At 34.0% G+C, this 72,089-nt stretch overlaps 1 long non-coding RNA gene across 1 annotated transcript; it reads right to left on the bottom strand.

The window, feature by feature from the left end:
- Positions 1–18,286: 18,286 nt before the first annotated feature.
- LOC107976509 (uncharacterized) lies at positions 18,287–68,303 on the bottom strand. The gene is made up of 4 exons (XR_001720555.3): positions 68,029–68,303; positions 67,385–67,469; positions 18,897–19,010; positions 18,287–18,426 (listed from the first exon to the last, which is right to left on the bottom strand). It is a non-coding gene; the product is annotated as an uncharacterized LOC107976509 (long non-coding RNA).
- Between the last annotated feature and the right edge of the window lie 3,786 nt (positions 68,304–72,089).

The raw sequence follows: 72,089 nt of genomic DNA, 5'->3' as shown, positions 1-72,089 counted from the left end.
GCCAGAAAATCTATTTTTTATGTTCTAGCCAAAAAACTCAAAGTTTTCTTTACCCACAAGTGACTTTGCTTCAAATTCTTGATATTGGGTTTCATCTCACTGACTTTGAGCTTCTAAAACACATGGGAATACGTATGTCCTCTTGACTTCTTTGGGTCTAATCAAACAGTAGAACTAAAGAATACGGAAGTTATTCAAATACATTCAAAATACACAGATCCCTTATAAATTACTAGTATCATGGTAGCAAGGAAGATACAAGAAGGAAAATACATCCTAGAACTCATTATCGAAATTATTTGTATATATTCTATTCTAGCATAGAGTAGCTTTTTCAACCTGCTACATAAAATTACCAGACAGAAAAAACAAAAAATCACAAGAACAAGGCTTATGGCTGAAGTGGCTCAGTGTCATAATTCCCTATTCTAGCATTCTCAGAAGGATCCCAACTGTTATACATGCAGACACTGCTACACCATCTGAATCACCCACTTCTTGGTTCATTCTGAACTCCCTTATGCCTAATATTTCTTAGTTCTCTTTCAAGCCTAGGAATTCTGCTGAGTAACATGTATCTTATTCTTGCCATTCTTTCTTTCTACACATACAGCAAAATTCTTACTCCCCTCCCCCTGTAAAGCAAGTCATCTGGCTTCCCTGAGGATTGTTGCTCCTGTATACCATTGGGGTGAACCTTCTGGTAGAGAGGAAGGGAATTCAGTACTAGGGTTGATAGTCAAGTTACTAAGGTTCTTTATCAACGTCTTGGAGCAGAAGTTTTAAGAGACCCCTGAATCATCCTGGGAATTTTCTTCAGTGAGCATTTGTGAAGACTATGAGACCAAGTTTAGATTAAACTTTTGTGATGGTCCATTGGCGGTCTTGACACAATACTTCAAGCATTCTTTTTCTCTCATCCTAGCCTCCCTGTCCTTAAATTTGAGTCTAGTTGTTTTCCTTGTAATCTTAATTCTCTGTTGAATTCATGTCAATTTACAAACTTGAAGTTTGTTGAGTTCGTTGTTGTAACAGTAGCAGTAATACTCTTTCTAATGCACTACATCTTTAATTGAAATCAGTTGTCCAATAACTCTAGTGATTTGCTCTGAGATAAATATTAAAGCTGTGTAGAGTAAAAAGAAAATAGATAATTATGATTATTTCCCATCTCATTACAAAGTTTCACAAATATCTATCCATTAAGATAATATAATTTATAAATCCATTAATCAGGTATATATAAATTATGGTACACTAAAATACATTAAATCTGAAGAAACAGTTAGGATAAGGCAATTGACCATTCTGTACTTGTAAGTTTCTTTAGGAGATGTCATTTGCTGTTTTTATTCATAGGTTAAGTTCTCTTTATGAAAAAATATATATCATTGAATATTGAAACTTTAGGGCAATTGCCCATCATCAAATGGAAATCAATATAGACATTTTCAACCTTTTAGTTTTATCACTTCAATAGAAGGCCTTTTTTATGACTGGAGAAGCAGATGAAAATAGGAACCACACAACTGCACATTGATTTATTTCAACCTTAGTCTAGAAGTGACCCATCACTTCTAGTTTCATATTATTAGTCAGAAGTACTCACATGATCCTTCCTAACTGTGAAAGCCTAGTAGACTTTCTCAAGTGCTTAGAATAGGAAGAAATGGATATATTGTAAATATTAATAGCATAATGGCACATATGTATACACTACTATTAATAGCATACAAAGTAAGTGTATTCAATATAAGTTTACCTTTGTAAGATAAAAATAGGTAGAAATACAAGTTCTTATACTTTCTTCTTGCATCTCAGCAGAATCCGTTAGGCTCCTTTTGGAAACAAGTAACTTTATTGCACCCCCTATAGAAATATACAAGCAAACAAACAGGAAAAGAAATACAGTACTCCTTTGATACTGCTGAAACACATAGAAGCAGTAGCTAATCATGTATTGAGAGACAGAATATCTTTCAAGTAACACTTGAAATATCACTGGGAGTAAGCTAGGCAAACGGGAAATTAGGAAGAATGTCCAAGAAACTCTTAGAACTTACATTCTAAGAATTTTTCTGTTTCTAGTATAAGAGAGGAATGACAGAATTGCTATAGAGATATGTAGAGGTTTCTTCCAAAATAAGGTTATAAGATTAAATTATAAGTGGCTTATTTATATAATCCTCATCAATAAAGTTACATTTCTTAACATAAAAAATTTTAGTTTTGTTAAATGAAGAAACATGATTAAACAGAAACATGTAATCCTGAAACTTTATATTTAATTGCTATCACATATCAATCTGAAATATGCACGTTTTTTTAATCAGCAACCTGAAACACAAATGGATTAGGAAATACATTATTAGTAATATTGTTCCCTTATGCAAATAATTAAGAAAATAATTCCACAAGCAAATCTATGAAAATACAGATTTTTCCTATACTTTTTCTACCTTATCAAACTTCATAGAAGGTATATATTTAATTCAAGTTATTTTTATTTGGTATTGAGTTGTTTTCCTATAAAAATGTTAACATTTTTGCTATGATAATTCTATAGGGGTTACCTATGTATCTTAGTCAAATCATTTATGGTATACAAGGTTATGTTTAAATACAAATAAAAGTAACTGAAATTTTTATATATTTTTATAAAATGTATCTGAGAAGAGCAGGAAAATAGGATTTAGATTAATTGAGATCTAAATGTGAAATGAAACTGCAACATACCTAAGTGAACCTGAACCACCGCAAAAATGGGTCTGCATGTAGGTGTAGACAACTTATAACACCAACACAATTCTTGAAATGACAACTTACACCAAATTGTTGCAAAATAAGTAGAAGATTACCAAGGTAGAATGATACTGCTTATATTAGTTAACATCACAGATGCACATATATTAATCTTGGTAAATTGCTAACCTCCCCGCAAACTACTTCCATTAAACATTGAGAGAGTACCGTAAAAATTGCAAAGATTCTCACTACTGACTGCATTACATTTTATACCATCACAAATACTCATTAAGAAAATAAAAGGCAAGACACAGACTGGGAGAAAATATTTGTAAAACACGTATCTGTAAAGAACTAGAGTCTGTTTTAAACTAGTTGAGTTTAAAACTCAACTAAGAAAAGAACCCACTTAAAAAGTGGGCAAAAGATCTGAACAGACACCTCTCCAAATAAGATATATAAATGTCAAATATAGAAATGAAAAAATACTCAACATCATATGTCAGCAGGGCATTGAAAATTAAAACAATGAAATACTGCTATAAGCATATAGCTAACTCCAAAAACAAAAAAAAAAGAAAAAAAACAAACTGACAGCATCAAATGTTGGTGAGAATGCACAGCAATGAGAATTTTCATTCATTGTTGGTTGAAATGAAAAATGGCACAGCCACTGGAAGACAGTTGGGCAGCTTTTTGACTAAGATAAATATTGTCTTATCATATAATCCAACTACTGTGTTCCTTAATATTTACTCAAATTAGTTAAAAACCTATGTCCACAAAAAGTTGCACACTAATGTTTGTAGCCCTAATAACTGTCAAAAACTAAAGCAACGGAGCTGTGGTGTGTCCATACACTGAATAGAAATACTATTCAGACACAAAACGAAACAAGCTATCATGCCACATGAAGACATGAAGGGACCATAAATGCATATTGTTTAATTAAAGAAGCCAATCTAAAAGGCCTCATACTGCATGACTTCAACTATATGACATTTTTTAATACGCAAAACTATGGGACCGTAAAAGGATCCATGGATGCCAGGAGTTAGGTAAGAGAGAGGGATTAGGTAGCTGTCTCTATTCAACTATTGTTCTGAAAAGCTCTCTTTTCTATCTAGGCATGGAGTTGTAAAACATGATGATCAGCCCTCTTGATGGTGAATTTTAAAGATAATCAGCATTAATTGGCAGCTCTCAGAGTAAATCCTTTAGTCAGCTTCAACCTATAGTGAACAGGCGATTTTTAGGGCAGTGAAACTATTCTGTGTGATACTATGATGGTGGATGCATGACAAACTATGACCTTTAGTTAATAACAAATTTTCAATATTGTTTTAGCAATTGTAGTAAATATATGCAAAGTGTTAATAAAAAGAGGAACTGTAAGAGAGAAAGAGAGAGAGAGAGAATATTGGAAAAACTCTCTGCATTATCTGCTTAATTCTGTGTAAACATAAAACTGCTCTAAAATAAGATATTAATTTTAAAAATAATAACATAGAATTCAAGAATTCCATTGCTGGTTCTTATGCCAATGACATTGTTGAATATTTTAATTGTTTTTCATTTCTTGTTGCCATCAGTATATAAATAATCTTCTCTGAAACATATCATTGCAACCCATTATAAGTCTTAGGTAGCTGTCTCTATTCAACTATTGTTCTGAAAAGCTCTTTTCTATCTAGGCATGGAGTTGTAAAACATGATGATCAGTCCTCTTGATGGTGAATTTTAAAGATAATCAGCATTAATTGGCAGCTCTCAGAGTAAATCCTTCAGTCAGCTTCAACCTATGAATTGCTTATTGGAATTTCTTATTACTTTTTTGTTATTGCCTTTTATGTGTTTCTACTGCTTTTTTTTGCTATATCTTTTTAGAAATTGCACTTATTCTATTATCTTACTACATAAGTGGATCATTTGAAAATGACTCAGACATAAATATATAGACACATTGAAGCATATGTGAATGTTGTATGAGTTTTTTTAATTTCACTGCAGTATTCAGTAAATCATTTCACTTTACCTCAAACTGGAAATATGTTTTACATAGTGTTTGATAATTTATTAGAATTCTGTTTAATTATTCACTGAATTATTATTTTGAGTACCATTTATTGAGTCCTAATTATCTACCTCTACTTTTATAAAAATTTTTACAAAGATATTTTTATTATTCTTTCATTCACTATTTCTTCTAACTCAGTTTTACTCATTAGATGCTCTTTAATTTTTAATGGGTACTACGTATGTTCAGATATTTGGTTAAATATTATTCTGGGTGTGTTTGTGAAGGTGTTTTTGGACTAAGTTAACATCTGAATAGGTAGACTGAGTCAAGCAGATTGCCCTCCCCAATGTGGGTGAGCCTGATCCAATCTATGGAAAGCCTTAATAGAACAAAAGGTGAAGTAAGAGAGAATTCACTCTCTCTGAATTACTGCCTTCAGCCTGGGACATGTTCTCCTGCTTTGGACCCTTCTGTATCTCTGGATCTCCAGCTTATTGACTGCAGATTTTGGGACTTCTCAGCCTCCATAATCATGTGAACCTATTCTATATATATAATGTATTGTGAATGAAAAAATAAATCCCGAGGCCTCAAAATCATTAAGCTAAAGGGAAATGTCAAGCTGGGAACTGCTTAGGGCAAACCTGCCTCCCATTCTATTCAAAGTCATTCCCCTGCTCACTGAGATAAATTTATATCTGATTACTTCCTTCGGAAAGGCTAAATCAGAAACTCAGAAAAATACAACCATTTGTCTCTTATCTACCTGTGACCTGGAAGCCCCCTCCCCAAAAGGAGTTGTTGTCCTGCCTTTGCTTTATGTATATTGATTGATGTCTCATGTCTCCCTAAAATGTGTAAAACCAAGCTGTGTTCAGACCACTTTGGCACATGTTGTCAGGACCTGCTGAGGCTGTGTCATGGGCAAGTGTCCTTAACTTTGGCAAAATAAACTTCCTAAATTGACTGAGATCTGTCTCAGATATTCTGGATTCACATTTTGATAACCATTGAGTGATTCTGAGTTGAGGTGACCCCTGACGTTTAACAAACTTCCTGTTGGTGCTTCGTACCACCTTGAGCTATCTTGATGGCTCAAACCAATAAGACAATTTGCTGAAGCTTGGAAGTACCACCTTAAAAAAATTGTTCTTTCAGTTACTTTTCTTCAACCATATACCTTCTTCCCCCTTTGCCATTTTTAGTTCCAATAAATAAAAAATAAAAAATCTAGAGAAGGGTTCTAATGACTTGAACCTCTTAAGGAATTCAGAACAAAAGCAACACTCACCCCTTTTGGGTTGTTCTATTTCTTTGTGAAGTTTTAAGAATCATGGGATGATTCTTCTTTGGTCTAAAGCTCTATTTTCCTGTATTGCATGACCTGACCTCTTTGGCTTTGGGCGTACCAGAGATGACCTAGTATTGATCTTGGAATGTGTAATGGTGGAGAGAGCTACAAAGTTAGGGGTGACTGAGGACACTACAGAAAATGGTCTTGGCTGTTGTTTTATCTCCTAGGAAGTTGTTGTTTAAGAATCCTACTTCTAGTCCAGAGATGTATTCTAAAAGGTCTTCTCCATTGCCTTTTCTCACAGAATTAATTTCAATTTGGCTTGCCTGTGCACATTTGCATGAGGAGCTAAATTGTTTTCATAGGTTAATGAGAGACTGAATTTTCTCAGCCCCAGTGAGAAAGGGCATGTTGCTCCTCCCAGCCTTAAGGTGCCCCTGGGTGACCAGGGGCCTCATGGGATATCTGGGGGGTTGACCCCCTCATGACATGCAGCAGCCCTACAGGGAACCCTTAACAAAATTAGTTTAAAAAAGTCTTGACAGCTGAGCGTGGTGGCTCAGGCCTGTAATCCCAGCACTTTGAGAGGCCGAGGTGGGTGGACCATGAGGTCAGGAGATCGAAACCACCTTGGCCAACATGGTGAAACACCATCTCTACTAAAATACAAAAAATTAGCCAGGCATGGTGGCATGCGCCTGTAATCCCAGCTACTCTGGAGGGTGAGGCAGGAGAATCACTTGAATCTGGGAGGCGGAGGTTGTAGTGAGCCAAGATTGCACCACTGCACTCCAGCCTGGCGACAGAGCCAGACTCTGTCTCAAATTAAAAAAAAAAAAAAAAAGTATTATCCAGTAAGCACATATAGGAGCTGGTCCCTCTGCACTTTGAGCCCTCCTGGAAGGGCTTAGACCTCCGGAAAGAAAAACTGAGACCTGTAAGAGGATGGCAATGACTCAATGGTGACACTCTTTGAAGTCCCGCCCACAACTACCATGCTTTGACCCACTCCACAAAAAACCCTAGTCCGTAGCTCAGTTCCTCCTTAGAGTGAAAAAGAAATAGTCGACCTGCAAACTATAGAATTCCTCAGTTCTCTTTTTCTCTATTCTCTTTTCTGCCTGCTTTAGATCTGCTGATACTTTTCTACTGAGATAAAAGCCACTGTTTGAATCTAACCATTTTTTGTTTGTTGCTTGTTTTTTTTTTTTTTTTTGCAACTTGGTAAATTTGTATTAATATCTCATGCTAGAGTTCTGAAGTAAAAGTTATAGGAATTTTGTGTGTGAGTGTGTCTACATGTGTATATATATATATATTTAAAAGACCTTTATAATACATTTGTATAATTTTACGTTTAACTGGCAATTAGATGGATTTTAATTTCCCTCTAGCATACCAGACTTTCTCTCTGTACCTTGAGATGTAAATTTTTTTATCTGATTTTATACCTAAGAGTTGTTTTCTTCAATATGCAAATTTAGGGCTATTTAGCTGACAGTTGCCAAGGGTGATAAAACAGGTTATGAAGAATTTGAAAGTCTAAAACAAAAAAAGAGGTCTTATGAATCTGTAAGATGTACTTCTATCAGCATGCCTAATACGTTTATGTATATGTGTTTTGTGTACACAATATTTCACTAAAAATATATAAAAGAGCTCTAATTAATTGGCTTAAGAAAAATGAAAGCACTTTAATACTTTATCAGAAAAAAAGACTAGTCAAATGCTTTTTAAAGTTTAAGTGACTCAAGTAAAATCTTTAATAATAAGCTAACTTTAAAATTATTGGTAAAACAATATTAGAAATGTCTTAAGAATTGGCAGCATACTTTTTTTTGCATTTATTGATGAAGCAATTTAATACCTACACCTGCCAAATACTATAAGATGTCAAAATAGGTGTTACAAAACTATAAACCCAGCCCCAAGCAAAGATCAAAGAATGATCTTTGCTTGTGTAATTTTTAATAAATAAGACATTGATATTGGCTTAATGAAAATAGCTAAATCTTGAATTATTTAGTAAAATAACCATAACTTCTAATCTTGTGGCTTTAGGCAATCTAGTCCCCAGGCAGGAATAGGGTTTGTTTCGGGAAAGGACTGTTATCTTGTTTGTTTCAAAGCTAAACTTAAACTAAGTTCCTCAGAAAAGTTAGTTTGACCTATGCCCAGGAATAAACAAAGACAGCTTGGAAGTTAGAAGTAAGGTGGAGTCAGTTAGGTCAGATATGTTTCACTGTCTCAGTTATAATTTTGCAATCGCAGTTTCATAACTTTAAATGATGACTGTCATAGGTTTTATAAACTAGGTAAATAATTAAAATAAAATAATTAGGTGACTGCAATAGGATAAATACTTGTAGGCAAACATGCCATAATTTAAAATCTACAGTTATATTAAGTAATAGATATTTCATTATTTGGGTATTTTCCAATAAAAATATATTGTAGGAAAACATTCTTTCTAGAAAAAAAAGTGTTTTTTAATAAAGGTGAATTATTTTTGTTTAATTCAAAGCTTATTTAAAGATTATATATAAAACAAGGTAAAAGGAACCAGGAAATAAGAGAGATAGAAAGAAATTTATAGAAATAAAAGAGGTAATTTTTTGGCAAGAAAGCTTAAAGTGAAATAATTTTATATGAGAAAGAATCTTGTATGGTGAATTTTGTCCTAGAATAAGGTGACTGGTTATTTAACAAAGAGGGATGTTCAGGACAAATGAGAAAGTTCAAGCATGTCATAAATAGTCTGCAAAAGTCATAATAAGGTGATTTATTTTAAAAATTTTTATATGATCAAGATGGCTATAATTAAAGGGAAATTATAATGGTCTTTCTAGAAATTGCATTTTCATTAAAAAGAAAGCACTTATATACTAAATAATTGGTTTGAACCTGTGAAATTTTCTTAAGGTATTATTTTACTCTTCATGAATTACAGACATTATATATGTATTTTTTTTTTACTCAAAGTTCAACTGTTATTGCAACTCATTGTTTTCAGGTTTCTCTCCCTTTTTAAAGGGCCTGGAATAGTAAATCATTTTCAGTTGCTGTAAGTTTGTTTTCCCTTTGGGTTCTAACTGTTCTGACCTGATGCTAGAAAAACAAAAATTTTTCTCTTAAAGGTCTGAAAGAAGTGTTTCCTTGCAATACAATATTCCCCACAAGGAACAGCAGTCATACTGCAAAAGGTATCTTCTCTTGTGTTGGGTAATCTGGCCTAATAAACTGATCTTGTACTTTATCAAAATAATTTCTATATCATTAATACAAAGTTTGGTTTGGTTAGAAAAAACTGAGATGAAAACAATTTTTTTAATTAAGGTTCTTACATCCATGTAACTTTCTGTATGTGCTTTTATTTATTATTATTATTTTTCTAAGGCAGAGTCTCACTGTCACCCAGGCTGGAGTGCAGTGACATGATCTCAGCTCACTGTAACCTTTGCCTTTTGGGTTCAAGTGATTCTCCTTCCTCAGCCTCCTGAGTAGCTGGAATTACAGCTACCCGCACCATGCCTGGATAATTTTGGTAATTTTAATAGTTATGGGGTTTCAACAAGTTGGCCAGGTCTCAAACTCCTGACCTCAAGTGATCTGCCCACCTAAGCTTCCCAAAGTACTGGGATTACAAGTGTGAGCCACTGTGCCCCTGCCTGTATGCCCTTTTACAGTCTTTGTGTCATTAAGTTACAGGGCTTTGAATCCTGGTCTTAAAGGACCCAAAGTCCTGATAAATCTTACACTGAGAGCAGTTAAAGCCTTATCTTCAGACCCCATCGAAGATACCAATCAAAGGAAACTGTGTTCATGATACACAGGGCCAGAAATTAAAGCAACTCAACTCCTCAGGGACTAGCATGGAAGAGGTAGGTGCTTGAGATTGTAAGGGCTGATTTTGAGAGATCAAACAAGTCAGTTTCTCTATAAATTATTTGACATTAATGTGAAAGGCACACTGATGCAGGACCAGCATATGGGCCCATCTGTCAGATTAGCAAGATTTTCTTGGAGCATTAACTGACTCCTTAATAAAGGTTATAATAAAATTATAAACATTTTATGGAAATTACACCTTATAGTTAATGTGATTAAAATTTTATAGATTAATATTTGTACAATTTTGGAAAACAAACTTAATTGGCTTTATGCTGTTTTTATTATGGCTTATTATTAGGAAAATTAAGTCTCCTCTCCCAAGAATGAAGGTGTTGCCTTTTTGTTGTTGAAATCCTTGAGTTATCACCTTGATTAAATGAATGACTTATTTTATGATGACCTCTAACCTATTTTGTGATATCAAGTGTTTGAAACCTTTGATATTTGACAAACGTTCCAAAATCAAATTATAAGTTATGTCTTTTTCTGACTTAATTAATCCTTGAAGCTATTAGGTTCCCTAAAGTCCAAAAATAACATATTTGGCTTATTTGCTATATAAATCATACAGCAATCATTGTCAAATATGAAATGGTGTTTGGATTTCTTTGGGATGTGTTTGTATAAATCTTATTGGTATGTATTCCAAAATTATATGAAACTCCTATAATTCTGATATGAATTAGTGTACATTATCAGTATTAATTATAATTGCGATGTTAAATTATTTTGTGCCACAGAGGAAACAAATTTTCTTGTCAATTATGTCTTCAACTAGAGCTGCCCTAAAACTTTTTGCTCATCCACAAACAATTGTTGTGTTGTTTTGTTCTTCTTTAGAAGGTGGTTTTATAATTAGCTATAAAATTCTGACAGGTGTTCTTAAATGCAGGGTTCTGATAACTTTGGAGGTTGTGACATTAGAATAGAGGAGAAACTTTCAGGACTCTCATGGAGAGCTGGAATGTTCATGAATATCATGCAGAACAGGAGTTAACTGCATGGACTGAACTAACAGGGGACTGAAGTAATCTTTTGACTTTTTTGCTTGAAACATTGTTTTGTTTTTCAGAATCAAAAAAAGTTCTCTTTTGACCTATTTACAGCTTGTAGCAATTGAGTAAATTATACTCCTGTGAACAAAATTTGGAGCATATTTTTTTCTCTCTACCTTATTTCTCCAGAATTTGGAAACTATTAGTGAATATTCTTAACTTATGGCAATAGAGTTATTTGCAAAAGTGCAATGAAAATATTTTCTTTTGCAGCAGGACACCACTGGAGAAACTGGTTATTTTACCAAGACTTTTACTGGAATGGTGTGATTTCCTTTAAAGAATCAAACTTGATTTCTAGAGCCAATAAAAACCCCTTAGGAAACCTGGCTTCATACCTTGTCTACACATTCCCTGTACAGGGTTTCTGACCTATAGTCAGTAAATAATGTAACTTTCTGATTAGCCCTGGAGCACCAAGTTATCTTGGGACCTCGGGAGGAGAGGAATTTGCCCAATTCATAGGTATTTGATGGTATAAATCCATGGCTGAGTTCAGCTTTAAGAAAGTCTTACCTGAGATTCCTTCTATGGAACAAAGTTCTATCAAAGCCAATTTAAAAAGCCTCTGTGAAAAATAATTATTCTTTCTGCACTTTATACAAAAAAAAAAATCTGGCCAGGTATAATTAAGCAAATTGGTCCTATCATAATTTGTGTTTAATAAAAATGAAAAACTGGAGAGAGAAAAATTATGTTGTAAACTCTATAGTACACCTGTTGTTAGATTCTAGTCTTGCCTAATGATTTTCAATTCTTATTAGTTTTTCCAATTTGAACTGAATTATAATTTTTCCTGGCTACAGTTCTCAAAAATAATGTTTTCAAATTTTTTTCTTCTTTCTTTTCTTTTTTCCACCATTTTTTTTTCTAATTTGAAATCACTTAAAACTAAGCTGTGCTTTCTTAAAGCCCTACAAACTGAAGCTAGACAACTTAAGCTTCAGAAGAAAATAACAGCAACCTATTTACACACATAAGCCACTTTCATACCTGCCTATGGATGTATGGACTTAAGAGTAATATAGTCTATATCAATTTCCCAGAATTATTTTTTTTGTTTGTTGTTTTTCTCCATTCCCTGCCCCCATTTTCTCTTCGTAGGACATGAGAGGGCACAACCTGTTAAAAATGAGCTTTCCTAATAATATGGGACCTACCCATCTAGGAATAAACCATCCTAACCATGAGAGATCAGACAAAACCTGATATCAGACTTATTTTCTTCTAAAATGCATTCTGCAAAAGGGGGGAAATGTGAAAAGGAAATAAATCTTGGAGCCTCAAAATCACTAAAGTAAAGGAAAGAGTCAAGCTGAGAACTGCTTAGGAAAAACCTGCCTCCCATTCTATTCAAAGTCATCCCTCTGCTCATTGAGATAAATGCATTTCTGATTGCCTCCCTTGGAAATGCTAATCAGAAACTCTGAATAATAAAACTATTTGTCTCTTATTTACCTACGACCTGGGACCCCCTCCCCACTTTGAGCTGTCCCATCTTTTCTTTACATATATTGATTGATGTCCCATGTCTCCCTAAAATGTATAAAACCAAGTTGTGCTCAGACCACCTTGGGCACATGTTGTAAGGACTTCCTGAGTTTGTGTCATGGGCATGTGCCTTTAACTTTGGCACTATAAATTTCCTAAATTGACTGAGACCTGTTTTAGATATTTGGGGTTCACTATATATATATATATTTTTTTTATATTAATATAATATAATTTATATAATATATGAAATAAAAATAGGTTCACATAAGTATATACCTGTATATCTACATATATAGGTATTTATAGACATATTTTATAAATATAAATTTATTTTATATATAAATTATGTATAATATATAATTATATATAATATAGGTATATTACATATATTTTGATATCTATATATAATATACCTATATATACACATACATATGTGTGTGCATGTGTATATATATGTATATATAATATATTTATATAAAATATTTTTTTTATTCTCTTTCTCTGAAGAATACTGACTGAAACACCAAGTACATATCTATGGAAGGATGAATGGACTTCATTTACTTTAACCCAAGCACTATATTGCGACAGCATAAATGCAAAATTATATATGAGAATGTAGCTATTTTCTATTAAGCTAACCATTAAGGAGATTGTCAAAAATGTAAAATTATTGCCATTCTCCTTGCTGTTTTTGAATTGGAAAGTAAGTTTTTTAAAAATATATAATGTTTACATTCTAGGGGCCAAGACCCTTACCCCTCTGGAGGTTCAAGAATTACTGATATGAGACATATTAATAGGAGAAAAGTCAAACAAATTTATATAATGTGTATATATGGGAGTCTTCAGAATGAAGACTCAAAGATAACAGGAGAAAGTTTCTTTTTATGATTAGGTTCCACAAAGTGTGGACAGCTGTATAGAAATCTATACATTGATTGGGCAAAAATAATACGATCTAATGCTAATAGACTGAGTAGGGAAACCCAGCAAGCCCTGTCTGTCTAGATTCTTTGTGGCCATGTGAGCTTGCATTCCTTCCTTTGGGTGTGGGATAGGACCCTCTCTGGAATGGGAGCCTTGTGACCCATAGTCAAACAGGATAGGTAAGATAATTCCTTTAGGCCAGTTTTTACACAAAAAGGTAGAGAAAAAAATAGAGTAATATTTTTAGATTTTATGACTAGCTTTGAGGAAATGAGGTTCTAGTTTCTATGACCCACCATGGGGAGGAGGGATTCTAGTTTCTATGGCTAGCCTGGCAGGGGTGGGGAGGATGGAGCAGTGAGGAGTGGGACTGAGAGAAAGGAGGGTAAGAAAAAGTCAGAGAAAAACTTTTGCCTCTGAGGCTACTTCTGAGGCCTTCATTTTGGGGTGTTGTTTTCCAATCCCCAACAACAGCTAATGGGTTTATTGTTATTTTTAATCGGTTAATAAATGCTTTTTTAAGTTTCAACATCTAATATCATAAATATTAATACATATAGCTGACCAAATATGTTGGAAGGTTTTTAATAAATTTTAATCATCTATACGAGTCTTAATGAGGTCAAAAAGTGTGATAAACCCTGGTTAAGGTTACAGTGCATTAAATTGGATGTTGTGGGCAATATTGTACACAAGGAGATGAACTAAAGAAACTGTTGAAGAATTCTAGTGGGAGGTGATGGGGCTTTCAACAGGGGTTATGAATGGAGAGAAGTAAGCAAATTTGAATGATATTTTAAAAGCAATATTGAAGGAGTGTATAACTAATTGGATAAAAAATTGAAAGCAAACACAGATCACATAAGTTTCCAACTCAGGCAACTTAAAATCACTCATCAAATGGGAGAACACAAAAGACAGGCCTTATTCATTTAACATGAATTGACTTTTCAAAGCATTTTCTTGTTTTCTGCGAGAACTCAAGCATATCCTGAAGTGTACAGCTTCATGCTATATTACCTTTCTTTTTATGTATGTTGTTTCTTTATTGTAAACATTGGTGCTTTACCCTATTGAGAAACATTGAGAGACTTGGGGATTTCAATATTCTATTAATAATATGTTCAAGAAATTGAGACTGCTAGAAAATGAATGGTATATTTATATGGCACTTTTTGAATCAGGTCAAGTGTTTTGGCCCTTTAGGCCAACTATGAGAGTTTCTAAAAATCACACTGGTGATTATCAGGGTTTCTTTCAATTATAAACTACTTCAAGATTTTTTAAAAAGCACAATTTCACCTATCTGACTGACTTGAATAAGAAATCAGAGTAGAGTTCTTAATCTCTGAAAAAAATAGGAAGTAAAAATATTTATTCAGTCATTTCATATTCAAGATCCTAATAAAAACCAAGTCTATAGAAACTATATAGAAATATTGAATGAATATAACATGGAGAGTTTTAGGTTTTTAATTTCATCAGATTCAAGTGTTCATCCAAATTATCATCTTTTCTTATGAGAGTCTAAAACTGCTTATATGACACATTCTTTATGTGTAAATTTTAAAAGACCAAGTTAGGGAATGTTTAGATAATAACAATCAATATGTTCCATATTTAATCCCTTCTCTTGTATTATTTTACCTGTGCTTGTACTACTGTTTGTTCTGAATGTACAAAATGTTTGAACTGACTTTTCACCTATATTACAATTTTTATTTAAACTATAGCCCTTAGAACTAAGTAGACAAATACATGTAAGGGAAATGTCACTCTTTTGACGTTTTTGGCTGAAAATCAAAAGAAGAGTATATTTATTTTATCCTTCATGTTTACTGTGCAGACCAAGCCAACACTAAAATGTTTACACATAGAGAGGAAATTAAATGTCTTCCTCAACACCAATATTCCACTTAACTTTCTTTATGTCAGTCACTTGTTTACCCAAAGAAATATGTCGTCATATAAATCTCCCAGTACAGTAGAATATCAAGTGGCTAAGTGATTTGCTTAGAAGAAAACTAATCCATTTCAGTGACAGCATTAAAATTTTCCACAATCAATCAAAAATATAGGACTGAGCCTGGCACGGTGGCTCATGCCTATAATCCCAGCACTTTGGGAGGCCAAGTTGGGTAGATCACTTGAGACCAGGAATTGAGACCAGCCTGGCCAACATAGTGAAAACCCATCTCTACTAAAAATACCAAAATTAGCCAGCCAGTGGTTCACACCTATAGTTCCAGCTACTCCGGAGGCTGAGGCATGAGAATCGCTGGAACCTGAGAGGCGGAGGTTGCAGTGAGCTGAGAATGCCTGAGTGACAGAGCAAGACTCTGTCTCAAAAAAAAAAGAAAAAAAAAAAAAAAAAAAAAGAGGACTGAAAAGTAAGAGGAAAAATAATTATATTGAACAACAACAACAAACAAAATAAAAATCCAGCTCTTTCAAATTGAATAAAATGTAAACTTATATTTCTCATTCTGTCTTTAACACTTTTACATATAATACATTTTTATTTACTCAAAAATTTATTTTGTTTAATGCTCGTCTTCCATTTATAAGTAAGATTCAATTATGAGGAGTGGAAACATTTTAAATACATATTCCAATAAATGAATTGGCTAAATATATTTGGATGAATTTTGATGGGTACATAATGCAAATACACTTCATTTTGTGAACTTTCAAAATATAGTTCTACCATTCTGCCTTGAATTGTTTCTAATGATAAATTGTCTGTTATTTTAATTTTGTATCTCTGTACATAATGTGTATTATTCCTCTGGTTGCTTTAAAGATTTTTTTCTTCATCACTGATTTTCAGAAAATTAATTATTTGTATCTCTGTAGTCTTCTTCAAGTGTCTTCTTCTTGATGCTCATTAAAATTCTTTCATCTGTGGCTTTATGGTTTTCATTAAATTTTGAAATAGTCTTAGCCATTAGTTATTTTGGAGGGGATTCCAATTATACTTATTTTAGACCATTTTATATTGACCACTTGATATTTCAGACCACTCACCGATTGTCTATTTTGATTAGTATTTTTTTCTTTGTGTTTCATTTCAAATTGTTTCTGTTTGTAGGCCTTTATGTTCCCTAACTTTAATCCTGCAATGTCTCATTTGGTGGGTATATTCCATCTCAGACAATATTTTTTATCAATATTAATTCAATATGACTCATATATATCCTCTATTTCTCATGAGGTACATGTTTTTCTATTTTTGAACAAATTAAACTTATTGTAAGAATACACTTGCCTACTATTTCTAACATTTGTCTCATTTCTGGTTTTCCTGCTGCCCTGCATCCCCAATTCTTTTTTTCTTTCTTCTTTATAAAATAGCATTGTGTTTTATGCTGCTATAACATAATACCAGAGCCTGGTAATTTATGGTAAACAGAAACTTATTTGACTTACAGCTCTGAAAGCTGGGAAGTCTGAGGTCAAGGAGCTGTATCTGATAAGGGCCTTCTTGCCATGTTCACAACATGGTGGGAAGCATCATGTGGGCAAGTGAACACATGAACACAAAGGAAAAGGGGACTGAGTGCTCCATTTTATTAAAAAAAACTCACTTCTGAGATAATTAACCTACTCCTACACTAATGGCATAAATCCATTCACTCCACCCACAGGGCCTAATCACTTTTCACTAGGTTCCAGCTTCCAGCACTGGTGCATTGTAAACTAAGTTTCCAACACAGGCTTTTGGGGGCACCTATTCAAACCAGGTGGCAAGTATTATACATGTTTTCTTTATATTTTAAAGGATTATTTTTTATTATGGAGTTTGTTGTGGAATGTAATTGAATTACTAAATACAGTTTGATTCTTTTGAGGCTGTCTTTTATCATTGCTAGAGAGGTCCAGAGCTGACTTTAGGGCTAAAATGATAAGAAGGCAATACCATTGTGAGTATACTACTCAGTTTCTCATATATTATGAAGTTTTTCCCACTCTGGCTGTTTGGAATTACAAACTTTTCCTGTCCCTAGGGATTTTACGCACGTTTCTGGAGAAGCTTTTACTGCTGTTAGAATGTTTTTCATACACATGTTAGTTAGTACTGCATTGAAAACTGCAGTAGAATCATCTGTCTCCAGAGTGTATATGCACTTGTATTTTCTCTCTCTCTGGTTCTCTCTCTCTCTCTCTCTCTGTCTCTCTCTCTCTCTCTCTCTCTCTCCCCCTCTCTCTCTCTCTCTCAATCTCTCTCTCTCTCTCTGTCTCTTCCTCATTAAATTACTCCATGCATTCTGCCTTGGCCTTCCAGAACTCTTAAACTCTGTTTCCTAAACTCAAGGAAACATCTGGATCATCTCAAATTCCTCTTCCATTCACATTGCTATCTGGAAATTATCTCTGGGCAGAAAGCTAGCATAATTGGAGGGCTTGCCTTATTTCCCTTCTCCTTTCACTAATATTGTGACACTGGCCACTTTTCAATATCTGAACACTGTCTTTAAAAAATATTCTAGCTGTTTTGTTTAATGTCAAAGAGTAAATTGAGTCCCCTATTGTTTTATCATGGATGAAAGCAAAAGTGTATTTATTTCTTTGAATTAATTTGATTTCTTTTAAAACTATTTTTTTTTAGTTTTCTAGAACTAAATTGTACATTTATATAAGAATAAAATGTTTAAAGTTAGGAAATTCTAAAGCTGTGATGAAATAAGTTGTTTCTGGTAAATTGTGTTCAGCTCCTGTGGTTACAGGCAGGTATGTGTTATATATTCCTCCCTGTACAATTTCAGCAAGCAAGTGGTATATTACTGTAAAAACAAGTTCCTGACCAAAGTCAAATTCACAAATAAATATTTATTAAAGAGCAGCTCACACATGATCTGTAGTGCAGGAGAAAATCCACTCTTTATTCCCAGGTTACTGACAGAAACATTACACAATAAGTTCTTATGAAAGTAGATGCAACCATGACTTTAAAACAGGAAAGGTAGACCTTCTTACTTAAGTGTCCTGGCCTCTATCTAAAATTAGAGAAGAATACATTTTGTGATTCAGAGATTTCCTCCGATGTTGAGTCACTAAGACAATGTGAATCAGCAAAGAGATCGAGCTGGGCACCATCGCTCATGCCTGTAATTCCAGCACTTTGGGAGGCCAAGGCAGGAGGATTGCTTGAGTCTGGGAGTTCAAGACCAACTTGGGTGACATAATGAAGCCCCTGTCTCTACAAATTTTTTTTTAATTAGCTGGATGTGGTGGCATGCACCTATAGACCCAGCTACTTGGGAGGCTGAAGCAGGAGGATCTCACTAGCCTAGGAGTTCAAGGCTGCAGTGAGCTGTGATCATGCCACTGCATGCCAGCCTTGGTAACAGAGTGAGATCCTCTCTCGGGGGAAAAAAAAAGATGGAGAGGGAGTAGCTAACAGTATAATATGAAATTCAGATGAGTGTGGAGTTCCAGAATCCAGAAGTGCTAACATAATACTTACTGTCTGTCACCAACCCTCTGCTTTATCTTGACAAAACATTAGTCAGGCATCTCTCTTTCACACAGGCCCTTGAACTTTAGCTTGCTCCTCTTGTCAGCTTATCTTGTGTGCTTGCTAATGATAGAAGACAAATTTTCTGTCGAACCAGGATTATGCTCCCTTTTTATTACTCAACTTCTCCTTAAAAGTTTCTGCTAAGCATTGCTTATCTCTCCTTACAAAATGAACCTTTTTCTTTTTTTATTTTCACATGCTTGCAGATTTATGAGATAAGAATATTCTGCCTATTGCAATATTCTTTTTGAAGAGAGTCTCTTCTTATCTAAGGCTGAATTTGTCTTTATTTGACAGTTGTCTTTATGTGTAATTCAATGTCACACATATATGTGCATATAAAAGATAGTAAGAAGTTGTACCAGTATGGTATGGCACTGAATAAATATGTGTATCACTCACATGCTTATCACCAGCACCAAAATGAGCTGGGCATTTTTCAAGATCAAAGATCAATCAACTACTGGCCACAACACAGTGGGTGAGTTTGTTTCTGTGTATTGATGCATTCACAGTTGCCAGCAACACTGTAAGGCCAGAGACTCTGTGCCACAGAGACTGTTGCTGGCCAGGCTTAGGCCAGCAAGCCTAAGATATTTACTGTCTGACACTTTATGAAAATATTTGCAATGCCTGTTTTAGATACTAGATACAGCCAGAAACAAGACAAAGTTTTCTAATCTCACAGAGATTATGGTCCTCTTTTGTGGCACCTATACAATTTTTATATAAAACAATTATTTTCTTGAGTGGTTCCTAAAATATGGTGTGAGTCAGGTGGGTGTAGGAAGCATGCCCATTCATCTGTGTATTCCTAAACATCAAGATGAATGCTTATTAAATACTAATCCTTTTGTTTGTCAAAGAAAGGAAAGGAAGAAGAAGGAAGAAAATAATTTTTTCAAGTATGTATTGATCAACTTAATATCCATCGTGTAATGTTCTTGGTAACATGTTTTTGTTGAATAAAATATGGTTTGTTATAGTTGTGAGTGCTTCTAATGTACTCACATCAACATTATAGCATGACTGTAATAATTTCTGTGTTCTGTGAATTTGACGGTAGAAACTTTTTTCTCATTATTTATATTTACCAGTTATTTCATGACTTTTTAAAAAAAGATTTTGGGACTGTATATTATTTTCCTACAGATGTGTTCAAAGGTAAATAATTCATTGCATTTTAAATTATATTTTATGACTTGTATTTGTTCATTGTGTTTAATTTTGCTTCCACTGCAATATTTTTAAGCATTTTAATACAAATTATTTGGGGCCTTTACCAGAGATGAGTATCATGTAATATTAATAATGTCATTAAAAACCCAATAAATCATTAAATATAATGCCATTAGAGATGAAATAAGTAAAAATACATCTTTTTAAAAATCTTCATTATGGTGTAGAAGAAGCCCATAAATTTATGGGTTTTTATGCAAAAGTTTGATGATAGTGCTCTAGGGTCAACTTCCTAATTATATTTTTTGTAATATTAATATTAAAATCAATTTACATTCCATGGAAATTTACCAACTAGTATTGGAGAGAAGAGGCCTTAAGCAGGATAGTACCTAAGGTATGTCAAACTGGGATAATAATTTTCTGAAGATAATTAATGAAAAATCGAGAGTTGAGGGTATCTCACAAATTAATGAAAAAAGTTAAACTTACTGCTGTAATTTCCAGATAGCAGACAGATTAAATATTAAAGGTATTTAAGTTACTGATTTTAGTATTTTTGAAAACATTAAATCATTCTTTAATTTTCATTAAGTTTCAATTTTTGTCACATTATGAAATGTGAGCTCTTTTAAAACGCAGAAGGCAATACGACGTCAGTAACAATAACAATGACTAAAGTTCCTCTCTCATCTCTTCCTCAACACTTTCCTTTTCAGAGAAGAAAATAACTTAGAAGTGTGCATTTATTTGTGTGTGTGTGTGTGTGTGTTTGTGTGTATGTGTAAGTGTGTTGAAATTTATCTCTATATGTTGACAAAACAAAAAGAATTCTTACATATCCTTATTCTTTACTTGTAAACATTTAAGTGATTTTTTTTAATGGGAGATAAAAATTTTTATCTCACTTTCAAACACACATTTTTCTTCATCCATCCTCCACATAAAATTACATCTTCGGTTCTGGTTAAATTCATATTCAGTATTTTGGTTATTATACTGATATTAAATTCCAGCAGTTCTATAGTTATATTCTCCTCCTTGAATAACTTTTATTTTTACTGGAGTTAGTCTTTATATTTTCCTTTTGTTTATTTTATTTTTGTGTTATCTTTGCTAATTCATTTCCAACTCTATAAGATATTGTGATTTAATATCCTATAAGCTTTAAAGCAGAAACATAATTTTATTTCATACCCCTTTCTTAAGCCCTCTAATGTCTTGCTCTGTTTCAAATGCTTTGCTCTCTAGAACTTGCTGTCCTGCTGTTCAAGAACAGCAGGACAGTATTTGTCAGTATTCTATATTTGTCAGTATTCTAGGGATTTTTGTGTGTGTGTGATCTCCCTTCTTCTCTTTCTCTCTCTTGTTTAGTTACACATATTTGGAAGAACACATTATTTCAGAATTTTGTGAAGCTGTACGGATGGTAAGTGTGACATTATACATGACAACATTTATTATATTATCACATTTGATTGATAATGTGGCCAGCAATATAAGTCATATTTGAAAAAAAGCATTTCTACTCAGAATGATAAAAACAATTCATCTTTGTATTAGTGAGGATTCTCCAAAGAAACAATCAAATAGAATGTGTGTGTGTGTGTGTGTGTGTGTGTGTCTGCGTCAGTGTGTCTGGTATTGACTCATGAGATATTGGCTCATATGAAGGATTCGTTCATGAGGTTATGGAAAACAAGAAGTTCCACAATCTGCCATCTTCAAACTGGAGAACCAGGAAAGCCACTGGTGTAGTTAGAAGGCCTGGGAAGCTGGAAAGCTAATAACATAGATTCTATTCTGACTCTGAATGCCTGAGAACCAGGAGCACGGAACGGAACGTGCGAGATCAGCGAATACAAACTTCCTCCACCTTTCTGTTGTATTCACACCCTGAACTGATTGGATGAGACCTACCCACATTCGGGAGAGCAATTCTCTTTACTCTGTCTAGTGATTCAAATGATAATCTCTTCCAGAAACATCCTCATAGACACATGCAGAAATCATATTTAACCAGATATCTAGGCATAGCATGATCCAGTTAAGTAACAAATGAAGCTACTATCACAATTGTCTTCCAGATCCCAGTGACTCTATTTGTTTTTTGTTGAGAACTCTATTTGATTTTTCAGTTCTTGTAATAGGACTTGTTTTGTTTCTGTGAGCTGTTAGAATCTTATTATCTGAAACATTTAAAAATCAGATAATTATGTGCTTTGGCATTAGGTTTTTAAAATTTGTTGTGCAAAGTAATTACATTGTATTTTCAATTTGGAGATTCATAAATATTAGATCTAGAAAACATTTCTGTTACTTTCTTGATCATTTTTTTCATTCTTTCTGGAATGGCTGTAAGTCAGATTTTGCATTTCCTAAATTGTTTTCCTAGTTTTTATAGCCTTCTCTTTTTAAATTTTACTTTTTTAACTTTTATTTTAGATTCAAGGGTACAAGTGCAGGTTTGTTATATAGGTAAATTGCATGTCACGGGGCTTTGGTGTACCCAGTAGGTTACAGACACTATGCTTATGACACAGGTAGTAAGCATAGTATCTGATAGGTAGTTTTTGATCTTTACTCTCCTCCCAGCCTACACCCTGAATTAAACCTCAGTGTCTTTTGTTCCCTTCTTTGTGTCCATGTGTACTCAATGTTTATCTCCCACTTATAAGTGAGAACATGCAGTATTTGGTCTTCTTTTCCTGCATTAATTCACTTCAGATAATGGCCTACACCTCCATGTTGGTGCAAAGGACATAATCTCATTTTTTTTGTACGGCTGCATAGTATTACATGGTGTATGTGTACCAGATTTTCTTTCTCCAGTCCACCAGTGATGGGCTCCTAAGTTGATTCCATGTCTTTGCTATTGTGAACAGTACTGCGATGAACATATGAAGGCATGTATCTTTTTGGTAAAATGTTTTATTTCCATTGAGTATATGCCCAGTAATGGAATTGCTGGGTCAAATGGTAGTTCTGTTTTAAGTTCCTTGAGAAATCTCCAACCTGTTTTCCACAGAGACTGAACTGTTTTACATTCCCACCAACAGTGTACAAGCATTCAGTTTTCTACATAGACTCATTACCATATTACTTTTTGACTTCTTAGTAATAGCCACTCTGACTGGTGTGAGATGGTATCTCATTGTGGTTTTGATTTTTATTTCTCTAATAATTAGTGATGTTAAGCATTTTTCATTAAGCTTGCTGGGCATGTTTATGTCTTCTTTTGAGAAGTGTCTGTTTATGTCTTTGCTCACTTTTTAATGAGATTGTTTGCTTTTTCAGGTAAATTTATTTATGTTCCTTATAGATTCTGGATATTAGAACTTTGTTGGATACATAGTTGCAAATATATTCTCCCATTTGGTAGGTTATCTGTTTACTGTGTTGATAGTTTCTTTTACTGTGCAGAAGCTTTTTAGTTTAATTAGGCCCTATTTGTCAATTTTTGTTTTTGTTGCAATTGCTTTTTGTGTTTTCTTCATGAAATCTTTGCCAGGGCCTATGTCCAGAATGGTATTTCCTAGGCTATTGATAGGGAGAGGAAGCAGAGAAATTCTAGGCAGAAAAGGGCAGATCCCTAACAAAACCCCACCCTCAAGCCTGAAACTGCAGCCCAAAGTGAGAACTTACATCCTTGTTTCTCCACTTGAATGTTGCCTTTTCCAAAACCACCCAAAAACTTGCTAACTCTTTACCTCTACCTATCTTGATTTTGTTTCAGAAACATCGGTGGCACAATTATGCTTGGGGGAATATAAAATCTTTTTTAGATGTAACAAAAATGCATAAAACCTTAAGTTTTTCCAAGAAGATTAATTACCATCCTAACATCATTAGTCTCCCTGCTATATTGCCAGTAAAGACCTTAACTTCTTGAATAATGCATAGCTAAACAGATTTTATAGAAATACCATTTAAACAGTGAAACAAAGTTTGGTCAGCAAAATATTTGGCTAGAGAAAGCTGTATAGGAAAATGGAGTATTTCTTTTTATAGATGGAAGAGAGTTGTTTCTGTGCAGTGACATGCTAGATTCACATGACAGACAGCTTCTCATTTTACTTCAAAGCTAACCTGGTTAATTAATAGATTCTGCTAAGTGTGGTCTCCGTTGTATACAGTGACAGAGAAAAGCAAAACAGCAAAAATGGGAAGAGTCAGCATTAGATGATGTACGCAAAGGTGGTGGGGCATTTTTGGTAGAGTATATTCTAAATCTCCAGGAATTCCATGCCAATTTGACTATTTTAAGAAAATAAGCTAGGAAATAATTTACTCCCTAAACACTTACTTTCCAAGCCTATTTTATTTGGATTCTATCATCATAAATAAGTTTAGCTGGTTTGGAAAAAGTACCACAATTCTCTTATCATGTTGTGTTAATTATCTGGTTGTATGGCTTCTCTAAATAAGGTTCATTGTCAAACACCATTATTTCAGAGCTGCTTTTATCTATATGACAACGGTTGTGCATGTGCATAATTTTAATAGAACTAAAATACCCAGCCACATCCAATTGGCCATGATATATGCATAAGAGCATGCTTTGTAGCATAGCCTTAAAATACTTTTTTTTTCTTCTGAAAACCCTGTTGAAAATTAGAGTCACCTACTTGTTGCATCTTACTCAATTTGACTATGGAGCATGTAGATAACCGACAATATACAGGGGCTTTTTGTATAGTTTGTAATAAATTAATTAAAAATTCTTCAGTGCTTAATGGTTAGCATAGAGAAAATTTGTCACTTTTTTCACTAGTTCAGTTATTAAGCGCACACATGTATTGTACATGTGCTTAATTCTGTGTTTTCTCTCTGTTAGTAACATATGCTTACTGATTTGCTTTTTTTATCATGAAAATTGCCTACATAATCTAGAGCAGTTCTTATATGTGTTCTGTCTATAAAATGTTCAATTTATCAACAAACTCTGATTAAATACAAAGCTTAACATTTGGATTATCTCTTCTTATTAAATGTAATAGATTGGATTAATTAAACACTGGGTCAGAGAGATTTACAATTGCTCAATTTATTTGTTTTTTCTAAATAAAGGACAAATACATCAAATTGATTAATGCAGATATTCCTGTTTTCCTTATAATAACTAATAAATAGCTTAGTTACAGGCAAATAAAGAAATGAAAATATTTTTGATAGTTTCACCTTCATAGTGGTATAAAATCACATTTTATCATTCACCTCATAGATATATATCATTTGCAGAATATTTGAAAATAGAAATAATGAAACTGTTTTTTTCTCATTCTTCCTTTATTCTCAACTACACTCCATCAATAAAGAAGACTCCAACTTACTTTAGATTCATTAATATTTGAATTATCATTAACAAAGTATTAATGTCGGCTACAACAATATATTTCCTAAGGTTTATCTGTTTGGGGACAACTGATAAATATTTGTCATCTGATGGTAATAGAAGGTTGTTAACAGACATGATTAAATGAGAGGTGAAAAGTAGATATTAAAGTGCTTATAGTACAATAATACTATTTTTATAAGAAATGTACACAGCTGAAACTTTTATTCCCCTACAGAACAGGTGCCTTCAAACTGTTTCATCATTAGAAATATTTGTACATTCTAAGCTCATCGAAAAGAGAAGTAGATTCAGTACAAACTTATTATGTGTCAAGTATACTTTCAACCCTGGTAGGATGGATAATATTCCTAGGACACATCCTTTGATATTATTAACCTTATAAGACTATTGAATAGGGGTGAATATATTCTTCTAATGTTTTACAATATGGCATCAAATATCTGCTCCTCAAGGAAGCATTCCTCTTATTTGACATTTATTCTCCTTAGAGACTAAATTGTCTTTGATATAAATTTTGCCACATTTTATTATAATGGTCTAAGTCCTTCATTTGAAATGCTCTATATTCTCTTCACACTTTGTGCCAGTTATCAATTTATTGCCTCTCAGCTACAAATTTACTCTTTACTACCTGTTCTGCAATAATGGACCACTGCCATATGTACACACAATAAATCTTCCATCTAGCCTTCCTGAAAGGGCTGTGGCCGTTTACAAGAGTGACTGCATAGGGGAAAATAAAATGAGCTAAACTTTTGGAGATTACGAGGCCCTGACTTTGAATGAACACTAATTTGTGGGGACCCCCAAAATTGCACTGTGGTCCACCAGAGAGGGAACATAAAGTGCTCTGGTAATAGATGGAGACTGAGGTCAAACTCACAGTGGGCCCAGTGGGTCCAGAGGTCTATCCTGTGTTTTTCACTCCAGTATCTGAATCTGTAATTGGGATAGGCATGTTTAGTCACTGGAAAAATCCCCACAGTGGCTTCATGACTTGCTGGATAAAAGGGCATTGGCATAGCTGAAAGTGATTTATTTTTAAAAAACTGACAAGACTCTATCAGCTTAAAAAATGTTACCAACTGATGTTCACTGCATTAGGGATACAAGAGATGAGAAAAAAAATTACTAAGATTTGTTGTATGTACACCAATGATGGTAACTCTATTAATGATAGTCCCATTAAATACTGTGTCTCTGACTAAATATATGAAAAAAATAATCGTAGATGTAGGTATGTGGTCTTCTCTTTCAGCAATCCCAAAGTTATCTGAATGTTGTGGCTGCATTTCGAATTGGATTAAAGAGCCCCACCACTAATGTCCATTTGACAATATGACAAGAGACCAAAGCAGTAAATAGTGAGCTGAAACCCAAGCTGGAGAACAGATACAGCCCATTGTCTAAGATTATTAGAACACTGAAGGAGTATTATGATTTTTCTGAGAGTGGGGGCAGAGAGAGTTCAAATTATGCCGGCAAAACTACATTGGTGAATGGTTGTATTAGTGTGTTTTCACAGTGCTATAAAGAACTTCCTGAGACTGGGTAATTTATGAAGAAAAAAGTTTTAATTGACTGACAGTTCCACATGGCTGGGGAGGCCTCAGGAAACTTACAATCATGGTGGAAGGTAAAGGGGAGGCAAGGACCTTCTTCATAAGGCGACAAGAGAGAGAGAGAGTGAGGAGGGAACTGCCAAACACTTTTAAACCACCGGATCTTGTGAGAACTATCTCACCATCATAAGAACAGCATGGGGGAATCCACCCCCCATGATACAGTCACCTCCCACCAGGTCCCTCCCTTGATGTGTGGGGATTACAATTTGAGATGAGATATGAGTGGGGACATAGAGCCAAACAATATTAATAGTAAACAATTAATGTTTGAACAGGTATGGTGTGTGTGTGTGTGTATATATATATATATATATACATGCACATATATATAAGCACACGAAACAATGAAAGAAGAAATACATAATTTATAAAGTGACCATGAGTGCTAGCAATGTGGAAAGATTTGCAATTTCCAATATGGAGTTTATCGTAAATGTCTTTGAGCTGGTGACATTGGGGAACAAATAAATTAGAGAGGAACTTATTTAAGTAACAGTTTTTTTGTTCGGACTTTTACTTTTTAAACAGGGAAATAATATTATTGGAGCAAAGCCAACTTAGGTATGGGGAGAAAGTCAGCACAATATTGATTCCTTCCCAAGGATAAACATTTTGAGGCAAACAACAGTTTTCCTTTTAAACATCTTAGGTGGTAGTTTCCAAGCCTCACAAGTGCAGGTTCCAATTTACTTTTTTCCATGAAAGAGTGTTCAATTTAGGAAATTGTCCTAAAAAAGAGTTAAACAAAAAGCAATTTGACAAAAGCATAGAAACAAATCCTGAGATTATTTTGTTAATTATGAGTTTCACATAAGCAGCAAAAGAAAATGTGGCAGAAATTACAACAGCAGGCTGTAGAAATCACCATAAATTGTTAAAATCTAAATACTTTATACCTTATTGAAGAATATCAAATTTCAATGACAACTCTCATAAATTCGATATTAAGTGATACAATCAATATATTAAAACATACGGTTGAACTTTTTTTTTTTGTGGAGCATAGATTTAAAATGTTAAAGACATTGTTTTACTAAAGAAAATTCAAGAACACAGAATTCTCCCTAGCTAGTAGTCTGATTCATCTGATTAATTATCTAAAATTTTAAGGAAAGTGTTTTTTCTATCACAGTATTTAAACCTCGCAGTAAATAGTGGGCCTCAATTACTGCTAACCTATTGATTCTGATGAATCCTGTGGTGATTAAAATGCATTAAATAATCTTTAATGCATATAAGGAGCTTTTGAATTTCTAATGTAAATTTGAATTGAAAAAACTTAAACTTTGATGTGGTAGAAATGAACTCATTTTAGAAATTCTAAAATAGGTTTTAATATTTACTGCTTTTACTTTCTTGGTGAAGTTCAATGCACAGGCTATAGTATTAAGTTTTAAAAAAACTATTGTAAGGAAAATCGATATATACCCACAAATTCTATAATAAATCGAAGGATTTATGTAACATAAATTAAAATATCATTGTTTTAGAATACCTATTATGGTGTTATTTTGTATACATAAAAGGCATTTTAAATATAGCTGATAGTTTATATTTATTAAGATATAAGACTTAACTATATGCTTTTCTCATTATAACATGTCATTGTCCATGAAATTGTTTAAATATTATTACAATATAATAATGGTTTGTCCTTGTTTACTAGATTACCAAATATATTCATCAGTGTTAGTATGTAGCGGATAGCATGTATTTTAAATACAACTGTAGAAAGTGAATTTATTTAAACCCTACAATCTGAAAAATAATGGTGCAAATACATATAATTCTTACAAGATGCAATGAGCATACATTTTTAATTGAGACAGAAAAGCTGATTTAAATGGTCATAATTAAATGGTGATAATTTAAACTTTTCAACTGAGTATTTTCATTGACATCTTCTGCAAAATTAGTTCATGTGTAGTTCTCAGATTTCCACAGCTCCAAGTCAAAACTAATTAAACTTAGGTTAGAAAGCCACAATTGAAATTGTTAGCTTAATTGGTTATTTGATAATTAAATATTTTACAAAAATGTGTTCTGAAATTTTCCTTTCACCTAGTTTGAATATATCACTGATGTTTTATTAGTTTATTATATTAAAGAAGTGATATTTTAATGTATAATTTTGATATGTATAAACCTAAAATAGATTATTTTATAAATGAAATAATTATTCTATGCAGAAAAGAGGTGTTGAAAGTAATGAATTGTCATGAATAAATCACTAGAGTTAGATCTATAATCAACATTAAATATAGAAACAAATGTGGGGAAAGAATAAAATCATGTGGATCCCTGATATAACACCCTAATTTAGTAATGTTAATGTGCAGATGGAAACAATAAGCTCATTTTCTGAAACATTTAATTTTGAACTAATTTTAGGCTTGCAGAAAAGTTGCATAAATGTTACATGGAGTATTCATATATTCCTCACCAGCTTCACCTAATGTTAGCAACTTATATGATTACATGTAATTATCAGGAAGAAGAAATTAATATTGGTACAATATTAGTAACTAAAATGGAAACCTCATTTAAATTTCATCTTTTTTTCTACTAATGTTATTTTTTTTTTCGAGAATCCTACTGAGGATTTTACATTGCATTTCATTATGATTTCTCCTTAATCTCTTTCAGAACTTCAGTCTTTTCAGTATTTCCTTGTCTTTTACGATCTGACACTTTGGAAGAGTACTAATTAGTTATTTTTAGAATGACCTTCAACTTTGATTTGTCTGATATATTTCCATGATTGAAATGAGGTTATCATTTTCAGAAAGAACACCACAGAATTGATATGGTACCCTTACTAGTATATCATAGCATGGGGCTCATCATGCCAATGTTTTAGTACTGGGGATATTTTCTTGATCATTCTGTTAACTTGGTATCTGCTGGATTTATCAAGTGTAAGGTTATTAATTTGACCCTTGTGTTTAATAAATATTTTGGGAAATATATTTGAGAATATGGACATGTTTCTCCTATAACCCTTGTACACTGATTTTAACATTCACTGGCAAATCTTGTCTTCAATAATTATTAGGGGGATTTGCATAATGGTGATTCTTTATTTCCCTCTTTCCTTTTACACATATAAAAACCTCTTGTTAGAAAAAACTGTTCATTTGCCTTCATTTATAAATTTATATCAGCATGGTCTCATTCACGTTGATTTTATACATGAGGTTATAACTTAATGTTATCCTTAATGTTGTTGCTCAAATTAATACAGCTTTGACTACTAGGGGCTCCTCCAAGTTGACCACTTTGGTTCTTTTATAAAGCCCTCATTTTATTTATTCATTTTTTGAACAGTTTATTACTTTCTGATGCCAAAAGATATTCCAGGTTAACTTGTGCTTTCCCTGGAATCACCTAATTCTCCAAGGATCCCATGTTCCTTTTATTGAAGATTAGTTTTTAGAAACTAAAAGTGATTGCCAGGTATGCTCACTTTTACGGTTTAATTTTGTTTGTTAATTTTGGGGGTATATTAAGAGTAAATAAAATAGTACTACGGTTCTAAGGGTCATATTGTTACTGCAAGGAGGACCTTGAGTGTGAGTTTTCCAGATCCTTGGCATTTTGAACAAAGAATTGGACAAAATGCACAAAGTAACAATGTAACAAAACAGGGATGAAGCAGTGAAAGCAGAAATTTATCAAAGCAAGAAAGGACTCCATAGGGTGGAAGTGGGTGCAAGCAAGCAACTCAACTGCCAGGTTACATGTTACAAAGTTTTCTGGGTTTTAGGAACTTCTTCTTGAGGTCCCTATTGGTTACCCCTTATCCGGATGAAGGATTTGGTCTGTGGCTAATTAAAGGCTGAAGTGGATGAATTGGCATTCTATGCAGATGAAGGGATGGCCCATGCTTGGCCCCCAGGCCAATCCAGGGCACTTTCCCCTTCCATCTGGTGGAAGGAGAAGATTGTAGGGAGAGTAGCCTTTGATCTTTTGTTACTCAGCATGGGGCATGGGGTTTTTCCCTTTGGGTTTAGCTTTAGGAAGTTTGTGTTAATTAGCCTTATGTTTCCTGCCCACAGACCTTGGTGGTTTCTCTTTAAGGAAGTCAGCACAAATTGGCCTTAGATTCCCTGGCCCCAGACCTTAGTGATTTTCCTTGACTCCGCATAAATTGGTCATAATTTTCCTGCCTCTAGACTCTATTCTCCTGTCTTACTATGTATAAAATATATATACTGAGAGATCCTCAGACCTTTTACTATCCCTGACACACTGACCTTCCATTCCATTCTTCTTTCCACTTCTTTCCCACCCACTCCTTGTAGGCAAGTAATCTCATGGGGTTCTTGCTTATCTTTCCTTTCAGTTCTGATGGGGTCAGTTTTGCTTTTCTTAGGAAACTTCCCATTTTACTGAGGTTTTCAAATTCATTTAATAGAGATCTACAAAGTCTTCTCTTATGATTTACTAACCATTTCTTCTGTTTCAATGATTATTCCTTTGTCATTTCTTATTTTGTATCACCAAGTTTCCTCCCCTTTTCTTATGATTAACTTATCTTACAGCTTTATGTATTTTAACTTTCTTAAATACAATGATTTTGATTTATTCATTAGATTGATTACTTGTCTCTGTAATTGTTTTTATCAAAAATGTCAAAAAAACTTTTCTTTGATATACTTTTATTTCCTTTATTATACTTTTTGTTTATTATTTACTTTCTAGTTTATTAACTAGAAATTTAATTGATATATTTTTTCTTTTCTCTTTATTGATAAAACTATTTAATGCTATTAATCATCCTCCGAGAACTGTTTTAATTGAATTTCATTGATTCTGATATACAAAGCTTCTGTCATTATTTCTTTTCTTTTCTTTTTTTTTTTGAGATGGGGTCTTGCTCTGTTGTCCAGGCTGGAGTGCAATGGCATGATCTCGGCTCACTGCAAGCTCCGCCTCCAGGGTTCATGCCATTCTCCTGCCTCAGCCTCCTGAGTAGCTTGGACTACAGGTGCCCACCACCACTCCCTGCTATTTTTTTTTTTTTTTTTTTTTGTATTTTTTTAGTAGAGACAGCATTTCACCATGTTAGCCAGGATGGTCTCGATCTCCTGACCTCTTGATCCACCTGCCTAGGCCTCCCAAAGTGCTGGGATTACAGGCATGAGCCACCACGCCCAGCCTTCTGTCCTTATTTCTCAAATGTTCTTTAATTTTAGTTTATTTTCCTCCTTTTACCAAGCAGTTATTTAATGAAAGGTTTTATGTTTGTTTTGTTTGTTTTAATTTCCCAGGGGAAGAATCTTTTTGTTTCATTCTTTTGTTTGTAAATTCTAGTTTTATTGCACTGTAATCAGTGAGTGTTGCTTATAATCTTCCTACTTTATGGAAATTACTGATTTTTTCTTTGTGACTTATATATGATTCATTTTTCTGTGTATTTTTTGAACTTTGAGAAGAAGGTGTTTGTTTTACTAAAAATGTTTGAAGTTTGATTTATTTTCATAGTATCTACCACATTTATTATATTGATTAGATCTTTTATCTCCTCAATTATTTTTTTTTTGTCCACTTCATTTGTCTTGTACTGAGAGTGATGTATTAAAGAGTGATTTTACTAGTATGTTTATATCAATATCTCCTTGGATCTCCTATTACCAGCTTTATAGAGTTGGTTGCTGTGTTTTTTGATCCATAAGTAGTAATAAATTTACATATTCATTATGGATTATAGCTCTTAGCAATTAAGTTTGTCCTTTCTTATCATGGTTACTGCATTGACGCTTGTATCCTATTTTGATAACAAGATTGATACTTCTGTTCTCATTTTGATCCCACTTGCTTTGTATACTTCTGCTAATTTCTTTTTGGTCTTTTCAAAACCTTCATTTTAGAATTGCTCCTTGTAAAAAGCTGAAACTTGGGGTCTGACTTGCAACACTCTTAAACATCGTTTTCTTCTAATAAGTGAAACAAGTGCATTCACATTCATTGTTATGATAAATGCGTTTGATGACATATTTATCATATGTGTAGCTATGCACATATTGTTTATTTGCTCTATGTATTTCTCCATGAAATATATTCTTTAATTTGTGCTTTAAAAATTCAAGGTAGTACTGATAAAGGTTGTATTTTTGTTTGACAAGATATGATGGTACTTGTAAATTCTTAAATCCCTTTTGTCCCCTTCATTGTTCCTTCACATTTTAAGACTATTTTTAGAGCACTTTCAGGTTTACAGCAAAATTGAGCATAAGATACAGAGATATCTTATATACCCTCTTTCCCCACACATACATTGTCAACATCCTTCACCAGAGTGACACATTTGTCCCAATTGATGAACCTCTGCTGACACATCATTGTCACCCAGAATTTTTACTTTCTATTTGTTTGGAAATAGTTATAATGACATATATCTAATATTATAGTAACATACAGAGTAGTTACACTGCCCTAAAAATTCTCTGTGCTCCACCTACTCATCCCTCCCTCCTCTCTAATCCCTAGCAACCACTGATAATTTTTACTTTTTCCATAGTTTTTCAGATGTCATATGGTTGGAATCATACAGTATGTAGTTGGGCTTTTTTTTTGCTTAGTAATACCCATTTACTTTTCCTTCATTTTTTTTTTTCATGGCTTAAAGACTCATTTCTTTTTAGTGCTGAATAATATTTCACTATCTGGATGTACCACAGTTTATTTATTCACTTACTGAAGGATATCTTGGCTACTTCCAAGTGTTGGCAATTGTGAATAAAGATTTTATAAGCATTCATGTGCAGGTTTTTGTGGGGACTTTAGACTGTAACTCATTTGGGGAAATAATAAGGAGCATAATTGCTGGATCCTATCATAAGGATATATTTAGTTCTCTACAAAACTGCCAAACTGTCAAAAAGTAACTGTACCATTTTGCATTCCCACCACCAATGAATGAGAGTTCCTATTGCTTCACATACTTGCCTCCATTCAGCTCTGGATTTTGGTTATTCTAATAGGTAGGTAGTGTATCTAGTTGTTTTAATTTGCATTTTCTCAATAACATATGATGTGGAACAGTTTTTCATATATCTATTTGTCATCTGTGTGTCATCTTTGTTGAGGTCTTTGGCCAACATTTTTATTGGGTTGTGTTTTATTGTTGAGAATGAAGGTTTTTTGTGTATTTTGGATAATAATTCTTTATCTGGTAAGACTTTGCAAATATTTTCTCCCAGCCTGTGGCTTTTCTTCTTTTCATTTCACTGACAGTGTCTTTTGCAGAACATAGGTTTTTAATTTTAATAAAGTCCAGCTTATTGGTCTTTCTTTCATGGATCATGGCTGTGGTGTTGTATTTTTAAATTTACTGTCAAACCCAAGATCATCTGGATTTTTTCCTATGTTATTTTCTAGAAGTTGTATAGTTTTTTTTTTTTCTTTCATTTATGTCCATGATATATTTTAAGTTAATTTTTGTGAAGGTTGTAAGGTCTGCCTCTAGATTTATTTCTTGCATGTGCATGTTCAGTTGTTCAAGCACATTTAATTGAAAAGACTATTTTTTTCTCTATTGTATTCCCTTTGCTCCTTTATCAAAGGTCAGTTGCCCATATTTATAGGAGTCTATTTTAGGGTACTCTATTTGTCTTCCATTGATCTATTTATTCCTTCACCAACACCACACTTTCTTGATGCTGGTACTTGTTCCTATACTTATATTATCAGTTCTTAAGCCCCTGTTGCTCCCTTTTCTGTTCTTTAACATTTTATTATCTGTTTACCAATTTAATAAAATATATCTTTAAAATATTCTGGGTATGAATGAATGTAGCTATTGTAACTTTTAAAAGGTGTTTTATGTTTTGTACATTAAAAAATAAAAATAACTGAGCTCAGTTACAATAGCCTAGTAATAAAATATCTTCATATCTGAAAGTAAATGGTTTGTATTGAAAATAAAAGGTATAGTCTTCATATTCTTATATGAAACAAAAAGAAAAAAAGACACGTAATTGTAACAAACTGATGTGAAGACAAAAATGAATTGAACTCATACAAAAATTTATTTTGAACTCTCTAGGATAATTCATCATTATTTTGGGTAATATGCTGATAACACAGTTGCTTTTCTAAGAAATACTATTTTCTTGAAACTGGCATTCATATGGAGAACATGCTTGGCATGAACATGGAGCATATGATCCTTAATTTATTTCACATGCAAGACCAAACATTTTGCATATTTTAAAAGTAGTATTTATTATCTTTCACATGTATAAATAAAGCCACACTTTAGCTTGCAAACAATAGAATAATATGTATTTTGAAAAGATTAAGTGTTTAAAATGCTAAAATCTTATCAGAAATAATGGCTAGGGTATGAGGTAGAAAAAAACAAAATTCAACATAATGCTAAAAACAAATGGCCAAACAAATAATACTAAGGAACAAATGTTAAAAGACATATACAGAACATATGTGGATAGCTATGTAAATTTATTTTTTAAAGAACAAAGCAATGTATATATAAATGTAGAGAGACAGGATATTTTTGAATTGAAAGACAATAACATTAAATAGGAATATGTCAAAATTAATAAATACTAATTACAATCAGAATTTTAGTCTTTTTTCCAGTATAATAAATTTAAATTTCACTAATTTAAAAATTAGTACATACCTGATAGTTTCCCATATTTTGTTATTTTGTTCAGCTGAACATGTAGTAGAGCCCAATACATGTGGAAAAGAAATATTAGGTGGGTTATATTTTTTTTTACCAGACATTACAAATTATTATGAATTTACTTAATCAAAAACCTGATATTGGAAAAAAAATAGGTAATACAATTTAAATCAGACTAGAAATAGTAGCACATATGTATGAGATCTCATAGGTATAGCATACCAGTAGGAAAAACACGTTTTCAGTATACAATGATGTCATGATTTAAAGACATTGGAAATTTGTTTGAAAAACAATATATCAATAATATTGAAATTTAAAGTTTGACTGTCCTTTGCCTCATCATGATAATTTTAGGAAATTTATTAAATAGAAATAAGGGTAGAAATAGGTGCATTTGTTTGCACTGTGAAAATTAGAAATATTCTGAATATCCCAAAATAGAGAAATGTTTGAAGAAATTCATTTCTGTTATATAATATTTTACAGCTTTGAAACAATAAATCTGGGTTGATTACCTGAAATGATACCTAAAATAAAATAATTGGAAAAAGTAGGTATCAGTGAAATATGAATAGCATTATATTGTTGTCTTTAAGCTCCTCCAAAACCCAGTGTGTATGTACACAAACCACACACACAGCATGGAAAATATAGGATTGTATTCACTAGTCTGTTTATATTACTTCTATGAAGTAGGTGTGTTTGATGTGTGGGTGGAGGATTATTTGCCTATTTACACATCTTCTCATTGTTTCACGTGTTATAACAAAAACTTGTTAAAATAAAATATTTAGTAAAAAAATTAAAATGTGTAAAATACTTTTGTAAGGAACATATCTAAGTTCTAGAGTATGGATAGTCTGGCTACCTAGAACAGGCTCAACTTTATTACTCCCCCAGCTGTCTAATATCAGAAAGTAATAATTTTTCTACGAAATTCATTTGTTAGGCCGGGCACGGTGGCTCACGCCTGTAATCCCAGCACTTTGGGAGGCCGAGGCCAGCTGATCACGAGGTCAGGAGATCGGGACCATCCTGGCTAACACGGTGAAACCCTGTCTCTACTAAAAATGCAAAAAAATTAGGCGGGCGTGGTGGCAGGTGCCTGTAGTCCCAGCTACTTGGGAGGCTGAGGCAGGAGAATGGCGTGAACCCAGGAGGCGGAGGTTGCAGTGAGCCAAGATCGCGCCACTGCACTCCAGCCTGGGCGACAGAGAGAGACTCCGTCTCAAAAAAAAAAAAAAATTCATTTGTCAAACAATATTACTAATATAATTTGAGTATGCTGCGTAAGATTATGCATTAGGAACTTTTAGTTGCTCAGAGATACTTTTAACATACAATTATTTTTTTCTCATCTGAGTTGTCTGAAATACTGACATGCAGATAAATGAGGTAGTTACTATATAAAATACCTTTACTTATTTTTTTAACTTTTAGTTTCAGTGATAAATGTGCAGGTTTGTTATATAGACAAATTTTGTGTCACGGAGTTTGGTGTGCAAATTATTTCATCACACAGGTAATAAGCATAGTACCAAATAGGTAGTTTTTCTATCCTCTCTCTCTTCACACCCTCCACCTTCAAGTAGGGTCCAGTATCTGTTGTTCCCTTCTTTTTGTTCATGTGTACTCAATGTTTAGCTCCTACTTTTAAGTGAGAATTGGTATTTGGTTTTCTGTTCCTGCATTAGTTCGCTTAGGATAATGGCCTCCAGCTCCATCCATGTTGCTGCAAAGGACATAATCTCAGTTCTTTTTTATGGCTACATGGTATTCTATGTATATGTACCATATTTTATTTATACAGTCTACCACTGTTGGGCATTCCACTTGATTTTATGTCTTTGCTGTTGTGAATAGTGCTGTGCTGAACATATGTGTGCATGTGTCTGATAAAATAATTTCTATTTCTTTGGATATATACCCAGTAATGGGATTGCTAGTGGAATGGTAGTGCTGTTTTTAGTTCTTCGAGAAATTGCCAAACTGCTTTTCACAATGGCTGAACTCAATTACATTCCCACCAGTAGTATATAAGCATTCCCTTTTCTCTGCAACCTCACCAGTACCTGTTATTTTTTGGCTTTTACATAATAGCCATTCTGATTGGCTTGAGATGGTATCGCATTGTGGTTTTGATTTGAATTTCTCTAATAATTAGTGATATTGCGTATTTCTTCATTTGCTTGTTGGCTGTGTGTATATCTTCTTTTGAAAATTGTCTGTTCATGTCCTTTTCCCACTTTTTAATGCAGTCTTTTTTTACTTTTGCAGGTGAATTTAAGTTTCTTATAGATTCTGGATATTGGACCTTTCTTGGATGTATAGTTTGCAAATATTTTCTGCCTTTCTATAAGTTGATCATTTACCCTGTTGATAGTTTATTTTACAGCGCAAAAGCTCTTTGGTTTAATTAGGTCCCATATATCAATTTTGTTTTTGTTGCAATTGCTTTTGGTCTCTTCATTGTGAAATCTTTGCCAGGGCCTATGTCCAGAATGGTATTTACTAGTTATTTTTTTTCAAGAATTTTTATAAGTTTAGGTTTTAAATGTAAATCTTTAATCAATCTTGAGATGATTTTTATATATGGTGTACGACAGGGGTCCAGTTTCAATCTTATGCATATGGCTAGCCAGTTATCCCAGCACCATTTATTGAATAAGGAGTACTTTCTCCATTGCTTGTTCTGGTCAACTTTGTGGAAGATCAGATAGTTGTAGATGTGTGGTTTTATTTCTGGACTGTCTATTCTGTTCCATTTGTCTATGTGTCTGTTTTTGTACCAGTATCAGGCTTTTTTGGTTACTGTAGCCTTGTATTATAGTTTGGGGTCAGGTAATATGGTGCCTCCAGCATTGTACTTTTTGCTTAGGATTACTTTGTCTATTCAGGCTCTTTTTTGATTCCACATTAATTTTAGAGTATATTTTTTCTAACTCTGGGCAGAATGTCATTGGTAGTTTGACAGGAATAGCATTGAATATGTAAATTGCTTTGGGCCATTTTAACAATATTGATTTTTCTTATCCATAAGCATAGAATGTTTTTACATTTGTTTGTGTCATCTCTGATTTCTTTAAGCAATGTTTTGTAATTCTCATTGTAGTGATCTTTCACCTCCTTGGTTAGCTGTATTCTCATGTATTTTATTTGTGTGTGTGTGTGTGTCTGTGTGTGTGTGTCTATTGTAAATGGGATTGCATCCTTGATTTGGCACACAGAATGGATCTCATTGATGTATAGAAATGCTACTGACTTTTGTACATTGATTTTGTGTCCTGGAACTTTGCTGAAGTCTTTTGTGAGATCTAGGAGCTTTTGAGCAAAGACTATAAGGTTTTCTATGTACCAAGTTATATCACCTGCAAACAGACATAGTTTGACTTCCTTTCTTTCTATTTGGATGCCTTGTATATCTTTCTCTTGCTTGATTGCTCTGGCCAAGACTATGTTAAATAGGAGTGGTAAGAGTGGGCAATCTTGTCTTTTTCTGGTTTCTCAATGGTGGTGCTACCCGCTTTTGCCCATTCAGTATGATGTTTCTGTGAATCTGTCATAGATGGCTCTTATTATTTTGATGGATGTTCCTTCAATGACTAGTTTATTGAGGGTTTTTAACATAAAGGGATGGCAAATGCTATTGAAACCCTTTTCTGAATCCATTCAGATGATCATGTGGTTTTGGTTTTTAGTTCATGTGGTGAATTATTTATTGATTTGCATATTTTGAACCAATCTTGCACCCCAGGCATAAAACCTACTTAATAATAATGGGTTAGCTTTTTGATGTGCTGCTGGATTTGGTTTGCTAGTATTTTGTAGAGGTTTTTGCATCTATGTTCATCAAGGATATTGACCTGATGCTTTTTTTGTTGTTGTTATTGTTGTTGCAATTCTGTCAGGTTTTGCTGTCAGAATGATCCTGGCCTTATAGAATGAGTTAGGGACTGGTGCCTCCTCCTCAATTTTCTTGAGTAATTTCAATAAGAATGGTACCATTTCTTCTTCATATGTCTGGTAGATTTGGCTGTGAATCCCTCTGGTTGTGGATTTTCTCTGGCTGGAAGGCTTTTGGTTACCAATTAAATTTTGTAACTCATTTTTGGTCTGTTCAGGTTTTCCATTTCTTCCTGGTTCAATCTTAAGGGGTTATATGTTTCCAGGAATCTTCTAAACTCTTATAGGTTTTCTAGATTTTGTGCACAAAGGTTTTTGTAATAGTCTCTGAGGGGTTTTTATATTTCTGTGGGGTAGATAGTAATGTCACTTTTCTCATTTCTGATTGTGTATATATGAATCTTCTCTCTCTTTTTTTTTCTTTATTAGTCTAGATAGCAGTCTATTAATCTTATTTATTATTTCAAGGAGCCAATATCTAGATTAGTTTATCTTCGGTATATTTTTTTTCATTTCAGTTTCATATGTTTCAGATCTGATTTTGGTTATTTCTTGTCTTCTGCTAGCTTTGGAGTTGGTTTGCTCTTGTTATTCTAGTTCTTCAAGGTATGATATTAGGTTGTTAATTTGAGCTCTAACTTTTTAATATGGGCATGTACTGCTACAAATAGTCCTTCTAACACTGATTTAGCTGTGTCACAGAAATTATGGTATGTTGTATCTGTGTTCTCATTAGTTTCCAATAATTTCTTGACTTTTGCTTTAATTTCATTGCATACCCAGAAATCATTCAGGAGCAGATTATATAATTTCTATGTAATTATACTGTTTTGAGTAACCTTTTAATGTTGATTTCTGTTTTTAATGTGCTATAATCTGAGAGTGTCATTGGCATAATTTTGGTTTTTTAAAATTTGCTGATAATTGTTTTATGGACAATTGTGTGGTTGATTTTAGAATGTGTACCATGTACAGATGAGAAGAATATATATTATCTTGTTTTGGGGCGGAGAATTATGAAGATGTCTGTCAGTTTTATTTGGTCAAGTGTTAGTTTTCTGTCTCAGCGATCAGTCTAATACTGTTGATGGGGTACTGAAGTCTCCCACTATTATTGTGTGCTTATCTAAGTCTCTTTGTAGGTCTCTAAGAACTTGTTTTATGAATCTTGGTGCTCCTGTGTTGGGTACATATATATTCAGGATGGTTAAGTCTTGTTGAATTTAACCCTATATAATCATGTAATGTTTTTCTTTTTTTTTAATCATTGTTATATTAAACTGTTTTGTTTGAATTTAGAATAGCCTCCCCTGCTTCTGTGTTTTCCATTTGCTTGGTAGATTTTTACCCATCCATCTACATTGAGCCTATGGGCATCACTGCATGTGAGATGGGTCTCCTGAAGACAGCTTACAGTTGGGTCTTCTTCCTTTATCCAACTTGACAGTGTACCTTTTAAGTGGGGACATTTAGCCTGCTTATAGGCAAGGTTAATATTGATATGTGTGTATTTGATTCTGTCATCCTGATATGAACTGGTTGTTATGCAGACTTCATTGTGTAGTTGCTTTATAGTATCAATGATCTATGTAGTTAAATGTGGTTTTGAGGGGGATAGTAACAGTCTTTTGTTTCCATATTTAGCACTCTATTAAAGACCTCTTGTAGAGCAGGTTTGGGGGTAATAAATTCCCTGAGTATTTGCTTGTCTGAAAAGGATTCTATTTCTCCTTTATTTATGAAGTTTAGTTTGGCTGGATATGAAATTCTTAGTTGGAATTTCCTTTCTTTAAGAATGCTGAATATAGGATTTCAATCTCCTCTGGATTGTAGGGTTTCTACTGAAATGTCCACTGTTAGCCTGATGAGGTTCCCTTTGTAGGTGAATTTCCCTATCTTTCTGGCTGCTTTTAATACTTTTTTTTTCTTTTTAGCAGACCTTGGAGTATCTGATGACTACGTGTCTTGAAGATAGTCTTCTTGTATAGTATCTCAGTGGAGTTCTCTGTATATCCTTAATTTGAAATGTTAGCCTCTTTAGCAGAGTTGAAGAAATTTTCATGGGTAGTATCCTCCAATATGTTTTCCAAGTTGCTTGCTTTCTCTCCCTTTCTATCCGGAACACCACTCAGTCGTTGATTTGTTTTTTTTTTTTTTTTTTTTTTTTTTTTACATAATCCCATATTTGAGAGGATTTGTTCATGCTTTTTTATGCTTTTTTCTTTTCTATGCTTTTTTATTTTTCTATTTTTTAAATGCTTTTTTTCTTTATTTTTGTCTAACTGAATTAATTCAGAGAACCAGTCTTTGAGCTCTGAGATTCTTTCTTCAGCTTGGTCTATTTTGTTGTTAATACTTGCAATTGTATTAAAAAATACTTGTAGGCTGTTTTTCAGTCTATGAGATCAGGTTTGATCTTTCTTAAACAGACCATTTCATCTTTCAGCTTTTGTGTCATTTTATTGTATTTCTTAGATTCATTTTATTGGGTCTTGGCTTTCTCTTTAATCTTGATAATCTTTGTTCCTATCTATATTCTAAATATGGTGTCTGTAATTTTAGCCATTTCAGCCTAGTTAAGAATCATTGCTGCGGAACTAGGTAAATAGCCTGGAGGTGAGAAGACACTCTGGCTTTTTGAGTTGCCAAAGTTCTTGCTCTAGTTCTTTCTCAACTGTGTGGGCTGATGTTCCTTTAATCTTTGAAGTACCTGTGCTTTGAATGTTTTTTCTTGCTTTTCCTTCTTTGATGCCCTTGGGAGTTTGACAGTTTGATTATGGTATAAGGTAGGTTAGGTCTACTGGCTTTAATTCTGGAAGACTTTATGGGACCAACTGCTCAGCTCAGCACTCCTGGGCTGCAATCTCTAACTATGCAGGGCTGGTACTGGACCCACAGCTTTGTTCTGTGGCTCCTCAAGGTTAGGAATCTGCTGCACAGGAGAAGCTGATGTGTTCCCAGTCTGCTAGCTCCAACACTCCAATGTTGGGGTGCTGGCCAAAGCACTTCTTACAGGCGGTGGCAGCAGAATCCATGCTCACTTGCACATCCTGTTAGACACAGCAGTGTGGTGGGATGCATGCAGTGGGGCCAGAGTAGGGGGCACTAGTGTCTGTGCATGCACTCACCCCAGTGGTGATGGCATACTGGGTGTGGGGTTCTGGCATCTGGGCACATGCTTGTGCCAGCAGCAGCACTGGCAGGGGTGGGTTGGGCAGCTGGGTGTGCATGCACATGCGCCATCAAGGGAAGGGGAGTGAAGTCTGCTCTCGTGGGGACACTGGCAAAATAGTGGGGAATGGTCTATGAGTGAGTGCATGCTGGCAAAGTGGCGGGAAGAGACTGCAGTGGGTTGAGGATCCTGGTGGATGGATGTGCAATGGCAGGGGCCAGTCAGCTGGAGCTCTCCAACAGATAGGTGAGGTCTGCTAGCAAAGAAGCTCTGATGTGGCCCTCCAGGAAGCACCCTGGTTGCATCTCCAAGGTGGCAGTGTAAGTGGGTGCAGCCAGGCTGGGACCCTAAGAGACGCTGGCGGAGAGGGAGGTGCTCTGATTGAACTGGCCCTGTCTTATAGGCAAGACTACCCTTCTCTCCGGGACTGATACTCACCCCAAGATTAAAGTGTCTTAGAGGATCATGATGAGCTTTGAGGGTCTTGCTGTGCTCCACCACAGACATTCCCGTGCCAAACCCTCTGGACTCTATATAGACTGGAGTCCTGCCTCTGTCATTTCTCTAAACTGCTTTCCCTGACAACTCAAGTGTCTGTGGTGGTCATCGCTTCTCCTGTGTTGAGGAATTTCATGGTGACAGTGGGAAACCCCCTCACCTGCTCAACTCACCCCCTCTTTATGAGTCGCTGGGGGTCAGGAGCAGGTCCTGGCATTTGACAGCCCTGCAGAAGGTTCCCAGCCTCCTCTCCCTTCAGTTCAGTGTCTGCAGCCTCCATCCATCCACTCTTATTGCCTTCTCTCTGACGATCTGATCAGAATGTATCATTCTTCCCAATGTCATGGTCCTTCAGTGGGAGACATTCCTCCTGGCTTTGTCTAGTTGGCCGTCTTCACACAAGGTATAATGAATTTAAATATATTGTATTTAATTAACTGAAAGATTATCTTCATAATTCTAAGTATTGGATTTAAATTCTGCCTTTGTCACTTTCTAGCTACATCTGAGCATTTCGTTCACTTAATTGTCAATTCTTAAATCCTCATTTTCCATCTTTTCTATTACCTTGAAACTTGCTTGAATGCAACAATCTGGCTTCTTCATCTGCTCTTTGAGGGTGCTCAGAGGCACAGTGTTCTTTTTCAATGATTATGAGTACAGAGCTGTGAATCTGTTTTGCTCTAATGTGGCCCATATTATATCTGCACCCTGGCTATGCAGGTAGTTAACCTCAGCTTAATGGCTATATGTATATTAATTAATTCAGAATTTGGGCACATTAATGTTTAGTCAATATTTTAGAGGCTTTATATTTAAGATGTATTCAAAATTATGCTTGCATATATTTAGTCCTCACATGTGCACAGACATACAATGTAGCTGTTAATATTCCCTCTTAAAATAGTGAAGACTCACTGAAGAAAAGTGAGAATATTAAAATCACAAGCATGGATAGCATTTAACATTGAAATCATCTGAAAGTGAATTCTTCTGGTTGGTAAGATTTTCCTGATAACTCGGTGCTCTAACTTTCTATTTGGCCCATTAAAACTGATAGGAATATTATGTCTTGCGCTAGGTGGTTGCTATGTTACATGATGAATAGATTAACAGGACCTGACTTATGCTGGTGGGTGAGCCTGTGCATTCATGACTTGCACTTATGACTATACACTGCTTTTATAGTTATGGACAACTGAGCTATGGACAGCCGATTGCTTCACAGGAACCTCCAGGCTGGAAGTTCTATCTCCTTATTTCCTTTGTTCTCTTCTCTGCTATCTGATGCTCACTGTCAATCATCACTTGAATCTACCCCATACATTCTGGTTCCATCAATTTCTTACACGTATTTTCTTTCTGAGACTTTTCAAAAATAATCTTGTCTTATTACTTCTCTGGAGCTATCTGACATTGATATAAAAAGCTATTCAGAGCATTCCTTTCATTCAGGTCTATAAACTAGCCTTACCTTGTTATGAGGTATCATCTGAAATTTCTGACAATTTTTTATTAGTTCATTTTTCAAATCAATGATTTTATTTAACTGTTTGTTTATAAGTGTCACCCCAGATGTCTGAGGGCTCTAGGGGTCTTGGGACTATATGTGGCTCTCAGGATTCTCCCCTGCTCTTGAACTTTAAACATTTTCTGATTTGTTTTCCCTTCACTTATCTCTTTTTCTTTCGTTTTTATTTATCCTTTCTAACAGTTTCTTAGTGCAGTGGCATCTAGTCTGTTTTTGAAGGAAAATATAGCAGCCACAATTTTCATCTCTATTCTCCTCCTCTGTATATCTCTTTTCCAGTACTTTTTTTCTGTATCCCTTTTCTGCCTTTTAGGTTATTTATCCAAGTTTGTTTTCTTAATAATTTGTCTAATTTCCAGCATTTCCTGTTTTATTATTTCCTGAATCCAGTGTATTATAATTTGGATATTTTTATTTTGAAAATCTTATTTATTTTACCCCTCTTCCTATTTATCTTTTTCCGAGCATTTTCATTCCAGATTATTGTCTTCTTATAGCATTCTGTTCCTTTTTATAAACAGTAGGTCTTCTTGGGATCCACTGAGATACCACATGAGTTCATAACATTTTTTTTTTGGACCTTTAGGGCTAGATTTTTTCAATGTAATTTTTAAACCGCTTTCTTGGGGTACAATTGATAGACAAAGAACTGCACATATTTAATGTATACAATTTGATAAGTTTAGACATATGCAAACACCTATGATATCACTGTAATGAAGGTAATAGACATATTTTGAATACCCAGTTTCCTTGTGTCCCTTTTGTGTGTGTGTGTTGAACAACTCCCCCGTTTCTGCCACCCCACTCCCAGGTTCTGGCATCTAATATATTATTCTCTGCTTCTATAATTTTGACTATTTTAGAAAACATAAGGGAAAAGCTTCTTGATATTAATTGTAGATATAGATTTCTTGGCTATGACACAAAAAGCACAGACAACAAAAATAAAATAGACAAGTGGAATTACATCAAATCTAAAAGCTACTTCCCAGCAAAGAAATCCATTAACAGAGTGGAAAGGCAACCTGTGAAATGGGAGAAAATATTTGCAAAATGTGTATCTGACAAGATGTTGTTTTCCAAAATACATAAGGATTCCTTCAACAATAGCAACAGCAACAACAAAAAACAAGTAACCCAATGAAAAAATAAAAGCAAATGGAAAAAATCCCAAAACTGATTAAAAATGGGCAAAAACTTTACCAATATAATTTTTAGGAGTCCTTAAATTTCTATTTTCCTCTTCTTGTTCTGCTGGCTATTTCATAGAATAAAATACTTTTTCTTTATATCTATTTTAAAAATTTTCAGTAATTACCTCTAACAAAGGAAATCCTATTTAACTTTTTGTTTGTCAATTTTCATGTTTGTGTATAAACATATATGTAACTGCATAATGCCTGGGTCATTTCTCTGTTGTGGGGTTAAACAAGTTTCTGAAATCTATAACTGCAAGTTGGTGTGAACAGAAATCAGCTTATTTCAGCTGCCTTTACAGTTTTCAGTTTTTTTTCCATTCTTCTGGCATGCAGCTAATATTGTTACTATGGTTTATTTTTTTCAGTTTCAAATGTTGAATCCAAAATCTTCTTTGTTCCTATTATATTTTGTCATTTGTATCGTGGAAACTCTCTGTACTCTTGCCTCTAACCTCTGCAACAACACTCCCTTCTGTCTGCTTCAGAGTGGACACAGAAAGATGTTGCAGAAAAATATTTAAGCAATATCTGAAGGAGAGCCCACATGGAAAATATGTATATACAAATATCTTTAGTTGTTAGGAATAATGGTTTTGATATAGGGATGAGAGAGTAATGGTTGTATAAAGAATCTTGTGATCATCTATTCCCTTTCATGGTGAATATCTAGATGTGATTTTTCATTTTCATGTAATAAAAATAATCTTATATGTAATTGGACATTATATGTTATTACCGTCTCTTAAATTCTGGAAGCCTTATCCATTATGGTTTTTAGTAACTGTATGGTTTCTCTAATTTTTGTGTATATATTTTTGTGCTAGTTTGAAAGCAGCTACTGTTAAAATGTCATATTTAACCATGAATGTTTATATATGAGATTTCCTTCATTAACAAGTTATTCAATAAAACAATACATTTGTTGTGTTTTGCTGTTCATCGATTTCTACTAACTAGACATCTTTGAATGCTAAATTTTTGCCTTTACCGCATAAAAGAGTCTTGTATAAAGTCAGAAATATCTCCTTCTGGTTTCATTGCACAATGTAACATAGTAGCACATATAATTAATACAAATATATTAATATATACTTTTAATCAACCACTGAATAGTATCGTGCTGTGCTAATGATTTTGGGTACATGAAGACTGATTGCATTTTCCTAATGAAACATTTTTTTCTTAGAATGTTTTACATTTACATACTCAGTGAATCATGACAAATATTGCTAGAATTTACTTTGATATTTCTTTTTTTTTTGGCTTTTTTTTTATTATACTTTAAGTTTTAGGGTACATGTGCACATTGTGCAGGTTAGTTACATATGTATACATGTGCCATGCTGGTGCGCTGCACCCGCTAACTCGTCATCTAGCATTAGGTATATCTCCCAATGCTATCCCTCCCTCCTCCCCCCACCCCACCACAGTCCCCAGAGTGTGATATTCCCCTTCCTGTGTCCATGTGATCTCATTGTTCAATTCCCACCTATGAGTGAGATTGATATTTCTTAAACTTATATTTAGAAGTTAAGAAAAGTAAAATATGTTATTCTTTCCAGACAAGCAGTAAAAAGAATCTACTAGACAGTATAAATACTGAACACATCAGATGATATGTAGATGTCTGTCAAATTAAATTATTATAAAGTAATTTAAAATTTTACTTAGGTTCTAATTTTAAGGGGTGGCAGAATTTTAGAATAGTTCATTCATTTTTCTTATCCAAATAACAAATATTTTTTAAAGATATAATTTGTCTGTGTTTAGGATTCAAAACTGAAATATTCTCAACATCTAGCCAACATATATCTTCAAAAATATTTGTTACATGAATAATTTGAAAATGAATCAATTATTCTTATATATAAATAGAAGTTACAAAATTATGGCAAAACTATTAATTTCTAAATAAGTATTAATTTCTAAATAAGTTGCAAAGTAGTAGAAGCCTGTTTCCGTGAGAGATAAAGAGAAGGATCCCAAAGTATAAAGCCTAGGGGCGGAGGCTTCAAATACAATAGGATTTATCATGATAAAAATGGTGGATTGATGAGGTGAATTCAAGGCATCCTTTCTCTATTGTGCATTCTTGGCACCCTTGTCAAAGATTTTAATTCTGGACTTGCTTTTCTTCCATTGGTTTATATGTCTGTTTTAATGCCAGATTTATACTGTTTTAATTACTGTATCTTTGTAATATAGATTGAAATCAGGAAAGGTGATGCATCTAGCTTTGTTTTTCTTTCTAAAGAATGTTTAGTTATTCAGGGTCTTTAGTGAATCCACATGAAATTTGGAATTTCATTTTCCTACTTCCGTAAAAATGCCATTGGAATTTTGTTGAATTGCACTGAATCTGTTGATTCTTTTGGGAAGTATCAGCATTTTAACAAAATCAAATCCCCACTCCATTTACATATGATGACTTTCCATTTATTTGTATTTTCTTTACTTACTTTCAGCAATGTTTTGTAGTTTTCACTGCACAAATCATTCATCTCCGCAGTTAAGTGTATTCTAAATATTTTATTCATTCTGATGCTACTATAAGTGGGATTATTCTCTTAATTTTCTTTTTGGATAGTGACTTGATATATAGAAGCACAGCTGAATTCTGTGTGTTGATTTTATATTCTGTAACTAGACCTATTAGTTCTAATGGCGTATGTGTGTGTGTGTGTGTGTGTGTGTGTGTGTGTGTGAACTCTCTAGGGTTTTCTAAATGTAATATCATGTCATCTGGAAACCAATAATTTTACTTCATTTTTTCCAATTTAGTTGTCTTTTTGTTCTTGCCTAATTGCTCCAGCTAGAACTTTCAGTACTATGTTGAATATAATGATGAGAGTGGGCATCCTTGCCTCCATCCCAATCTTAGAGTAAAAGCTTTCAGTTTTTCACCATTGAGTATGATACTAGCTGTGGGATATTCATATATGGCCTCTAATATGTTGATATAATTTTCTATTATTCCTAGTTTGTTCAGAGTGGGTTTTTATTGTTAAAGGGTGTTAATATTTTCCAATTCTTTTTCTGCCTGTATTGAGATGATCAAATAATTTTATCCTTCATTCTACTAATGTGCTCTAATCAATTTAATTTTGTGTGTTGTACCATTCTTGCATCCCAGAGTTATATCCCACTTGGTCATGGAGTATGATCACTTTAATATGCTGTTAAACTTGGCTTCCCAGTATCTTGTGGAGGATTTTTGCATCTATATTCACCAAGGATATTGGCCCATGGTTTCTTTTCTTTTCTGTTTTTTTTCTTTAATTTTTAAGTTTAGGAATAAAAGTGCAGGTTTTTTACACAGGTAAACTAGTGTCATGGGGGTGTGCTGCACAGACCATTTCATCACACAGGTAGCAAGCCTAGTACCCATTAGTTATTTTTGTCTTACACCATATACAAAAATCAATTCAAAATATATTAAAGACTGGGCACGGTGGCTCACGTCTGTAATCCCAGCACTTTAGGAGCCTGAGGTGGGCGGACGCTTGAGGTCAGGAGTTTGAGACCAGCCTGGCCAACATGATGAAACCCCATCTGTACTAAAAATACAAAAAAATTACTACAGCATGGTGGCAGGTGCCTGTAATCCCAGCTACTCAGATGGCTGAGACAGGAGAATCACTTGAACCCAGGAGGCAGAGGTTGCAGTGAGCCGAGATCACACCACTGCACTCCAGCCTGGGTGATAGAGCAAGTCTCTGTCTCAATTGAAAAAAATGCTCTAAAGACTTAAGACTTGAAACTGTAAAACTTCTAGAAGAAAACATAGCAGAAAAGCTTCATGCCATTGGTCTGGGTAATGCTCTCTTGGATATAACACAAAAAGCATGAGCAACAAAAGCTAAAATAGACAACTGAGACTACATTAACTGAAAAGCTTCTACACAGGAAACAATAGGGTGAAAAGGCAATCTACAGAATGGGAGAAAATATTTGCAAGCCGTATATCTAATAAACGCTTAATATTCAAAATATAGATTGGACTTCGAGTAATCTATAGTGAAACAAAACAGACAAACAACAAAACAACAAATCCTGATTAATAATTGGGCACAGGACTTGAATAAACATTTCTCCAAAGAAGACATGAAAATCATCAACATAAAAAGATACTCATGACTAATCATGTGGAAAATGCAAATTAAATTAAACCAAAATTAGATATCACTTTACCTGTTTTTACCTGTTACAATGCTCACTATAAACAGAAAAAGATAATAAGTATTCCCAGGATGTGGAGAAGTTGCTAACTCTTGTACACTATTAATGGGAATGTGCAATGTTATAGCCTCTATGAAAAACAGTAGGAAGTAGCCTTAAAAAAATAAAAAGAACTATTATATGATCTAGCAATCCCATCTCTGGATATTTATAGAAAAGAATTGAAATTGGAATCTCAAAAAGATATTCATATTCCTATATTTTATTACCATATTATTTGCAATAGCCAATATGTGGAAACAATGTCCACAAATGGATGAATGGATGAAGAAAATGTGGTATGTGCACACATTGCAATATTGTTCACCATTTAAAAAGAAGGAAATGCTGTAATGTGGGTCATCATGGAATTCATGGATTCAGGACATTATGCTAAGTGATAAGCTGGTTATAAAAGGACACGTTCCACTTATATGAGGCAAAAATAGTCCACCTCCTAAAAGGAGAAAATAGAATTACAGCTACTAGGAGCTGGTGGTAAGAAGGGGGAAGTTGCCCTTCTATGGGTATGAAATTTCAGTTATGCAAGATAGTTAAATTCTAGAGATCTGCTGTACAACATTGTGCCTATACTAAACAATATTGTATTCTATATTTAAAAAATTTTAAGAGTAGATCTTATGTTAAATGTTCTTACTGAAATAAAAATGTAAAAACACAACTTTAGAAAAAATTTAACATATATAAAAGCTCATAAGTAATGCTTTGTTATAATTTCACATAACTTTGGGAAAATTACTTTCAGAAGAGTGAAACATGATGAGCTATTCCATTAGATTAGAAAACTATGAGAAAAAAAAAAGACCTTAAGCAATCAGCACAATTACAGTGGGGCAGTTAGCTGATTGAAAGAAACTGGGGAATGATTGGAAGCCAGGGAAATGGAGATGACAATAGTGGGTTATTCTTTAAAAAATTTTGGATGAGAAGTGAAATATATAGGAGGGTAATATTTAAGATAAAATCAACATCAAATAAATGATTTTTAAGAATAATAAGAAATTATGTTTAAAACTGTCAATACTCCACTTACGTTAAACATTAGATGAATTTGAAACATCGCTAATTCTATCACATTTAATAATTTGTGAATAGTATCTATTTTTTTATTTCCAGTGCCCCATTTCAATTCAAATCATATTTAAATATCAAATTTTCTCTTGGAATTACAAAATGTCCTTCCAACAGAGAGGAAAAATGTACATATAGACAGTTTACATGGTTGTGCCAATGAAGTCCATAGTATCCATACAAGTTTGTGTTCTGCTGAAGGTAATTCCTTCCGGAGATTTGACACTTTTAAATTGACTAACAGAGCAACTAGTATTCCTGTTTTCTATTAATCAAATCTTTTCTTAACTTAATTATATGTCACTCTTCTAGCCAGTTCCAAACATTTAAAATCTATTGTTTCTTTTCCCCATAATCCAACCTGGTTAGATTTGAAAATCTGTAGAAAGCATGAAGAGGTTAACTGCAAACAATAATTTTATAGAGGCACAGGAAGTATAAACATATAGAAGAGTTGACATTTGGGCATATCTATATTATGGAAAGCTTGTACTATATATTAGTAACACACTGACTTTGTAGCACCTTGCTTTATTTTCTGTCTCTGCCCCCAAGTATCTGTGTATCTTAAGCCAAATCATTCAACGAAACTAAAGCTCAATTTCTCTTTTATAGAAAAAAATATGCTCCAACATTTCTGCCATCAACATACTAAGGCATTTTTTTCCTTGTCATAGAGATTGAGTAGATGGAATTCATAATAACAAATATTTTTAAATGTAAAATACTAAGCTATTATCAATTATTGAATAAAGATAATAACATCATTTGTTTCATACTGTGAATTCTTTAATGCTAGAATATTAATGCTTGCCTTTTTTTTATAAAACCGCTTCAGAGAATAAGAGGTCAAGCTAAATTTTGTAACCTCTATAATGTGAAAAATGGTTTATATTTCTAAGAGTTGAACAAAAAGGAAAACAGATCTGTTTTATCACAAAGCAGACACTTGAATAAGCACAAAATTATATAAAAGACCATTACTAACAACTCTAAAAGTTTCTCACATTTTCTCCTACTCACCAATATTCCTAACAAAAATACTCTCTTTATTAATTTTTATAGCAATTTTTTCTTTTTCCTTATGATTTTACCATCTGAGTTTGTATCTCTAATATTCTCTTTTTTATTTTAAAAATACAATAACATGGTATGCCTCATTTTTATGTGGCTTTTTTTTTTACCGTTTTTCTCCATTTTTATTGTTGTATATTATTCCATCTTAGGAAGTCATGTTCACTTTTCAAGCATTTTGCTGGTTAGGAAAATTTGAATTGTTTCCAGTTTGTGACTATTAGCATAATGCTTCTATGGACATTATTAAAATATTTTCTTTCTTTGAATTTGTATAAATTGCTGGGGTATATATCTAGGATAAACACTGCTAAGTCATAGGGGTACCACATATTTCTAAGGTTCATAGAAAGTTCTAGTTTTACAAAGTGAGTAATCGCCATATATTCAGCAATTTGCCATGATTCCTATTTGTGCCAATACTTAGTAACATTTTGTTCTCTTTCTTCCTCCCTCTCTCTCGTTCCCTCTCTCCCTCATTCTCCTCCTTCCTTCTGTTTTTCTTTTTCTTTCCTTCCTTCCTTTCCATGCCTGCCTTCTTTCCTTTGTTTCCACATTCTTCCTTTCCTTTCTGCCTTTCTTACTTCCTCCCCTTTTTTCTTTCAACATTACAGAGTGGTGGTGGGGGTAGGTATTGAAGCTTTTAATTTATATTTTTCTAATAAATAATAATGATTAACATATTTAATCTTTTTGACATGCCTGTTTAAGGCTTTTAATTGTTTTTCTATTTTGGTGTTTGTCTTATTATTAAATTGTAGCACTTTAAAAAATATTATTAGATGTGAAATTTTCTGTTACTTTTTTGGCGTAAATATTCTCCTATTATGTGGCTTTTTTCTTTCTATTCCATATTATTTTAACGCTATCATTCATAAGCTGTGATTCTTTCTTTTGTTTCAATTTTTCAAAATTGTGTTCAATTTTGATATCTATTCCTGTATGGGAAATGTTTTTTGTTTAAGCAATGTTTCCTATCCAGGGGTCAAGAGATATTTTCCTATTTTATTTATAGAATTGTATTATTTTGTTTTTTTATATTTAGATGTAAAAATTATCTTGATTGATATTTGTATTTGCTGTGAGGTAGGGAATAAGTTTTTCACCTCCTTCAATTGGGAACTAGCCTATTCAAAATTATTACAAAGATTATCATTATTTCACCATTCTGTAGATCCTACTGGGTTGTTATTATCATATATCCATGTTTGTAAAACTTATTATTTTTTTTAAGTTGTTACAAAATTTTTTATTTTATGGTAGTATCATTATTTATTCTATCACCTTCCTTTTGATAAATATTTAGATTAAATTATATTTATTTGAACAATAAACACCATTAAAAAACATTGCAAAATATAGTAAACTATAAACTGATTTATTTCTATGGAGTAAATTTATGGAGGAGGATTCTGAGATCAAAATATACAACCATTTTGAATTTTAATAAGTGTATTAAATTCTTTCTGAAGGGTTTTTTACTCATTTACATTTCTGTCAATATAGTAATGATGTGTATTAGGGTCCCTACATTTTTCACTCCTTATGTTTATTAGGTGAGTTGTTTGTTTTTGTCTATTTGAAAATTTGGTATTTCATTTCCTAAATTTGCATTTCAGCAACTTCTAATATGGTTGAAAAAAATGTTCGGATCATTGCCTACCTATATTGCCTTTTCTATAAATTGAATTCCAGTATTCTTCTAATTAAAACAAATTTCTTTTCTTTAGTTTAGAAATTCTAAGTGTATTAGTGATATTAAACTTTGAAATGGTATGTAAACTGCATGTATTATAGTAAATTGCTTGCAAAAATAGCCCCAATTCTTCGTCATTTTCTCTATCCACACTACTTGCAACCTAGTTTTCAGTTCCTCTGTTATTGAGTAGAGTATATTTCCACACAATTTGTATATGGGTTCACTTTGTAACTTATTTTGGCCAAAAGAATTCCCTGAAAAAGATGGTGTTCTAGTTTTGAGACTAAGCCTTAAAAAGCTTTACACACTGTAGGTTATTCTTCTAGAAACCTGCTACTACCATGTGAGCGGGCCCAGACTATTTTACTGGATGAGGAGAGACAAGTGGCCCTTTTACTTCTGCTCCTTCAGCCAATAGTCTACTTTCTGCCTTGAAATTGAAGCTGCTAAGGACTAGCCAGTCCCCAGGCCATCTAATATTTGATAACACGCACAGAAGCAAGTTCAGTCAAGATCAATTAAGTCTGACTCTGACAAGCAGAGCTAACAGATAGCATCAGAAGCATGAATAATAACACATACTTCTTTTCTTAAAGGACACCATAATTTCGCTGGGCGCAGTGGCTCACGCCTGTAATCCCTGCACTTTGGGAGGCCGAGGTGGGCGGATCACAAGGTCAGGAGAGCGGGACCATCCTGGCTAACACCGTGAAACCCCGTCTCTACTAAAAGTACCAAAAAAATTAGCTGGGCGTGGTGGCGGGCGCCTGTAGTCCCAGCTGCTAGGGAGGCTGAGGCGGGAGAATGGCGTGAACCCAGGAGGCAGAGTTTGCAGTGAGCCTAGATCACGCCACTGCACTCCAGCCTGGGCGACAGAGAGAGACTCAGTCTTTAAAAAAAAAAAAAAAAAAGACACCATGATTTGAGGTGTTTATTATGCAGATATAGATGACTAATAGAATTTTTCATCTTCATGGGTTACAGATTTAAATTTTCATCTAGAATGACTACTGCTTCATAGGTTATAAAATCATTTTCTGATTATTTAATCTAAATGTTAAAATTTTGTCTTTAATCTATCTGAAATTTATTTTATATACACCATTCTTTTCCAAATAGAAATCCAATTCAATATTACTATTTAGTGAATCTTTTCCAATTGAATTGACATAGTACATGTCATATATCATTTGATCAGCATCATTCTACTTTCATTGTAGTTTTCTTAAGGTGTATTGAGATCATATATCATTATTTCATTTCAAAAAAATTCAAGTACGTATGACTTTTAAATTCGGAATCATTAATCCTAGAATTTTAAAAATGGCATTTTGTTAAAAGTTTAGTTTTGCTCAAAAGTTATTAGAATAAAAAGGCAAAATGGTAAGAAAATGCTAGCCCTGGCTGGGCACGGTGGCTCATGTCTGTAATCCCAGCACTTTGGGAGGCCGAGGCCGGTGGATCACGAGGTCAGGAGATCGAGATCATCCTGGCCAACATGGTGAAACCCTGTCTCTACTAAAAATACAAAAATTAGCTGGACTTGGTGACGTGTGCCTGTAATCACAGCTACTTGGGAGGCAAAGGCAGGAGAATTGCTTGAAACTCAGAGTCGGAGGTTGCAGTGAGCAGAGATCACACTCCATCTCAGAAAAAAAAAAAAAAAGAGCTAACTCTGAATTTGCTATTTACTTACATATCTCAATATGTTCATTTAGTAATAATGATTTTTTTATGACATTCACCCAAATAGATCAGAAGTCAGACTTAATTTACACCAGGAGACATGGAAAATTGTTACATCTACAACCTTTTATATCAAACCTGCCCAAATAAATGAATATGTAATAGGTTCTTGATGGAGTTTAAAACAAAGAAACTCTATTTAAAACAAAAACAAGTCACCTCTCTGTTTAGATGGTGATATATTACCACCTGCATCTGAATGCAGAGAAGACATCATTGAATTTTAAATTAATTCCACCTTCCAGGGTGTAGGATGACCTAGCCAGATTAATGATGGTGAGACTTGATTCAGGGTGAAGTTCTTCATAGACAGGCTGGAGCACAGATTTCTGGCCAGGAAATCACAGGTCTTCTGTGAGAGCAGCCAAGTCCAATCCCATTAGGAAAAAACATGACTTAAAATATCAGGAAGACCATATGCAAATTCCCAAAATGAAAAGATGAGCCTCAGAACTAAATTCCTCATTTATCTGTTCTTTCAAAATGTATTAAAATTGTTTATATATCAGGAATTATTAGCACTGTCTTACCTGCTACATTTGGTGAGAATATATAGACAATAAAGCATTTGTATACAATATCTATATACATGTGTACAAAGATAGATATACAAAGAAAAAGACTTAAAGGGTAAGAGTTGAAGGAACCAGACATGTGCATATCCATAGGAAGTACATTCCAAAAAGAGAAAAAGAATGAGTTCAAAGGCTAAGATATAGAACATGCTTAACACGTTAAATAAACCTAAGAAGACAAATGTAGCTGAAGAAGAGAGATAGTGTTTTGACAGATAATGAATTGAGAAAAGTAGATGAAATTGAATTCTGTAAGCTGCTTTAAGTGATTCTGATATTTATTCTATTAGGACGGGAATCCATTTGAATAGGTATAACATAGCATTATATTATTGAATTTATTAAGAGACTCGACATGGCTGCCACATAAAAAACAACAACAACAAAAAGACTACAGGGACAAGAATAAATGCAGGAAGAACAGTCCAGAGACTGTTAATAGGTGTCCTGTTCATAGGTGATTATATTTTTGTATAGAGTGGTAGAAATGTAAGTCACAAAAAGTGGTAAGACTCTCAAAATATTTTGAGGAAAAATCTGGCAGGATTTACTAATTTATTTTATTTGTGGACATGAAAGAAAGAAACCAAATAATGATTCTAAGACTTTTGAACTAAGTAAAGAGATTTTATTGAGATTAGAGAGATGAGGAGAGGAGTAGGTTTTGGTGGAGAGAAGCAGAAGATTGGTTTGAGACAAATGGAGTTTAAAAGTTGGACAAGTAATTTGTAGACAGTTGTATAGTTGTGTCTGGATTTCAGTGTAAAAGTCTGGCTAGAGGTGCACATTTGGGAGTTGTTAGCACATTTGTTACCAAAACATCAGGGATTCAGGCTAGGTCCTGCTACTCATCGCAGAGAAAGCCAATCACTGAGACCGCAAGTATTGCCAAGGAAGAATTCTTTAATCTGGTGCTGCAACTGAAGAGATGGGAGCTCCGTCTCAAATCCATCTCTCTGACTGACTAAAACTAGAGGTTTATAAAACAGGGAAGAAATGTAACAATGTGTGATATGGTTTGACTGTGTCCCCACCCAAATCTCAACTTGACTTGTATCTCCCAGAATTCCCATGTGTTGTGGGAGGGACCAAGGGGGAGGTAATTGAATCATGGAGGCTGGTCTTTCCCCTGCTATTCTCATGATAGTTAATAAGTCTCACAAGACCTGATAGGTTTATCAGGGGTTTCTGCTTTTTCTTCTTCCTCATTTTCTCTTGCTGCTGCCACGTAAGAAGTGCCTTTGGCTTCCTGCTATGCTTCTGAAGCCTCCCCAGACATGTGGAACTGTAAGTCCAATTAAACCTGTTTTTCTTCCCAGTCTTGGGTATGTCTTTACCAGCAGTGTGGAAATGGACTAATATAGTATATTGATAGCAGTAGAATGGGGCATTGCTGAAGTTGTAAACTAAAGAAAAGTGAAAGAACATATTACTGCAAAGTTTCTTCAAAGTGTCCAAATGTATTTTCTGTTTCCACATAAAGTTTATTAAAAACAAAATTATTTTAAGAACTGTAATCAATGTGATTTATTATTGCAATTTCTATAGTCAGAACCTAATAGTAAAAAAAAAATAAACACCTAATATATATGTGTATATGTCATCATTATAGTTGGTGATCATTCTCTTTTTGCTAGTGTTGCCACTGCATTACTTCTTCAAAAATGATCTAATGGATTCCATTCCTCACATCTTTATAAAGTCTCTGTTCTTAAAATGTTTTTGAACAGAAGCATTCATAATATATTATGGATAGCTTCATGAAAAGACTGAGCAATAGGAATTTGTTATGAATAATTTATAGGTGATGATTTCCAAAACAAAGTTATAAAACATAAACTAAAAATAAAATGGTTTCATTTGGCCTGTGGTAAAACAAACAAAAAAAAAGTTTGAACAGAAAACTTATGAGCTACTTAAAGTTATGTAAAACAGTAAAAATGGACACTTTTTATATGCTGTTTATATCTGCTTACCATAACAACATAAATACAGATTTTCTTATCATTTTTCTATAATTTAATATTATTGAAATGTGTTTCAGTTTAGGACTAAACATATTTAAAATAGTGGAAAGGCAGATAAATTGATTGGGGGCAATTTCTTCTGCCCTGTAGTCTTTAACTCTCTGGGGAACTCGAAGTAACCTGAAGTTCCACACTGTTAGCAAAGTGAAATCAATATGAATGACTGTAAAAATAATCTGAGGAATAAATGAAGCCTCTCACTCTAATAAACATCCTTGAGGATGCTAGTCCTGACAATAAAGTTTCCTGCTTGAAGCAAATGCTCTGTGAGAAATGAAACTTTCAGTTTCCAGTTATTTTACACTTGGGCAGAGGGCAAAGGCTACAATAGATAAATTTTGTTACTTCTTGTTTTATGTTTGTTCCCTCATGTTGGAGAGATGGAGAGGAAGCAGGGATTATATATGCAATTATTTTACTCTATAAGAATCTGGGGCCGGGCATGGTGGCTCATGCCTGTAATCCCATTACTTTGGGAGGCATAGGCAAGAGGATCTGTTGACCCCACGTGTTCCAGACTAGCCTGAATAACACAGTGAGACCCTGTATCTACAGAAAAACAAACAAAAAAGTAGCCTGGTGTGGTGGCGCATGCCTATAATCCCAGATACTCAGGAGGCTGAGGTAGGAGAATTACTTGAGCCTGGGAGGTTGAGGCTACAGTGAGCTATAATTGTGCTACTGCACTGAAGCCGGGTAACAGAGCAAGACAGAGTCTCAAAAAAAAAGTTTTTGAATTCACAAATGATAATAATTATAATAAACTACAACTAAGAAGTGATTTTTGTTTACTCAGGCATAATACATTCCCTTAGCCATTTAATTGAAGATAAAATCTTTTATAAGATTTTATGGTGATTCATCATAAACAATAACAACAATAGAGCAAATATTTATTGAGACTCTAGCATATGTCAGACATTAATTTATGAGTGCTTTATTATGGATTATTTTATGCCTTCCTCACCATAACGCCATAAGGTAGGCACTGTAGTATCTGTTGTTACATTTTAATAAAGTGAACACTGAGATTTAGAGTCTTAGAAAAATTAGGTAAACTGTTAATATCATATAGGTAATAATTTTTGATATTGCAAGTAAATTTTAATAATGTAACAATCAAAGTCTGAAACTATTATCTCAATCACTACATTCTACCTGAGTAGGCCTACCAGACCATTTTAAAAACCTTTCCTATAAGATTTCTTACTGCATGAGAACTTTCATCTTTCCTTGATATAGTTAATATAATCTGTATGATATTAGTCCAGACAGAGAAAACTATTTACTGCACAATCCTACTGAATACTTGCTTAAATTTGTTTTAGAACACTTTCTTTGAAGCTCGATAGTTTAAACCTAAGTTCTATGCTCTAAGAATTGATAAACAAGTTCATGTTTTTGCAGTCTTTCAACAAATATTCAATAGTGACTGACTTAGAGTTGATTACTGAGTTGAATACTGCAAATGCTACTACCCTTGTGCTCTTTTACCCTTGCTTTCAGATTTACAGTACTGAATTTACCGACTTAATGAACAGCACACAGTGGCTAAATCCACTGCACACTTTTCATCTTACAGACCTCTCTGTAGCCCTTGAGACGGTTGAATACTCACACCGTGGAATAATTTTTGTCCCTAACATCATTGACATTATACTCCTTTTATTTTCCTTTTGCTGATGTGACACTTCAAATTATCCCTTTGGAACTATTTTTCTGACTATGTAATACATTTTTGAGACTTCTAGGCACTCTTCCATTATTGCTAGACACAAACTTGATGAGAAATGTAATGTACTGCCAGTGAATTAAATTACTCATATAATATGATGAGCTAAATCTGTGTCTCCTTCCAAGAACTCTCTGTTGAGCTCCAGACCAAGTTCTTGGTGGACATCTTCACTGGGATGTAAAGTAGGCCAATCAAATTCAGTAGGCTAAAAAGTAATCTCATCATTGCCCTGCAGCCCCCTTGAAAAATTCGCCTCCTTTTAGAACATGACCCCAACACTTGTCCAAACCAATCACCAGTGCTGTGTACCATTCTGCATAGCTAATTATATCACCTCACCTTGTTAAGTCTACCACTTCAAAAATATCCCTAATCTCGATACTAAGCTCTATTTCCGTACAAATGATTATAAGTCCTTTTAATATTTGTTCCCTATTTCTTTCTTAGTATGGCCACTTGTAAACATTTCTACAGTGCTATTCTGGTTGTGGTTCTTCCAACGATTCCCATTGTCACTCTCTGTTAGGCCATGTCTAAGCTTCTGTCAATGGAACACTCATTCTTGTCTCTCTTCCCAACACTGTCCATCCCTGTCCCTGCCCTTTATCTTGCTAACTTTTTAATCACCTCTAGTCCTCGACATAGAATATTTTCTTAAAGAAAGAAAATATTCCCTGGTATGTGAGTACTAAATTAGGTGAGGCTCCTTGTTTTGTTCTCTGAGGGAAATTTCTATTCCACACATTATTATGTAGTAGATAAATTATAATTTGTTTTAAAGTTGTTACTTCTTGAAACTGCCACCTCTTTCAAGACAAATAGAATAGTTTGTTGTTACAGCTTCCAGACCTAGCATAAACAAATTTGACAAAACAGGTGTTTACAAAATTAATAAATAAATGACAAGAATAAATATCTCCTTATTCAAACAATTTACATATTATAACCAAAGTCATAGATTTTGATTAAAGATAGTGTTATACACAGAATGAAAGCAATGATAGGATTTGATGTTTTCTCTACAGAACTTTAACTGTAAACTATGTAAATAATCTAACTCCCTCTCAGAGGTCTTTCTTCAAAAAACTAGATTACAAATTTATGTTTCTTTTTGCTTATGCCTTTATCTGGATTTTTGAAGATCCTTTTATTATTTCATGTCACTATCACCATTACTCCATGAAGTAGGTACTGTACTGTAAGTTGCTACATTTTACTAATGTGGACGCTGAGATTTAGAAAAGCATGTCTATTTCCATTACCAAACATCTAAGCGGCCTGCTTACTCTCAACTTAATCCTCAAATTTTCTTTATTAGAAATAAATATTTAGTTTTATTACTTCCCACATATACACCTAGTATTATTTTTGTAGTTATTTTTGTAACTTTTTGGTAACTTGATAGTAGAGACTTTATCATCTATTATAAAACATCAGATACTAGACATTTGACACCAAGAAATGCTGACTAAAGGCAGTTTTGTATAATATATTTAAGAGATATCTTATACATATTTTCCTGAGTAAAATAGTATCCCCCTTTTTCATGTAAAACAAAACAAATAAATGTGAATCCCTCACAGTAAATAAAAAGTTGTTTTATATTCCAGATTCAAATATTTCCAGGTCACTAAAAATAGAAATATTGTTATAAACAGAGCAATGTTTCACAAATGCATATGACTACTTTTAGTGTTGGAATTTAATAGAACACGTCATAAAATAAATGGCGAAATAAATAGCACTAAAAAAACATTTTATTTTCTGGTCTGTGGGAACACGGTCAACACAAATGCTTTCTTAAGACACAGTATTGTGGATACCTCTAATCTAAAAGCCAGCAGGTGGCAAATATTCACACCACCTAATGTTAGTACCGTATGTGCAATTGGAGATATGGTTCTCCCATGACCAAATATGTAGAAAACGGAGATTCTTAATTTCTTGAACATAAAATTCCAACTGTCACATGGAGAACTGCAAGAAGCTACTCCTGTGCTAAATGAAGGGATATTTTTTTCTCTTAAACACAATGTATACCTTATAAATTCAATTTTTACTCAGAAAAAAAAGCTTTTAACAGGGATCAGCTAAAAAGAGTGAAAATATTGAAATAAAAGGGTGATTTTTAAAGTAGAAACACATGAATTACTATGTTTGTACTTCCTCAAACTAGTTGTGTAACCAACTACACTGACCCTACAGTTTCTCCAATATAAAATGAGAATATATTACTTACCTCTAAAGCAATGTGAGAATTCAACTAGACAATATCTACATTAGACACCTTCTTATCCTGCCCTCTCATTTATTATTCATTCCATTATTTAATTACTTATTTATATAAGTATGACTGGTAGAAACACCTATTATTCCATGGATTGTAATCCAACACTATTGTCCTTTATTTTGTTACCAGTTAGACCATTGGGCACTCACAGAAGCTTGCACCTGTATCCGTCTGGCATGCCCTCATTTTTTCTGTTTCATTTAACACTCTCTTACTTCATGGTATTACAGGATGCTCAAGTCTCATCTTGAATTTTCCTGCCCCAGCCCTTAAGTCATCCATTTCTCCAGGAAGCCCCAATTCTCCTTTTGAAGAATTGGATGTGGAAACCACATCCAGGTGCTGGCATGCTCACTGCCACTTGAATGTTGCTTTCTCTAGATCCCCCCAACATATACAGCTAAAAAATGTATGTATGTTTAGTAATCCATGTATGCATACAAATCAATATTTATTTCTGTAGCCATCCATTAGAATGTAAACTGAAATCAATATGAATTTGTACATATATGACTGACTCTAATTCATTACCACAGAGTTAATTGAAGTTGTCTGTCCTATCTTACTTCCTATTTCTTCCCTGACAGTGAAAAACCTCCCTTTTGTCATTAAAATTTATTAGTTTATTTATTTTTTTTAGTATGTGAATTCTGAAGGTTGGAACAAGGGAATAATATTTTTAAATATAAAAAATGGTAGCTTTTAAAAATATGAATATCAGATTATTTTATTCACACACAGATATACACACAATTGATTTTTATCCTCTGGTTTTGTAGTCTGCAAACTTGCTAAACTCACATATTATTTCAAGTACTACTTTTGTAGATTCCATAGGATTTTCTTCAATGATTACCAGATCATTGACAAGAAAGTGCAAAGAGTTTAATTTCTTCTTATGAATCTAGATAACTTTTTTTCATTTCTTTCTTTTTTTCTTCTTCTTCTTTTTTTTTTTTGTTTTTTGTTTTTTGTTTTGTTTTGTTTTGTTTTGTGCTGGCTAGGTCTCCAGTACAACATTGAAAAGAAGTGGTGAGAGAGCTAACATCCTTGCCTTGTTCCTGAGTTTATAAAGAGGTATGAAATCTTACCATTGGATCTGCAGATAGTTGCAAGGTTTGGTAAATGTTCCTTTTAATATTGAAGAATATTATTTCTATTTGTTGGAAATTTTCATAGGAATAAGTATTAGTGTAAAATGCTTTTTCCATATTCATGTAGATAATTATATGATTTTTCTTCTCAGTTTGCTGTGATAAATTGCACTAATTAATTTTTAAATGTCAAAACAACTGCATTCTTGGGATAAATCTCTTTTAATAATGGTGTATTTCCTGTATATATAGTTGGCTTTGATTTTGAAATTTTGTGGTAATACTTTTACTTCTATGTTTATGTAGTTTTATTTTCTTATAATTTCTGAAACTGTTTTTTAATAAGGGTAATGCTTACCTTGTGATTTAAAGGAAAAGTATTCTCTTCCATTTAATTTTTCTGGAAAAGTTTGTGTAGAATTGAATTGAATGGCATTATTTCTTCTTTTAAAATTGTCCTAGAGTTTATCAGTAAAGACAACTGGACATGGAGTTTTATTTGTAGGAATATCTTTAAATACTCTAATTTCCTTAATAGATATAAGATTATAAAATTGTCTATTTTAAAATCATAGCTTTACTAATAATTGACATTTAATAGAAAGTAAATGTTATAATTGAACAATTTGGTAATTTACACATATGTATACAGCTATGAAACAGTCAACACAATAGTAAAAATTGTATCATGCTGAAAAGTTTCTTCATGCTGACAATGTCCTGTAAGTTTGCACCTCCTTTAGTGAGTAACCTAAATCTTCTCTGAAATATTTCATATCTTGATGTTCCTACCTGGATTAGATTTTCCAGATCCTTTATTATCATTTATTATTAGACATACAAATACTGGGAGATAGCTTAAGAGAGTTCTCTAGGTTACATGTATTTTCTTCCCTATCCCCATCTTGTAGCAGAAACCTCATTTTCTCTTGATAAACCACTTTAATCACCTCGATCAACACAACTCTTCAGTGTATTGGTCTTGAGTTCAATTGACCCAATATTGTCAAATGTCAGTCTCAAGTCCCAGTACAATGTAATTCTTTTCATGTTCTCAGGAATCAAAAAGTTGAGACACTGATAATTAGGCAGAACAGTCAGAGGCATCCCCTCTATTTCACCTATTGATTCCTCAGACTCCTGAAGAAACAATCTTCTATTCACTAATGCATAATATATATCTCATGTTAGCAGAAAGCAACTCAAGCTCACAAGTTGTTTCCTACCTGACACTAACTGAATCTTCAGTAAGTCATTACATCTTTCTACATGACCAGCTGTTTCTCAATGCTAGAGCATGCTTTTTGCTATAAAATGAGTTATTATTGGCTTAGAAGCAAAGCTGTATAAAGTAGCGTAACTTAGAATGACATTTATAGTAATTCTGTGATTAGCATTACAACTGAAGCACAGTATGCAGGGAAGGCAAACCCATATCTAGAGCAAATATCTATTTTAAGGAGAACAGATTATTCTTTCCTCCATGGTAGAAGATAGTAAAAAAATAAATAAAAATATAGTCAAGTGTGCCAGGCGCGGTGGCTCACGCCTGTAATCCTAGCACTTGGGAGGCAGAGGTGGACGGATCACGAGGTCAGGAGTTTGAGACCAGCCTGACCAACATGGTGAAACCCCATCTCTACTAAAAATACAAAAATTAGCCAGGATGTGGTGGCACATGCCTGTAATCCCAGCTACTCGGGAGGCTGAGGCAGGAAAATTGCTTGAACCCAGAAGTTAGAGGTTGCAGTGAGTCGAGATCATGCCATTGCACTCCAGCCTGGGTGACAGAGTGAGACTGCATCTCAAAAAAAAAACAAAAAACAAAAAACAAAAACACACAAATATATATATATAGTCAAGTGGCTGGCCGATCCTACATTTTCCCCTTACTCTAATTGTGATGTCATTTTAAGATTTGTATTGGTTTCTGCCCTTGGCAGATTGGGCAGGTAGTGGTGATATAATGGGATCAACCGTGGCAAGGGCAGTCCACATGTCTGCTACCAATACATAATGGGTTCCTGGTATCACCACACCACTATAGATGGACTCAGGCCAAACTCTATTTACCACCTGAACCCTAGATGTCTTTATTCTGTGACTCGGGGATTAACATTCTCTAAAGTCAGCATTCAACAATCAGTAGACATGTTGACAATTTTTGTTGACATGAGACTGTAACTTGACTGAATACAAAACCGGAAATAAGATTTTGGTGATATTGTAGGGTGTTTCCATAGAGATATCAAACTTCTGGATATATTAACTCAATGACTTCTGGATATATTAACTTATTTAAGTAATGGAAAGTTGATGGCCATGAGAGTTACTAAAGTACTTTTCAAGGATATTGACCCTACTCAAAATATATGTCAATGTCATTATTAAGGGGGATTATTTTGGCCCCCTTAGTGGACATAATTAATGAGTGGGTTAATTAATTGTGTTTATCTCTTTCTAAGTTCAATATAGGCAAATGCTGAGATTATGATTTAATTAACCAGCCAAGCAAATGATTTGAATCATCCCCTATTAATCAAAATGGGATGATACATTGCAATTCATTTAGGAGTACCCATATTGATAAACTCAACCCAATTTTAAGTTCTATTCCTTTTTGTTTTGTGCAGCCCCCAACAAAATCAATCCCTACACACATTCCTCAAATTTGTGCCAATATAAGTGGGAAATTTGCAGCTCTTTTGATATTCAAAAATTTGCTTCTGATATTGACTTTATATGGTCCATGGAGTGACACTGGGCTCTAGATTGGTAATGAGCGTTTGTTGAGATGAGGCTAAGACAATATCCTTTTGCAAGATGTGTCAATGAAGTTGCAGTCAGAAAGGCAAAACACTATAAGTAATATAGAATAAGGATTTTTAAATAGGAATACTCTCTTGCACTACTGTGGAGGAAGCTGGGGAAGCAAGGATCTAAAAGGGAAGATAAAGCATGAAAGGCAGTTCACTTGCCAGCCTCCTATTGCCAGGTGTGTCAGAGAGGGCTGCTAAAGGCACCTGATGAGAATGACTGTGGAGTTATTATGGGTCAGCTGGGACCGTAATAAAAGGAAATTTGGACATGGAGTGCTGGGTAGTGAGGACAAATGGCAATCTATTGGTATTCCTGCATTTGTCTGTCTCCAAGTAGATAAGAAAGACAAGCTGAAATCTGCTAGTATTTCTACATGTGTCTCTTATCACCTCTATCCATAATGGCCTCCTGAGAGTAATGGTTACTGTTACTCTTTTCTGCTTTCCAAATTGTTTGCAAATTTTTCTTTTGACCAACTGTAACATGGAACCATGCCAAAAAGGATGTCTTAATGTGTTTTGTGCTGCTGTAGTAGAATACCACAGACTGGGTAATTTTTAAGAACAATACTTTATTTCTCCTAGTTCTGAATACTGAAAAATCTATGATCAAGGCACTATAACAGGCTTGGTATCTGGTAAGAGCCTGCTCTGTGTGTCCAAGATAGCAGGCTGAATACTATTGCTTCCTGAGGGAAGGAACACTTTTCCTCACATGGTAGAATAGCAGAGGAGAGTGAACTTACTTTGACAAGCTCTTTTCATTGTGACATTCATCCATTCATGAAAATGAGAGCCTTCATGACCTAAACATCTTTCAGAAGGCTCCACTTCCCAACATTGTTGCTTTGGGAATTAAGTCTCAACATAAATTTTGGAGGGGACAAAAACATGGAAACCATTGCAAGGGAATTCTGGGATCCTTAGTTCTACTTACCTTAGGCAAGTTGACATCACAAACTCCGTTTCACTATATCACTTGAATTTTGTCTGAATTCAACTGAATTTCAGATATGTAAGCCCTGCAGCAACAAAGATGAGAGAATATTTTATGACACTAAAAGATTGTCCATGTCTTCTTGTACTCTGAATTGAGCTGAGAATTTGTACTTTGAGCCTAATATTTTCACCTTAAATTCTTGATTGTAATTATAAGCAATTGACCTACTCCTCTCTTCTTATACGTATTCCCTGAGTCCCCATAATTGTTTACTGCACCAGCCACTTGATGCCCCAAAGGTTGTTTTCAATACACTTCATGCAGGAAACCGCAGGATTTAATGTAACTGTTTTGAGTGTCCTGCAATTCCAGAGTCCAGTCCCTTTTTCTAAGGTTAATGGATTCTCACACTCTTCAAACAAACCCGGAGAAACAATCTGTAAATTCTTATTTTCTTGGAGTCTGTAACAGGGAACTACGACAGATTCCATTTATTATGTTAATGAGCATTCTCAATTTACAGGCAATAGAATTGTTGTACCATATTTAAACATGAAGAAGTTTATTGAGGCATAGGTGGCCCAAAGCAGCATTAAGAAGATTAAAGGCTACGCTTCTAGGACTGATTCCCAAAATCTCACCATAGAGTTGTGTAGAGAAGAGAGCTTCTGCCTCTCACCACTGTCAGAATGTTGTTGAATCAAATTGCTGCTGTCTAGGACTTCACACACCATCACTACATGATCTGTATCAGCAAAGAGGCTGCCTCATATAGCCAAGTAACTCAGCTCTGAATCTAAGTCTTGAAGATACAGACACAACTCTCAGCTTTAAATGAAGTATCAAGTATCCTTTCTGCAAAAAAGGATATCAGAAATGTAGTATGTAGTTTTCTTGCCTCTTCAATTCAAAAGGTTCTTCCAGAGGTATTTTGGGGAGTAGTTACTAAGCATTTCACACCCAGTGGTTACTAAACTAATCTTAGCCAATCACCTGCCTACTTTGAGTTACGATTAAGTGATGCAAATAATGAGAGGCAACAGAGATTCCTTTCTCGATGAAGCAGTAGCAGCAAACATTTTTAAGGCCCAGCATTGCTGGCAGAGTGTCAGTTCGGAGCCAAGTGTCCCAGTGCAAGCTGTGGACTTCAGGGCTCAGCTGCAGCTTCAGAGTCAGCATTGCTCTCGCCATCCTAATTGTGCAGCATGATTTGGCTGTGACTGGCTCCATAACCTCCTTTTTGTGATACTCAGTTTCCAAAATAGATTCTGCATAGTTTTCCAGAATTTTTGAGCTACACAATACTCTTTTTCTTTTCTTTTTTTTTTTGTTTAAATAAGCTAAGATTTCTATTGGTTTCAATTAAGTGTTCTACATGTTACAAATGGAATGATGTTTAAGCTTTCTAATTGCTACAGAAAACATTATCAATACAAATGATTTGTAGTTTTCTGCTGACAGATTATTGTCAGAAGAATGGGTTAGCAGGACCATCAATGACATGCCTTTTAAAATGTGTAATTATCATTTTGTATGTATTTTATAGACTTGTATCATATATAACATGTAGATTTTAGATTGTATTCACAATTCTCTTAAATTGAATTCATACGCACATTTTGTATAAATATTCCTATAATCTCACCTATATGATCTGTGTATCACTTATTATAAGTTAACCATATATTTCCTCAGAACTTTTAAAAGAGAATATGGGTCGAGCATGGTGGTTCACACATGTAATCCCAGCATTTTGGGAGGCCGAGGCGGGCAGATCACCTGAGGTCAGGAGTTCGAGACCAGCCTGGCCAACATGGCAAAATCCCGTCTCCACTAAAAAATAAAAATAAAAATAATTAGCCAGACATCATGGCGGGTGCCTATAATCCCAGCTACTTGGGAGGCTGAGGCAGGAGAATCATGATGCAGAGGTTGCAGTGAGCTGAGATTGTGCCACTGCACTCCAGCCTGGGTGACAGAGTGAGACTCTGTCTCAAAAAATAAAAATAAAAAATAAAAGAGAGTATGCAGTATGGTAGATATGACCTATAACTGAAAGTAAGAAAATGAGGGTCTGAAAAATCACTTAAGTTCTCCCATTTTCAAATTTCTCACCTATTAATTGGGTATTAAATTATCTCTAAAAAAACTATCTAAAATTCTTAAACAATGCATAATTTTAAGATGTAAATGATTATCACATTAAAGCAAGTTGCAAAAAATATAAAGTTGTATGTATCAATCAAAATGTGTATATGTTATTGCTCAGGAAAGATATCACTTTGTCATTATTTTGTACCCAATATTTTGGTTATGATGTGAATTAACTTATTTCCTGAAAGCAATTCACCAAAAACTGATTTGTCATTTGTTCCCAAACTTGCCCTGTTCTTGTTGATTCCATTTCTTGCTCATGCCTGCTCTGCTCTGTGGCATAAGGACTGATTTCTGCTGGCTGTAGTTCCCAGTTTGTCCTGTCAACTGACTTGCAGCTGAACTCAGCTGTGCCTTCCAAATTATAGGGCAGGAGGAAGGCAAAAATGAGTGAGTCTCTCATTCTCTGCCTCTGTCTCTTTCTCTCTTTCTCTCCCTCTTTCCCTTGAATAGCATCTCTTGCAACTGCTTTGGAATAACTTTTAAAACTTTTAAATCTTTCAATAGCAATTGTAGGAACAACGTTCACCAAAAATTGGCTCATGTGGTATGTATAACAATAGTTAAATATAATAATTTTCAAAAAATGTTATATAATAGTTTTTTAAAAATGTTTTCACTTATTTTATTACACCCAAAGATTTGATTTCAGAAAAGGAATATTGAAATGGCAGAAATGCTTTGATGGGCATTTCACAGACATTATTTTCATTGGAATAAATATGCTTCGATGACCAGTAAATACCAAAATTGTAAAATACTTTTCAACAGGCATGATTTGTATACTCTATAGAGTAGTATCACTGTCATCATTATACATTGAATATGTCATTGTAATGTAAAAAGTAGGAGAATCTCTTTAAGATGAGCTATTTTTCTCATATGCAATCTCTCAATTGTTGCAAATACAGTTAAACGTAACTATTTAAATGTGTTAACCTAAAACTTAAACTATAATTTAATGTATGAATTCATTTCTAGGTTTTTCCTTATCTCTTAAGTAAAGTCTAGCATCATCGTACTACACCTAAAACTGTTCTCTATAGGCATTCTCAAGTTTAAGTTCCCTATTTTAACACAATTAAATTTTAAAGTTTGTTTCTGTATTACTTATTGTTTCAATAAAATTGTACAGGCATACCACATTTTATTGCACTTTGCAACTATTTCATTTTTCATAATTGAAGGTTTGTGGCAACCCTGAGTCAAGCAAGTCTATTGGCACCATTTTTCCAATAGGATGTGCTCGCTTTGTGTCTTTATGTGACATAACAGGAAATTGTTGAAATATTTCAATCTTTATTATTGTTATTATCATATCCATTACAGTGATCTGTATTTGATACTATTGTAATTATTTTAGTGAGCCACAAACCATACTCTTCTGGGAAGGCAAACTCAACCAGTAAATATTGTGTGGGTTCTGGCTGCTCCACTGACCAGCTGTTCCCTGTCTCTCTCCCTCTCAAGACCTCTCCCAGGGTCTCCCTATTCCCTGAGACACATTGATATTGAAATTATGGCAATGAATAACTCTCCAATGGCCTCTAAGTGTTCGGTGAAAGGAAGAGTCACATGTCTGTGTTTTTAATCAAAAGCTCGAGATGATTAAGTTTACTGAGAAAGACATGTTGAAAGCTAAAACAGGTTGACAGCTGGGCCGTTTGTGCAAAAAGTTAGCCAACTTGTGAAGGCATAGGAAATGTTCTTGAAGGAAAATAAAAGTGTTTCTCCAGTGAATACACAAATTTTAAGAAGGTAAAATGTATTGCCAAAATGGAGAATGTTTCAGTGGCCTGGATAGAAGATCGAACTAGCCACAACATTCTCTTAAGTCAAAGTCTAATCCGCCGTAAGGCTCTAAATTTCTTCAGTTCTGTGAACGCTGAGAGACGTGTGGAAGCTGCAGAAAAACATTTGAACCTAACTAAGATTGGTTCATGAGGTTTAAGGAAAGAAGCCATTTTCATAACATAAAAGTGCAATGTGAAGAATAAGTGCTGATGTAGAAGCTGCTTCAAGGTATCCAGAAGATCATTGATGAAGATTGGCTACGCTTAAACAAACAAACAAACACATTTTCAATGTAGATAAAGCAGCCATACATTGGAAGAAGATGCCATTAAGGGTTTTTATAGCTAGAAAGCTCAAGTGAATGCTTGGCTTTAAAGCTTCAGAGGACAGGCTAACTCTCTCTTTAGGGGAAACTGGTGACTTTAAGTAGAAGCCAATGCTCATTTACCATCCCAGAAACTCTAGGGCCCTTAAGATTTATGCTAAATCTGCACTGCATGTTCTCTCTAAAGGGAACAAGAAAGCCTAGATGACAACACATCTGTTTATAGCATGATTTACTGAATTTGTGAAGCTCATGGTTAAAACTTACTGTTTAGAAAAAATATTCTTTTTAAAATATTACTGCTTATTAGCAATGTACCTGGTCACCCACAATATCTCCAAAGTATACCTGTGTTATACATTCTGCATTCATTTTCTATGGCTGCCATAACAAATTACCACATACATAGCAGCTTAGAATAACACCCAT

The sequence above is a fragment of the Pan troglodytes genome, chromosome 7 (genome assembly GCF_028858775.2).
Source record: "Pan troglodytes isolate AG18354 chromosome 7, NHGRI_mPanTro3-v2.0_pri, whole genome shotgun sequence".
NCBI classification, from domain to species: domain Eukaryota; kingdom Metazoa; phylum Chordata; class Mammalia; order Primates; family Hominidae; genus Pan; species Pan troglodytes.
Note: the sequence above shows the minus strand (reverse complement) of the source record. Positions and strands in the feature narration are given on the sequence as shown.